The sequence below is a fragment of the Peromyscus eremicus genome, chromosome 1, assembly GCF_949786415.1.
Source record: "Peromyscus eremicus chromosome 1, PerEre_H2_v1, whole genome shotgun sequence".
Lineage (NCBI taxonomy): Eukaryota > Metazoa > Chordata > Mammalia > Rodentia > Cricetidae > Peromyscus > Peromyscus eremicus.
Genome location: NC_081416.1, coordinates 97501244 through 97572176, shown reverse-complemented (window position 1 = coordinate 97572176; position 70933 = coordinate 97501244). Strand labels below are relative to the sequence as shown.

Below are 70933 nucleotides of genomic sequence, written 5' to 3'. Positions count from 1 at the left end.
ACACACACACACAGAGAGAGAGAGAGAGAGAGAGAGAGAGAGAGAGAGAGAGAGAGAGAGAGAGAAGAGAGAGAGAAAACCATTGATTGTTGATAAATATTATCAGTTTTTTATTTATATGGAAAGTTGTGTTTAACTTTTTTTTTTTTTTTTTTTTGAGACAGGGTTTCTCTATGTAACCTTAGCTGTCCTGGAATGCACTCTGTAGACCAGATTCACTCTTTGAATTCAGAGATCTGCCTGCCTCTGCTTTCTGAGTGCTGCGATTAGAGGTATGTGTCACCACACCAGGCTAAACCTAGTCTTTTACCATGAGGGAAAGCTGGCAGGCTGACCAACCCAGCTACTACCCAGGCCCAGAACCAGGACTATGAGGTAGCCTACCCAACACCCACCTCATTTTGAACTGCTGGAGCATGTGAAGAGGAAAAACTAACAAATCCAAAGCTACAGGATCTCCGTGACACAGGGAACAACAGGATATGGAAGAGAAGTCCCAGTGGAGGCCCAGTATTGAGGGTGTAGTGAAGCCAGAGGCCTTGAACCAGACCAATGACTCATTGCAATGGACACTTACAAGTAAAGATGTATGGGCTGAAGGGTAAACTGTGTCATACTACAGCTTCCATTCCGAGATTTATTTCATTTATTTATTTTGTTGTTTGTTTTGAGTTTTTTTTTTGGTTTTATTTTAAATTTTGTTTTGTGGGGAGGTTGCAAGGGCAGAGGGTGGAAGTGAGGGGACAGGGAGATGCGTGTGATGGGATGCATGATGCGAAGTCCACAAGGAATCGATGAAAAGTTAAAAAGGCTGTTCCCTCCCTCGCTCTCTCTTTGCTGCCAGACTTCTGCCATAGCGGATCACGAGCATGCTCCCGGGAAGGGCCTGTCCCAGTTGACGCTGTCCTACATGGTAGTGTCCTCATGTGGCTGAAGCTGACATCTGACACCTATGTGAAGGAACAGATTTACAAACTGGCCTGACTCCCTCCCAAATAGGTGTGATCCTGAGGGATTCACATGGTGTGGCTCAGGTCTGCTTTCTGACTGGTAATAAAATCTTGAGAATCCGTAAGTCCAAAGGCCTTGCCTCTGACCTCCCTGAAAATCTGCACCATTTGATTAAGAAAGCAGTCACTGTCCAAAAGCATCTTGAGAGGAACAGAAAGGATAAGGATGCTAAATTCCGCCTGATTCTGATATTCTAAATTCTGATTCAGAATTCACTGCTGGCTCCTTACTATAAGACTAAGCAGGTCCTCCCACCCACTTGGAAACATGAGTCATCTACAGCCTCTGATCTAGTGGCTCTCTTGTGTACACAGCAATAAAATCACTTTGAATAAATTTAAAAAAGTTATAAACAAACAAAACCAAAACAACAACAACAACAGCAAAAACCAAAGCAAAAAAAAAAAAAAAAAAAACCAAAAAACCAAACAAACCCAAACACCGAAAAACAAAAACAAAACCCCAGTCCTTTAGAGGAGGCTTTTGGGACAGGAGTTTGGGACGGTCTAAATGTGGTTCTGACAAGACAGAGTGCTGGGTGTGTTCCATCTCCTGACTTTGTAGCTGGCTACACTCATAAGAGGAAAGTGTGGCTGACACTCATAAGAAGAAAGAATATTGAACAGGAGGGCAGCCAGGCTGGGAAGAGAAGGGTCCAAAGCTGGAGTGTGCTGGGCTCATGGGACAGCATGGTGGAGTGAGACAGTCATGGGGAAGCCTGGTCCTGCCACTCACTTGTGTGACTCTGGAAAGTCAAGGGATTTATTTGATCCTTAGCTGTGAAGTGGGAGTTGTAATAATGGCTTTTCAGGATTCTGAAATCTATAGAGACCAGGCTGGCCTCGAACTCACAGAGATCCACCTGCCTCAGCCTCCCAAGTGCTGGGATTAAAGGTATGCCCTCCTTGGCTTTTACATTTTAATTAATTAATTAATTAATTCATTTTTGAGACAGGGTTTCTCTGTGTACCCCTGGCTGTTCTGGAACTCACTCTATAGACCAGGCTGGAGCCAACTCACAGAGATCCTCCTGCCTCTACCTCCTAAGTGTTGGAACTAAAGATATGCGGCACCATGGCTTTGTGTTTAACATTTCTTTAATTAGCCAAGTTGTGGAGGTGGACAGATAAGGCTTTTGCAGGACACCACCTTGAGAGAAGCCAGAGAGGAGAATGGAGAGTTGGGGGGGCGCTGACTTTGGAGACTCAGTAATTTAGGAAGAAGATAGTTGAGCACCACATCTCAGTCCCAGGAGGGCATGGTGTAAGGCCTTCCCTCAAGGGTTCTCATGAAAGAGGATAAAAAGCGGATGCAGGATGAACCGAATCTGCCACAGACCTCCTGTGTGTTCCTGAAGTCTCCAAGTGTGACTCGGTGATTAGATAGGTAACCGTGGGTGGCCTGGTTATTAAGGTAAGAATTAGGCTGCTGTTGGGTCCCACAGGCAGAGGTGACAGGACTCTAAGAGGCAATGGGATACGTGTTAATACATTTACACCTGAAAGCTATGGAATGGCCTCCTGATAGCAGGGGTAGGGAGCGAGGCTATGATGGAGGGAGGCGATGGGGCGAGGCGATGGAGGGAGGCCGAGAGCGCAGGGGCTGAAGGGAACGTTTTGAAAGGTGAAGAGAAACACCTGGGGGACATGGCAGAGGTTCCAATAATGAGAACGGGGGAGAGGCAATGGGAGACATTCTGACAGAGCCTGCAGACTCCTTTGCATGTGAAAAGACCTCTGAGGGGCACAGGGCATGGTCGCTTGTCCTGGGCCGGACATTGGCAGCCAGGGCAATTTGACAGGTGGAGAAGAAAGGTGGAGACTGGTTCTCCTCTCGAGGAGAACACCATGGGCTGACAGGCAGGAGTAGGAATGGAAAAACGACTTTAACAGGCCTAAGATATATAGCAGCTACCGAGCCTCCATGAAAAAACATCCTTAGTACCCTCAGACGCTCTGCTCAACTTCTTCATCTTCATGGCTGTAGGATGAGTTCACTTGTCTTCTCAGAGGTGCCCAGCCAGAGTCTTCACAAAGGTTATTGGCTTGCCTGTCCACCCTTCTCTCTAGCCACAAGCCTGTATCTGAATCTGAAGTATGATGTTTCCCCAGACAAAACAAAACAACTGGCCATTGCTCAAAACATGCTTGTTGAGGTATTAAGCTAGTGAATGAAGAACAATATTCAGGGCAATGATGAAATTACCTTTTAGTTTCCAAATAGCAAGAACTGTAATCCATCTCATGCCTGAAATAATGATTGTCTTTCTAATTTGGGTCGTTGGAGGCTCGGTTCCCTAGGAAAAAGCACTGAGAACCTCATTTCAGGAACATGGGTCAGGTCATTGTTTCTTCTTAAAAGTAACCTGTCCACAAAAACGATAGACAACTAAGGAACACAGAGAGTGGGAGAAACAGTCTTCCCCAGGGAAGAGCACACCAAACGGTTGTCCAAAACCAAATGGGCAGTCCTATAAACATACATACAAGTAGCTTTATACGGACTGAGTAGGTTATATTTAGGAATATATACATATATATATATATATATATGTATAGGAATATATAGGACTGCAATAGCAATTACTGAAAAAAGAGGCCATGAATTTGAAAGAGAGCAAGGAAGAGTATATGGGAGAGTCTGGAGGGAGGAAAAGGAAGGGAGAAATGCTGTAATTATATTACAATCTCAAAAATAAAATAAAGGAAAAAGTCTAAAAAAATAATCTCTTGTGTGTCTTCATACGTAAGCACAGTGAAGTCAGAGAGCTTCCAGATTTCGTTTGCTTCAGTTGCTCGTTTGTGATTTTTGGTGAGTGGTCCTCATGCGACTTTCTTTAAGTACAAAGCAGGGAGAACAACTTGGATGTCTACTCCCTGCCTGAAGAATACATGAAGCGTGCAGCCCACTGTCAAGTGACGCTTCATAAAGGCGATTGATTCCTTTGTGTTGTGCCACACTCAGAACCATTGTGTTCCTAGGACATCACTGGCCTTTTATGGTCCAGTTTTAAGAGTCTAGTAAACATGCATGAGGGGATCAGCAATCATTTAATTATTGCATTGAGATCTATAAAGGTTAAGGATTGAGGGAAAAGGTATGCTCAAGACTCTTTACAGAGGAAGAACATCTGTCTCCTTGGAGCTTTCTTGCTCTCCCTCCACTCCGGCTCCTTTGGACTGAAAATATTTCAGAACTGTACTGTGCATGGCTGTGTGCTAACGTACACTGCTTCTCTTCTTTTATTATTTATGTTATGATTCACTATTAACACTTAAAGTCAAGCTCTCTGGGCATAAATGGCTCATCCTGTGTGTGTTTGATTCTTTGTAACTAGGGTTTATAGGCTAATATCTCTTATTTTTGATGAATTGGAGATAATTCTAGGTGGGTGTCATTCATTGGAGCATAGATTATCTTTCATCTTTGTGTGCTTCTTATTTGCATATTCAAAGAAGAGGAAAGGTGTGGAACACAACAAAAGCTCCCAGTGATATCACCCAAAATGAAAGGAAATACATATCTTCTTCTAGCTCTGTGAATTGGAGGTTTAGTATCTGAAGGGTTTTCTGGGTATGACTACCTTAAACCACACTGTTGTAAGTCACACAGTCTTCCGCCTGCTGGGCATCCCTGGCCAGGAGGACCAGCACATGTGGATTTCCATCCCCTTCTTCCTTTCCTATGTCACTGCCCTGCTTGGGAACAGTCTGCTCATCTTCATTATCCTCACAAGGCCTAGTCTCCATGGACCCATGTACCTCTTCCTCTGCATGCTGGCAGGAGCAGACATTGTCCTCTCCACATCCACAGTTCCCCAGGCCTTGGCCATCTTCTGGTTCCACGCTGGGGAGATCGCTCTGGATTGTTGTATCACTCAGCTCTTCTTCATCCATTCTACCTTCATCTCTGAGTCAGGGATCTTGCTGGTGATGGCATTTGACCGCTACATTGCCATTTGCTACCCCCTGAGGTATACCACTATTCTCACAAACTCTCTGATTGGGAAGATTGGAGTGACCATCTTTCTGAGAAGTTATGGTACAATTTTTCCCATAATATTTCTTCTGAAAAGATTGACTTTCTGCAAAAATAATATTATTCCACATACCTATTGTGAACACATAGGCTTGGCAAAATATGCTTGTAACAATATCCGAGTAAACATTTGGTATGGATTTTCTGTCCTCATGTCGACAGTGGTCTTAGATGTTGTGTTGATTTTTGTTTCCTATGTGCTGATCCTCCGTGCTATCTTCAGCATGCCCTCCCAGGATGCTCGCCACAAAGCTCTCAACACTTGTGGCTCCCACGTTTGCATCATTATCCTCTTCTATGGGCCTGGGATCTTCACAACTCTTACTCAGAGGTTTGGGCGCCACATCCCACCTCATGTCCACATCCTGCTGGCTAATGTCTGCATTGTGGCCCCACCTATGTTGAATCCTATCATTTATGGAATCAAGACCAAGCAAATCCAGGAGCAGGTGGTTCATATCTTGTTTACAAAACATAAGTGAATTTGGGTCAAAAACTCAGAACTCAGATTTTGGAATCAACAGTTATCTATTGAGTGGTATTTGGAACTGGTGGATGGGACAGGTCACCTGACACGTGGCTCAGTGAGTTCTGCATCTGGAGCAGCTTTACCAGGGAGGCTGTTTTATGAATAACCCGTGAGAACAGTGTCATGCTCTCACATATTGTACTGAGCAGAGTCCTGTGAAGATCTGGGGTAGATAGGGCTGTTCCCAGACATCATGTCCCTCTGCCACTAGCATGAATTTTGGAAGTAGACAAAGTGATTGAAAACACTCTGTTGCCTTGGAATTTGCTTCATGGAGTTTCTCAAGCTCTGAGATATTTATGATATCCCTGGGGCACCACATAGAACATTTCATTCCTTCATGCTTTTCATTTTAGTTAAGTGACTTTCTGGGTCAGTGACTCTTGGGCTCTGCAGTTATTTCTTATTAAAACATTCAAGGACTATGTACATGCGAGTAGCTGGGACTGTAAGGTATGTGGCTCCCATTGTGCAGAACAACCTTGAGAAGCCTGAGTCTGCTGAGTTGTTTTGGGAGAAGGATGCTGTGGTTCCTGAAGGGGTGGTGCCTGCTGGGAGAACAACAAGGAAGTCAGGCTGTGTACTTCAGTGATCTTTGAGGTGACATTCAAATTCTTCACGTACCAATTTGGCTTTTTCAGGGGTACTGGGGACCCAAATTCAGATATGCATCCTTTTTGTCACAAGCACTTTATATCCTGATCTCCCCAACCCCTATGTTTATTTATTGACAAAAAATAACAGACATATTTGGTATTATCAAAGATTTAATTTTGTATTTCTTTATGGCTACCAAAATCTTGGGAGGCTTGTGTCTCATGACAATGGTTTATCATTTACACATCACCTGTTCATGCTATCTCAAGTATTTTAAATTATCTCTGGATTGTTGATAACACTTAATACAATGTAAATGCTGTACAGTTTCTATACTGTATTGTTTAGGGAATAAATAATACATAAATAATGACAAGAATAAAAGGTCTGCACATGTCTAGCATAAAAACATTTCCCTCCAAGCATTTCAGGGTCAGATAAAAACTTGGTGCAAGGAATCTCCCAGGAATCTACTAGGATGATCCCAGCTAAGACTCCTAGCAATAGCAGATTTGCATAGTCTGAACTGTCCATCTCCTGTGACCAGATTGGTACCTAGCCCAATCATTATTAGAGAGGATTCATCCAGTAACTGATGGGAACAGATGCAGACCCACAGCCAAACCTTATGTGGAGTTCGAGGAATACTATAGAAAAGGGAGAGAAAGATTGTAAGAGCCAGAGGGGTCAAGGACACCACAAGAAAACTCACAGAATCAACTGACCTGGGCTTACAGGGGCTCACAGAGACGAAACTGACAACCAGGGAGCCTGAATGGGACTGACGTTGGCCCTCTGCATATATGTTACAGTTGTGTAGCTTGGTTCTCTTGTGGAACTTCTAACAGTGGAAACAGAGGCTGTCTCTGACTCTTTTACTGGCTTTTGGGACCCTGCTCCCCATACTGGGTTACCTTGCCCAGCCTTAATACGTGTGGAGGTGCTTAGATTTACTACAATTTGATATGCTATGTGTTGTTGATACTCATGAGAGACCTGTCCTTTCCTAAACAAAAATGGAGGAGGAGTGGACTGAGGGCTAGGAACAGAGGGGGGATGGGAGGTAGGGACTGGGAGGAGAGGAGAGACGGGAAAGTGCTACTGGGATGTAAAATAAATAAAAAACATCTCCCCCCCAAATACTTTCTATCTGTCATTTGTTGAATCCATTGACAGATAATCTACAAATAAGGAGGGCTGACTGTGTACATAAATACATTCTAAAATAAATTTTTGTATATTGACTGGGTCTAACACATTTTAAAATACATAAACATTGTGGAATGGCTGTCATGCTCTCTCTTCTTCACAGAGAACATTTAATACTACATGTGCTTGGAAATAAGTTATAATTGAAATATCAGTGGTTTTTGATGTTTTCTCCCTTTTTATGACTGTTCAACACCAGTCATAAATCTCTGGAAAAGCCACAAAAGGGTTGTGCAGTGCGGGATGATGAAGTCTGAGAAGCAGAGGAAGGACTCTGTTTCCAAGTTCAGTGCACAGAGCAGCCCTCAGGTGTTAACACAGCAAGAGCAGACCCCACCCAACTAACTGAGCTGACTCAGGTTAGACAGCTGGAAGGACAGATGCCTGCTGATGATAGTTACAGCCCAGTTGGTCACCACAGAGGTGTTAGGAATGTCACATGGAGCAAACGCCTTTTCACTTTCAAGTCCAAACTCTGTTTCTGGTCTTCAAACAAACAAGTGGACTTTATACTAACAGTGTAAAATGTACTTCTGCAGAGGCCCTGAGTTCAGTTCTCAGCACCCACTTCATTCAGCTCACCACTGCATGTAATTCCAGTTCCAAGGCATCTGTTACTGCTGCCCTATATAGGCATCTGCACAAAAGTATCCTTATTTACACACAGACATGCATATATTTAAAAATTAATAAAAATAGACTGCAATAGTTATTAACTTATAAAACATGACAGAAAGCTAAAAAAGAACAAATCACGAGAGTAAAAAGAAAATAAATAGCATGGTAGTCAATGTAAACACAAGAAGACTACATATATATATATAAATATCTATCTATCTGTATCTATCTATCTATCTATCTATCTATCTATCTATCTATCTATCTATCTATCTATAATTGTTTGTGAATATTCCAAAGGAACATTTGAGACTTTGAGGTTAGCAGTCAACTAACATTGTTTTATAAATCCTACCAATAGGAATAATGTCATAATTCCTGAGACAGAAAAATTAGCTGTAAAAAGATGAGAAAACCTATGGAAAGTCACAAGTCTCAGGAAGTACTCAAAACTATCAACATTCACAAGGTCCCTACCAAGGTTATGTAAATGGTAACCACTACTGGGGAAGAGAGACTCTCCATTCTGTTAAGCTGCCTGCCAGTCAGTCAGGGAGCTCCAAGGATTCAGCTTTTGTGAGTCATAGCCCATACTGGGTTGGGTTTTTGTGTCCTCCATGCTCCCGGTGGTGACCCCATCCTACTCCCAATCTCATTAAACTTGTCCATTTGCCAAGTTGGACTTGAGTAGAGACTTGGGTTGAATCATGTCTTTGGTCTGTTGCCAGTGACCTATTTGTGGTGAGTAGATGGCTTTTCTCATCTTCCCAGGAGAAGTCACAGAGCAACTTCAGAAGAAAGACCATGACTAGACTCATAATAAGCATGGTCTGTATTCTCCAGAGAAACATCAATACTTGACAATCTTCTCACTAAATAGCACAGTCTTAAAATCCCTTAATATTGACAGTACTGCTAGGGAGAGTAATCAAACCCAATGTCATGGTGGAAACTTTGATATATCACCTAATGAAAATCAATGGTACAATCTACTTCCCTTAAAATTTCATTTCCTTACAGAGGAGTAAAATTCCATTGCGTACCCATGCCACATTTTCATATGCTTGTTGGTGAACATCTAGGGTGGCTCCACTTCCTTGTTATTATGAATAATACAGGAACAAGAAATATTCATGGAGATGGATGGATCTGGAAAGTATTAAATGAGATGGTCCAGGCTCAGAAAAATAAAATCCTCAGATTCTATAATTGTGAAGATTCTAACTTTTAATGTTTGCATGTGTGCAAACAAGAGGGTGTGAGAGTGGGTGTAGGCTATGAACTCAATAGGGGACCAAGGGAGGGTGTTGAGGGAAGAACAGGACAAAAGGTCACCTGTGACATGAAAGTGGAGAAGATGGTACAGGGGGTGGGAAGAAAGGGAAAAGCATAAACAAATTTTGTTTAAAAAATACCAAGGCTTCTGGTTTATTTATTTATTTATTTATTTATTTATTTATTTATTTAATGGATGGGTTTTCTGAGTGTGTAAACAAGTGAGTCTCTGTATCTCTATCTGTGGTGTTTTTTTTTTTTTTACTTTTCTTGGGCACTTTTCCTTCTGTTTGTTCGTTTTGCCCTATTATGACGTGTTATTTTTTGTTTCATCTTATTTTATTTTATTATTGTCCCTTAGAGTTCTTTTTGTGTTCTAAGGAGAGACAGGAAAGTGGTGGATTGTATGGGAGGGAATGCGGGGAGGAGCTGAGACGAGCAGAGGGAGAGGAAACCATAATTAGGTTATATTATGTAAGAAAAATCTATTTTCAATAAAAGGGAAAAATAAATGAGAAAAAAATGCCATAATGAAATCTAGTACTTTGTATGCCAATAAAATAAATGAAAAGTATACAACTCAAACCATGAAAACAACAAGAAAACCAAGGATAATGGCCAGATGGTCATCAACAGAAAATGGAAATGTGGTGGGGATATATGACGGACTTTTACTCACTTGTAAAGAAACGTGAAATTTGAAGGAAAAATGAATGTATATCTCATTTTCATTACAGGATATCACAAAGTCTTTGACTGTTGTTTTGTAGTTAGACAGACATTAACAGCCTTGGAGGCCATTAATGATGGACCTTCTTCATAATCCACTTTGGATGCCATCTCACATTTCTTTGGTGACACCAAAAAGAAAAGTCTTGTAATTGTGTTTCCTTAAGATTTTAAAATGCTGTATGAAAAGGTGGAGGTTTCAGGGTTTTGCTGAGGCCCATGGAAGGGAATGTTACTTCCTCCTGAATGACCCTAACCCTTCAGGCTTATACCCCCAAGCCCCAGGAAATAAGGAACTAAAAAGAAAACTAGTTGCAAGGGCCACCTGACTCAGCCATTATTCAACCTGTAACAATGTAACAATGTAAAAAGATTTCTGTTAAGAGATGTGCTCAACTGTGACTGGGATAGTTGCAAGTGTTCCAGGAAGGACCACTGTGACCTCGTGTAAACTCCACTCCCGCCCTGATACCCCCCTTGAGGTTTCAGGAAGAATGTACATGTGGACGTGACTGTACCCACTCTGTGATCAGACCATGATCTTGTGAAACGAAATTGTATGGGAATTGTAATTTTATGGCTTTTGTGGGTTTTTCCTTTAAAAACCCCCATGTGGCTGCAGTAAGATGCGGCTTTTTTTTTTTTTTTTTTTTTTTTTTTTTTTTTTTTTTTTCCGAGACAGGGTTTCTCTGTGTAGCTTTGCGCCTCTCCTGGAACTCACTTGGTAGCCCAGGCTGGCCTTGAACTCACAGAGATCCGCCTGGCTCTGCCTCCCGAGTGCTGGGATTAAAGGCATGCGCCACCACCGCCCGGCACGCGGCTCTTGCTCTTAGGAGCAGAGTTTGCTCGTCTGTACAGTCGCCAATAAACCTCTTGCTATTGCATCAAATGGACTGGAGTCTGGGTTCTTGGGGCGCCCACTTGAGACCCTAAACCTTTGGGGTCCAATACTCCTACTCAGAGGAGTTTCCACTTAGGGATCTGCTCCTGGCCCTGGGTAGAGACATGGATGGCTGAAAGATTAGACCATTACATACCATTGTCCCCTCAAGAATTAATCCAACTCCTCAGAAAGTCTGATTCTTCTAAAGACATGCTAAAGAGATGGGCAGACTATTTACATCTTTAATGAAATAATGTGCTTATACTTCCCAGAAGCCTCTGTCTTGACTCAGTTGCTTTCATATCTCCACTTTTGGAGTTCTAACTCAGATAAATTACCTTTTCTTTTCTCTCTCTCTCTCTCTCTCTCTCTCTCTCTCTCTCTCTCTCTCTCTGTCTGTCTCTCATATACTGGTGGGCCTTCTCATTGTTTCTTTGAAGTCTCCCACGTGTCACACAGCTGCCTTTATCTGCTTGTTGAGCTTCATTGCTGAACCCGACTGGCTTCTTGACACCTGACTCAAAAGGCAAGACTGTCTTTCCCTCATCCACCATCCCCCTCCTCCCAGAAGCTGCTCTGATCACAGCTTGCCAAGCTTGTTGATTTACTCTCAGTTTCTCATGGGCTCTCAGCCTTCTTTTAGAGTTCATTTAAAAATCCTTCGGAGACATCAATTGAAGTGTTTATTTATTCGAGAGAACACATGTCTACCTCTTCTCCAGAGATGGAGGAGAAGGTGGTGGTGTGGGCAGGTTTAAAATGCTGTAATAATGAGATTCTGAATACAATGGAGGGATTTTGGAAACACAGGTCTAAATTTGATATCCCTGGTGTGGGAGCTTCCCTTGGGGTCTTCAGGTAAATGCACAAAAAACCCTCTGCTCCCTCTAACATTGAGTCTTATGTGAATTTCTATCATTCTATGCTGTAGGAATTGCAGTGGAGGCAGGTGAGTTACTTACTGGGGTGAGTGGGCAGAATTTCTTGGTGAACCAGGCATCCATTCCAACAAGACTAGAGGGTGCTGGACCTAAGGCAAGCATCTGAGAATATAAGACTGTTTGTCTAGAATTCAGCAGGCAGGGACAAGTGTAGAACTGTGACTGTAAGTGGCTCTAGTATGGGGGCAAAGAGTGACGACTGGGAGAGGAGAAGGAAGGGCTGATGCAGTACATCTGGATCTTATGTACCCAGGGTCACTGAGTTCTTCCTAAGCTCTGCTTAGGGTCTATTCCCCAAAGACTGAAATATCCTGCCTCTTGTTTTCTCTCATTGAGTAGTTTTTACATGCTAGATTCTGGAAGTGCACGAAGATAAATGAAGTTCAAAAATCAAGTAAGATCTAAGTGAAAAGCAATTAAAATAAGACTTGCTGTTTTGTTGTCCAAAAGCACTGGGCACCTGGAAGCCTTCCTAGCACCTCTTCCTCCTTACATAAATTAATTATTGGCTTTCTCTGCAACTCCTGCTCCTGCTGTTTCTGCTCAGGAGGGTGATGAACAGAGCTGGATTTGGCCCCTTTTAGCATTTGCATACCTCATTGACTTCCCTAAGGGTGCATACATTTTTACTCTTAGTGTGTTGTTGATTGACTTGTGGTAGCTGATGTCCACAATAGGACTTGGGCCAAATAAGGTCCTTCAGTTTAACAGACCAAATTACTTTCTCCCTTGTGGTCCCATAGACTTCTTATTCTACACTAATATGTTCAGTTAGTATATTATTGCAATTAGCTGTGTAAAATTCTACCTGGCTGTAACGGTTCTGTCTCTTCAAAGATGCAGATCATATCTTATTCAACTGTTCATCTGATGTAGTTCCAGGCACACTCACAGTGAAGGACAATAAGGAAGTACTGTAAGATTCTGGTATAATAAAAAAAAAAACCTATGAACACAGTATGAGCTTTCAGTTCTCTGGGAAAGGTCATCTGCATCAACATGGATATTGCAAACCACACTGGTCTTAGTTACACAGTCTTCCATTTGCTTGGCATCCCTGGCCTAGAGGACCAGCACATGTGGATTTCCATCCCCTTCTTCCTTTCCTATATCACTGCCCTGCTTGGGAACAGCCTGCTCATCTTCATTATCCTCACAAGGCCTAGTCTCCATGGACCCATGTACCTCTTCCTCTGCATGCTGGCAGGAGCAGACATTGTCCTCTCCACATCCACAGTTCCCCAGGCCTTGGCCATCTTCTGGTTCCACGCTGGGGAGATCTCCCTGGATCGCTGCATCACTCAGCTCTTCTTCATCCATTCTACCTATGTCTCTGAGTCAGGGATCTTGCTGGTGATGGCGTTTGACCGCTACATTGCCATTTGCTACCCCCTGAGGTACACCACTATTCTCACAGACTCTCTGATTGGGAAGATTGGAGTGACCATCTTTCTGAGAAGTTATGGTACAATTTTTCCCATAATATTCCTTCTGAAAAGAGTAACATTCTGCAGAACCAATATTCTTCCACATACAGCTTGTGAGCACACTGGCTTGTCCAAGTATGCTTGTAGTGGCCTTCAAGTAAATATCTGGTATGGATTTTTTGTTTTAATGTCAACTGTCACTTTAGATGTTGTGCTAATATTTGTTTCTTATATGCTAATTCTCCATGCTATCTTCCGCCTCCCTTCCCAAGATGCTCGCCACAAAGCTCTGAATACTTGTGGGTCCCATGTCTGTGTCATCATACTTTTTTATGGGCCTGGGATCTTTTCAACCCTCACACATCAGTTTGGGCACCAGATTTCAGCAGATATCCATGTCCTGCTTGCCAATGTTTGCATTCTGGCTCCACCAATGTTGAATCCCATCATCTATGGGGTCAAGACCAAACAAATCCGAGACCAAGTGACTCATGTCTTGTTTCTGAAAGTAATATGACTTTCAGAAGAGAGACCAAACTGCTGTATTCTCAACATTCTAGTCACATATGAGGCGATCTCTAACAGCCCTGGTAGTTGAGGGGTGTTGAGCCCAACTATTTATCTCAATGACTCTCTTTGTGGATAAACTCCACTACGGGAATTTTGATATGCTCTTCCAGGTCTCAGATCGGTAGTGAGATCGGAATACTTGGAGTTTAAGATGTAGAGATTTGTTACTATATATTCACTGCACATAGTGATGGGTTCTAAAGACACTTTTGTTCAAGTATTCGTGTACTCTCTCTGTACTCACCCCATTACCTCATGCTCCCTCTTGTTGCCCTTCTCCCAGTCCTACGCTCACCTATCCTTACTTCAACTTTCAGATCACAGATGTAGTTACGTATGTCGCATGCATGTGATTTCCTGCACCTAAAATCTAGGGCTCACAAATGAGAGTAAAGGAGATGTTTGTCTTTCTGAATATGACTTATTTTGCCTAATATGATGATCTCCAGTTGTATCCAATTCTCTGCAAATGATATGACTTCATCTTTTTTATGGCTGAATGAAACAATGTGTGTGTATATATACACTATATTTTTAAATTATTTGTGAATTTCACATCATGAACCCTGTTTTCACCTCTGTCTAATACACTGGTCAACCAAAACATTGAGTCTTATTTTTTTAATTCAATGATTGAATTTAAAAATTGTTAAATTTTAATTTATCTTTACAGAAAAAATGTGCAGAAAGTAGGAAACTTGCATGTAATTCTCTTCTCCCTTCCTTCAATTTTTTCTATTACTAACATCTTGCATTGATGTGATACATTTATTAAGATTGATGATGAATCCTGGTATATTATTGCTAATAAAATTCATAGTTTCCATTGTCAGGCTTTGTTGATAGCCTAGGTTGACAGTAATTTTATTTATATTATTCTGATCTCTATGAATTTGGTGCTTAACTGGGTTCATATTAATGTGAGATTAGCTAGATAACAGAAGAAAAGACTTTAGTGGATTTGATCGTGGGTAAAAGAAAATTGTAATGATGAATGTCTTCTGAGTCTAAATTGAAGAATATAAACGACATATATGGTGAACTCACAGTAGCTGCAGTTACCTACATGAGTCCTGAACAAGATCAAACCAGTCAACACTCCAGCATAGATGGGGAGGCTCCCTTGAGGATCCTCCTCTAGCTCGGGAGCTAGTGACAGTTGATGCCTGCTGAATGAGGGTGAGCCATTTTTCTTTTAGGGTGTGGACCCACAGCCATGAGGTAGTAATTGGATTAGAAGACTATGTACAAAGAAGAGGACATGTTTGGGGTGGTCTAGGGGTGACTGGGAGGGGACAATTAAAGTAGATATAATAAAGATATGTTGTATACATATATGAAAATGTCAAAGATAAATAGAAGTATTCTTAAAAATTATAAATCACTAATCAGGAGGCCTTCCCCTTTCTGAACAGAAACAAAGGAGGACGGGATGGGGAGCAGAGGAAGGTGAGAGGAGGGGAGGGGAGGAGAGGAAGGAGGGGAAATGGTGGTCAGGATGTAAAGTAAATGAGTAAGTTTAACTAATAAAAAACAAACCACTGAACAGAGCTAGGTGTGGTGGTGCATGCCTGTGATCCCAACACTCGGGAGGCAGGCATGTCTCTGTGAGTTGGAGGCCAGCCTGGTCTACAGAGTGAGTTCCAGGACAGGCTCCAAAGCTACACAGAGAAACCCTGTCTTGAAAAACTGAAACAACAAAACAAAACAAAACAAAACGAAAAAACAAAAACATAAACAAACAAAAAAACCAAACCACTAAACAGAATATAAATCACACAGAGTGGCTGATAGTTTAGGAGGAAAATATCAGTGTTAATGGAATATGATCTTAGTGAAGTTAATATAATATGTGTATCTGGCATATATGTGGGAAACCAATTGTGACTAGGCAGTAGGATGTCTGGAATTAGTGAATCTGGAAGTAGAAGAGTGATAAAATTTTGGAAATGAGTACCTAGAATAGAGTGGAGAGAAACACAGAGCTGAGGAGGAAGCAGAATTGAGAGTATGGGCAGTGATGCATGGATAAAAGAAATGTGTTGTACACACATACAGAGAATTTTATTCAGCCTTAAAAACAAGGAAATCCTGTCCTGTGCAACAGCATGCCTGAACCTGAAGGTATTACGATAAGTGAAACAAGCCAGATACAGAAAGAAAACGTAATGCATGACAAATACATGTGGAATCTAAAGCAGCCAGTTTCACAGAAGCAGGGAGGAGAATGGTGGTTGTCCGGTAGAGGGAGGGGAAGTTGGGCAGATATTCAAAGGGCTCAACACTTCACTTACGGGAGATGGATATGATTTAGAAATTCAGCGTTCAGGGATGTGGTGACAGTACACTTGAAACTTGCTGAGATTGTAGACCTCCCCACAAAGGCAAACCCAAAGGAATTATGTGAGGCAATGAGCATTTTGACTAGCTTTATTATGGTGGTATTTTCAGTGTATATACAGTATACCTCAAATACACACGTTTTTAATTTGTCAATTATTCTTCAGTAAGTTTTAGGAAAAAAGAACAGAGAGAAGAACTTGTCTACTTGTACACTGAACTGTTTATACAAGAGTGCCAACATCTCGCATGTATTTGTGAAGGAATCGAGCAGGTCTGTCACCAGCACCGAGGAGGAGAAAGACGATACCAGTCCCATACAAGCAGCAATTTCGGCAAGGAAGTCAGTAAGAACTAATCTGGAAAAAGCTTAGGGAGTAGTTTGCAGTAGAAATCACCTTAAGTGATTTCATCTCTTAAAAGTTTCAGTAAGTCTCACCAGTTTAAATAAATTGCACCAAAATATCCATAAATGAAAGACTTCACTAGATGATTTTTCTTTTCATGTTTTCCTTATTGACTTCATTTCTCTGTGACATAAATTCCATGAAGGCATTTGTCTTCTCCATTCCTGTATTTGGAAGTGACTGGCATGGAGTAGATTTCCAGTGGGATTATTTTTATTTACTTCAAAAAGATTTCTAATATGTATTAAAATATGAAACTTTCGGTCAGTAATAAGATGAAGTTCATGGAAGTAAAAACATTTCTGCTACAGTTTCCTTCTTTGGAGCAGTACATATTTAACTCAAATAACTCGGAGTGCACAGAGGTATTAATATGCTGGGCTGGTGATGGTTCAATGAGCACAAAGAACTTGATCCCACAGTGGAATGAGAGACTCAGATTGTAAAAGTTATCCTCAGACCTACACACATGCTCCGTAACTTACATGTGCACAGTTACACACACACAAATCATATACTGCCTCTCCACCAAACCAAAACCCAAGGGAACAGTGTGTCACACAGAAACAAAAAATTAAAATCCTATGTAAATCAATTCATCAGAGAATACTGTTAACAGAACAAACTAGAAGCTATGTAAATGTGTGAAATGGGAGACTAGAAAACAAAGAGGTACATGGGAAGGTACATAAGGAGGAAAGGGAATGGAGAAATGACATAATTATATTATAATCTCAAAAATTAAAACAATTGAGAAAAGGCATCATGGCATGGCAATAGTGAAGAATATTCTTCACTCATTTTTTTCAAGAAATATTTATAACTCTTCATGTGGTATTGTGCTACACTGGAGACAGGGGCAGCTATAATAGAACCGTGTGGTGGAATTGTGCTGGATTTTGGTTTCCTGATACACCAGTAGGGTTTACCTATTCCTGTCACAAAACAACAAAAGTGAGATGATGGACATTCAATATCTTCCCTATGGTGACCATTTGACTCTATGTATCCAAGAGCATCATGCTCGGCACCTTAAAGATACACAACAAAATCTAATTAAAAAAATAAGCATGATTCCCCAAAGCAGGGAAAAGCAAGAAGTTATGTGGTTGCACATTTATTATCACAGATAGTCAGGCATGCTGGGTAGACAGTATATATGTGAATTCCCCAAAATTCCCCCAAAAGCTGGGAGGGTTATCAATGGAAATGTTTTATTGATAATCACTAGATGCTGACATTAGATCAATAGTTCTATAGACACAACAATATCAACACACTTTAAATGGACTTGATTTTATTTGACAGTTTGTTATGATAATGTGTGTCAACATAGTACTAAGTCGATGATGGTTGAGTGGGTGAAATAAACAAACAAACAAACAAATAAATAAATGTTTGAAAAAACAGGCAGGATTCCAATGCTTAAAGTGTTTCTTTGCCTTTTAGATGTCAGGATCTAAGAGAATCATGTGGAATGAAGTTTGGGGCCTTCCAGAAGGCTTCTAGCCAAATTTCTGTCCTCTGACCTTATGCCTTTCCCACCAAATTATCTCATCCAACCTCATGGAAGCCCTCAAGAATGCTCTTCACTATGGGCTTCCAGTGTTCATGCTATAAAAGAGTTAATAGAGGCTTTATAGTTATATTCTGGCTGTAGAGGAGATCCTAGGGGAGAAGAAAGTCACCTGGATTAGCTCATGGTCCCTGGGGATGCTCAGCGAAAGAATAATTTGTTGCGTGGTTCCTCCCACAGAGTGGCACACTGGCCATGGTAGAGTCTTCTGCCATGTGGACACTCTGGGATAAAGACTGAGCATGACTCCAGGTAGAGCCTGAAGGTTGTGACAGACAATCTGTGATGAGGAGGACACATGTTGGTATTACTCACCAGAGCCTGGTGTATTTGTGGGCCCCCACCCCTGCCATGGATGTGAACTATGAGAGTCTGAGTGAGTGTGATGATGATGGAGATGGGGAACAAGGTGATGGACTGCCTTACTCATCTGGGCATCCAGTAGAGTCTGTGTTTGGAATTTTCTATCTGAGAACAGTCAGAGGACAGTCCAGCTGTTCCTGCAGAAGTTTTTGGACTTAGTGGAAACCTGTATGGAATGAGAAATGAAGCACCTTCTTTTTGACCTCTAAACTCATGTATTTTGTGATTCTGGAGAATTCCATTCCGGTCTGAAGTCTGGATACATAGTAACATACCCAAGGTTATCCTAGAGCAGCAGGTTTAGAGATTTGTCCTCTGAGGGCCCAGAACTGTAGTTTAGATTTTCAATATGAATTAATAAAGTCTACCCTACAAAAAGCCTCCCCAAATAAGTAAGATTAACTACATTTTAAAAACATTTAAAATTATTGCTTGGTCGTTTCATACACTTAAACAATGAATTTGACTCATCCCCACCCCATTTTTCTCTCTCATCTCCCTCCTTCTCCCACTGAGACCCTTCTTTGTGAACCTTTCTCTGCTTTCAGGCCTTCGTTTTGTGTGTGACCCATGGAGTTTAATTAGTTTCTTGCCTGAGTGTGGGCGGAGAGTTATTTATTGCATTCTTATGCAGTGCTAGGGGGAAGAGGCTGTCTTTAGTCTTATGATCCTCATGTCCCTTGTGACTACATCTTGGATTTCACACACTCATGGTTCTTTTAATAAACAAATAGGGTGATTTAATAAAAAATGAGGTAGATAATATGTAAACAATCAAATGGCTATGTTCAATATAATTTTGCTTTTTAAGAGCAGAAGGTGAGTAGGACTTGGCCCAAGCCTGCAGTTTGATGACCCCTGGGGAAAAAACCTCCCAGTCAGCATTTTCAGTTTTGTTTTGTGTTTTTAGAGGAGCTCTGGCTCTGTCGTCTAAGCTGGCTTTGAACTCTCAAACCTCCCAGCACTTTATTTCGCATCTCTGTCTCAAACTGAAGAAGCAGGCGTTTTGCCCCATGATTTACCTGCTTCGAGAGCCCTCTTTTCTGGTAAACGTAGGTAGAGGCTGGAGGCAGGGGTAAAAAGGGAGTACTCTCTCCGACTCACAGCTCCCAGAGGATGCTCCCTGGTGAGAGGAAAGCCAGAATGCTGAATGAGGATGGACTGACATGACTCATGTAAGTCATCGCACAGGTAATTTATGATGTGTGTGGGAGTGAGCTTCACGTAGTTAATGATGGTCTGGCAGTTCCTCCATGTCTGCGAAAGCTTAGGTACGCCTGTGTAGTGTCACAGTGAAGGGCTATTGGTGTGAATTGTGAAAATGTGTGTCAGTGTATACATCTTGATCAGAACCTGTGTGAGTGAACACATACGATGGTGACTATAAAAATGAATGTGGTGAAATTGTGTGTGTGTGTGTGTCTGTGTGTGTGTGTGTGTGCGCGCGCGCGCGTGCGCGCGCGCATCTGTGTATGCCGCTGGCAGAGATGAAACGGAACACAGATGACTCCAATGCTTGCATTATTTTTTCCCATACCAACTGTCAGATGCATCTCTGAAGTTGTAGCATAGCTAGAGTTGTTGGAGAATGGGCTGCAAGCCCTCAAAATATGGTTTGGGTAATCAACATAAGGGAATGAAGGCTTGAAATATTTTTATTGCATGATATTTATTAATTTGGTGTACGTATGTGTGTAGTTATGCACATTCCATGGCATGCATGTAGAAGTCAGAGGATAGCTTGTTGGAGTCAGTTCTCTCCTTCCACTGTGTGGATTCTAGTGATTGAAATCATGTCTTCAGGCTTGGTGGCAGGTATCTTTATGCACTGAATCAGCTTGCTGGCCCAAAGAAGGTTTTTAAATGTAAAGGAAGCTTGATGCTACCTAAACATGGATTCAAATATTAACCTCGCTACTAACAGATTGTTTGAATAAATTATCTGTTTAACTTTCAGTTACTTGTACAAATTTGTGATAGTTTCAATTTCATAGGTTTGGTGTGAGGTTTAAAAATAAGAAACATATTTAATATTCAGGTATTTAATGATTACTATTATAAAATTAAGAAGCATAACTGATAGAGATTGGAGATTCCAGATAGACACATGAAAGGTGACATGAGTTTTGGCAATTGTGATGCAGCAAATGAGTCTAGAGAATGCCATTCAGTGCGGTGTCTGGGTTGCAGGCAGACGGCAATGGGTGAGTGTGAGGAGGGAGGTCGGAGGGCAGGAGAGGACAAACCTTGCTTTTGTGAAATGGAAGGGGGATGAGACATTTGATGTGCATATGTGCACAGCTGGATCAGTCACCAGAGAGGGAGGGGTTGACATCTCTGGAGTGATGGATTAATGTGGAGGGGTTAAGAGAGGGTTGGGGTCCAGCCCACAGGTGGGGTCAGCCTTGCAGAGGAGGAAGAGGGAAAAGATGACTGTGTGCAAATCAACTTGTAGATGCCAAGTGCGGGTGGAGGAGGTGAGGGACTCTAATGGCAGTTTCCTCTGTGAACTAGGAGTCGGAATGTTCTAATTGCCTGATAAATTGAGGCGAGATGGGTTAGGACAGATAGGAACTGATTCAAGTCTGTTCTGGGGATCCAGATTTCAGCCTACCATTTGGACAACCTGGTGGCCTTTGCTCTGTTTGTTCTCCTCTCAGTAAAATGGGAAGGCCACCACAGTTACCTTGGAGTGTGGTGACTGAGACCTGAAGACCTGGGCACAGTCAGCCCTAACTGATCTTTGTTCATTCCATCCATCTCTTCTCTATGCATCATACACAACACTGCAAGAGAGAGCTGCTTAAAATGCATTTTTTCTTTTTTCTTTCTTTTCTTTTCAAGACAGGGTTTCTCTGTGTAACAACCCTGTATCACTGCCTGGTGTGGGGGGCAGGCCCCAAGCACCACAGGGCTCAAAGGGAAATCCACAGAGTCGGCACATACTAGACTTTTTGTCTGAGGGGGTGAGGGAAAAAGACACTCACACACTCTTTTGATGGCTTCCTTCAGACTTTTTCTTTATTCTTCGTTTTCATTCTCTATTCTTTATTTTCCTTCTCTCATTCTCAATGTTTTCCTTCTTACTCTATTTTTATTCTTTTTCCCTTCTAGTTTCCCTTCTAGTTCTTTCTAGCTCTCTCATTCCTGATGTTTTCCTTCTAACTCATTTTAACTCTGTCATTCTCAATGTTTTCCTTCTGATTCTCATTCTTGATGTTTTCCTTCTAGCCCATTTTAACTCTAATTCTTCTTCTTACAGCTTATATACCCCAACAAAGTCTTTCAGGCAATATAGGAATTACAATGTGGTTACATTATGTTTTTCAAGTGAATGATTACAATGAATACAAAACAAACAGTAAAAAACTAGCATGTTTTCCATATCCCTTACATGATTAAACGTTTTATTTAATACAGATGAAAAACAAGTTATTCCAAGAACCTACATACATTCATACCCAAGTAGCTTGTTATAGATTAACTGTGTGGGCAAGCAAGATATTCTTCTCAGTTAGGTCTTTTACTGGCAGGCTGCATTTTGCAGTTACAAAAGAAAGGGTCAATTACTTTATTACTTATCTTGAAAGGTCATCTTATAAGGAATCTTAAAGGAATCACAAACCTAAACTTTTATATATGAAAAAGAATCAGTCAGCTCTACTTTAAATCTTTAGGGTGCATACCTCCTCATACATAGTTTTTTTATATCAGGAGATTGAAGGCAGAAATGGGTATAAGGAATTAATCATTGCCTTTGGTCACCAACCAGTCCTAGCAAGAAAATGACTAATGTCAGCAAGTAATAGTGAGGCTGCTTTGTTCTTGTTCCCTGACCTTAAAGAGTTCCACATTCAACTATGTGACTTTCTAAAACTTTAGATTATCTTCTTGGGTTTTTCACCTCAAAGTTCTTTAATGAAAACATCTTAGCTTAACTTTAATTTATTTTCAAAGCATTGTTTCAGCTATCATGTGCTCCAAAACTTAGGAACACATCTCCCAACATTAAGGTTAAAAGAATTTAAGCTAGCTGGGCTACTGGTACTCAACTGTTTTTCTTATTCATTAACCTAAGCCAATTTATATGATTCTTCAATAGAAATTCATGTGTTCTAGCTGTGTGACACTTCCTTGTATTTATTTTTATTTATCAAAACTCTGTAGCTAGAGTTTTCCTGCCTTGCCCACAGTCAGGACAAATCTCTCTCACCTGCCAGTCCCACAGCTGCTCAGACCCAACCAAGTAAACACAGAGACTTATATTACTTACAAACTGTATGGCCAGGCAGGCTTCTTGCTAACTGTTCTTATATTTTTTTTTTTTTGGTTTTTCGAGACAGGGTTTCTCTGTGTAGTTTTGCACCTTTCCTGGAACTCACTTGGTAGCCCAGGCTGGCCTCGAACTTACAGAGATCCGCCTGGCTCTGCCTCCCGAGTGCTGGGATTAAAGGCGTGCGCCACCACCGCCCAGCCTGTTCTTATATCTTAAATTAACCCATTTCTATAAATCTATACCTTGCCATGTGGCTCGTGGCTTACCGGCATCTTCACATGCTGCTTGTCTTGGTAGCGGCTGGCAGTGTCTCCTTCCATCTTCCTGTTCTTTCTTTTCTCCTCTCTGTTAGTCCCACCTATACTTCCTGCCTTGCCACTGGCCAATCAGTGTTTTATTTATTGACCAATCAGAGCAATTTAACATACAGACCATCCCACAGCAAAATTCTGTAAAAACTAACATTATTATTATCTATTAGACAGTACAGCTTAGGAAGAAATTACCCTTGTAATAATTCACAGGTAAAAATACCTAGTAGAATGGAATGTTTCCATGACATAAACACACTACGTTAGAGGCAGTGAGAATCTTCCCACACCCATTCATACCATGCCAGATACCAGAGACAGATGGCAGCAGCAAACATGTAAAGACAGAGCAGAAGCAAAAGACATTCCAGGATCTGTGGTCTTGGGGCCTGCCCTGTCTGAAATTGACCAATCAGAGAGTTTCTTCCTGGTGGGCTGACACCTTGAACTTCAATTGCCACCTGCTGCTCCTCTGACACGGCCACTGGCAACGCTGGCTGTCCTGAAACTTGATTTGTAGACCAGGCCGGCCTTGAACTTACAGAGATTCATTTACCTCTGCCTCCTGAATGCTGAGATTAAAGGTATGTGCCACCATCATCCAGCCTCCTAAAGAAGGCAGGAGATGGGAAGCTTAGATGGGCAGTATTGATTGACTATAAAATGGTAAAAATTCCTGTCAGAAATGTCTGTTGAAATGTTGAAAGATTGGCATTTACAATGGTAAAGTACCTGCCTAGAATGTATGAGGCTTTTGGTTCCACCACCAGCACCAGTACCAGCACCAGCACCAGCATCACCACCACCACAACCACCACCAACACATGTAGCTTGAAAGAAACAAGGATAAATTAGACTTTGCCAGACTGTAGCTCAGTAGTAGAGCACTTGCCTAGTGTGCACAAAGGCCCTGGGTTTGATTACTAAAGCACAGTGAGAAAAAAAGGAGAGGGCTTCATTTGCAAGAAGAGGCTAGCAATAGTGGGAAACAAATATGTATGAATAGGATGAGAGTGTCTAGGAAACAAGTCTGATAACTCTCGTAGGCATCACCATGCAGTTCTCTGGCCGTCATAGATGCCTGCAGTCCAGGCCGAGGTCTCTTTGAGATGAGTACAAACTTTGCTCCCTTGATGTCCTCCCTGGACTCTCAGCTCCATTTTCAAAAGCTCTTTCAGTCTTTTCTGGCAACTTCTTTTATTTTCCCAGGAAAGATTCTTCAGTGGCTCTTACTACACCAATATAAATTCTAAAGCCTTAGAACAGTGTGCAGCCCTTCCTACTGGCTCCTATCTCCCTCCTCACTGTTATTTTCTACCATGTCATTTTCTCTAGCCCCCAAGTCCTTTGAGATGTCTTTAATGTTGCTCATGCTCTTCTGTTATCACACTTCTTTACTTGGCAAGCTCTTACTTACTCTTCCAGCTTAAGGTCATGAAACATTTCTAGAAAGCTTTTTCTGAATTCTTTCCAAAGCTTCCCAGGTTAGGCTTTTCCTTATATGGTGCTTGGATTATGTAAGTAGACATTGTACTTGACTTTCTGCCTCTTCCTCAAACTGGTCCTCAAGCACCCATCCCTTGAGCAAAGCCGATGCTCAGCTGGCCAGCTGACTTTATAGGCAACTCAGTTGCTACTTTTCTTTTGAGAAGTCATATTCCATGGGAATTGTAGTTTGCTCTTAATGGCTTGTAGCTCTTTAGAACAACCCATGTCTTAAGACCTGTGGCCTTTTAGACTCTGGTGGTTTGTCTTAAAGATGATCTACCCCATCTTTCCCTCTAATTCAAGTGATTAAAGAGAAACCTAGGGCGAGGCAGCAACTTAGTGTGGTCTATATGGTAGATAGAATGTCAAGGATTTATCCACATCTCCTCACCAAGAGATCTGTCATGGGGTCACCACAATTCCTGATCAGAATGCTTTTTGCCATTCTATCCAGTGAAAAATGACCTGTTTTGTCCTCCTCAACCCCATTCAGGTTTTTGGGAAGAGGGAACTGACTGTCATATCCTATACTCCAGTGTACAGATGACCTGGCCTGGGCATGGCAACTTTTAACTACACAGGAACCAGTCATTCACTCTTTATTCTGCTGGGCATCCCTGGCCTGGAAGACCAACATGCATGGATCTCTCTCCCCTTCTTCATTTCCTACCTGGTTGCACTCTTTGGAAACAGCATTCTCATCCTTGTCATCATCACTGAACGCAGCCTCCATGAACCCATGTACCTCTTCCTCTGCATGCTGGCTGTGGCTGACCTCATCCTGTCTACTACCACTGTGCCCAAGGCTCTGGCCATATTCTGGTTTCACGCTGGAGCGATTTCCCTTGATGGATGCGTCACTCAAATCTTCTTCATCCATGCCACCTTCATTGCCGAATCGGGGATTCTGTTGTCCATGGCGTTCGACCGCTATGTGGCCATCTGTGACCCACTGCACTACAGCACAGTGCTCAGTCACATGGCGATCATTAGGATCGGCTTGGCTGTGGTCCTGAGAAGCTTCTGTGTGATACTCCCAGATGTGTTCCTGGTGAAACGGCTGCCTTTCTGCCGCAGCAACGTGCTGCCGCACACCTACTGTGAGCACATGGCTGTTGCTAAATTTGCCTGCGCTGATATTCGTGTCAATGTTTGGTATGGCTTGTCTGTCCTTCTCTCCACTGTAGTGCTTGATGCCTTGCTCATCTTGGTCTCCTACAGTCTCATTCTTTACGCAGTCTTCCGCCTTCCTTCCAGAGGAGCCCGGCAAAAGGCTCTGGGCACATGTGGGTCCCACCTTGGTGTCATTTCCATGTTTTACCTGCCTGGCATTTTTACCATAATTACCCAGAGGTTTGGGCACCGCGTTCCTCTTCATACCCACATTCTACTGGCCAACGTCTGCATGTTGGCCCCTCCCATGCTGAATCCCATCATCTATGGGATCAAAATCAGGCAGATTCGTGAGCGTGTGCTTAGTACTTTGGCTTCACAGTGGAAATTCTGCTAAGTTGGATGAATTAAGTGGCGTATTTACCACACAGAGCTTTACATTGTTTTATCTACTTTACAAAGACTGAAGAATGAATCAAGACTTCCATGGAGAGTGTACAAAGTGACTTGCCCTGACTTTCAAAGTCACTTTGCCATGTGATCCAAGAAGGATAGTGTTTAGGAAGCATGGACTTTTGGGTCAGGATTGAATTCTGACTTTGTGGATGATGATGATGGTGGTGGTGGTGGTGGTGGTGCTGCTGCTGCTGATAGTGATCTGTTGGACCTTGGGCAAATTACTTATTTTCACAGAAACTCTTCTTAGGATATGTTTGGGACATCTTTAAAAGAGGGATGCCCACACCAAAGTAACTAAAAGAACAAGAAAATTTTACTTACAATGAATTTTACTAGTGCATCCAAATGAAAACATTCACATTGAATCTAGATTAATGTAATTGTGTACATATATTTAATTTTACTAAAAATGCATTTAAGTTGGAAATTTGATGTAGTATGTAGTTTGATGCAATAGAAAGCCATTCCGTGGGGTTTGTATGTGCACATGCACTTATCTTAGTTGGGAAGATGACTCTATGAATATCTTGCATAGAAGAAAGCATCAGGTTTATTATTAATTTTTTGCAAAGTGATAGATACATTCCTCTTATTTATTAATCATTGCTTTGATATTAGAGGTCTTTGTAGATTGACTTAAGACCTGAATTAAAACATTACAGCTTAATAAATGTTTATTGTAAAAGCATCACATTTTAGTTTGAATCAAATATGCAGTCTCGTCACAGTCTTCATATTTTTTATTTTTCTCTAGTTGTATCTTTATCATTAGACTGTAGCATGACTGACCTATAAACAGGATTTTTGTTACATATAATGCAGAATAAATTGTAAGTATATTTTAAAATTTCTTCCTTTTTTCTTGAGTATGCTTGAAATTTTTATACATTACTTTTTTTCTACCCTCACTTTAAAATTATTTCCTTGAGAGTTTCATACAATTTTGACCATATTTACCCCTTCTCCTCACACCTTCCAAATCCACGCCCCTTTTCCTATCCTATTCTGTGTCCTCCTCCTCCTCCTTCAAAACCCACCAAGTGCTGTTTATGTTACCCATACACTCTTGGAGATACGGCTCTCACTGGGGGTGGTCCACCCACCGGAGCCCACACCCTTAAAGAAAACTGGCTGTCCCCCTGGCAGCTACCAACTGCCAAAAGCTCCTCAGGTAGGTTGGGACTTTGTGCCCACCTCTCTCTGTGCTGGATCTTGTCTGGCTGGAGCCAGCCCAGATATAATGTTTCTTTAATATTTTTGTGTCTGTTCATTTGAAAGGTGGTGTCAGAATGAAAGATGTTCAGGAAAATCAACAGACTTTCTTTGACTTTAAGCGACAATATTAATCAGAATTGGAGCTAGTGCTTGGAGATCTTTCATTTCTCAAGGTAACTTTTGTGTGGCAGGTAGTGAGTGAGATAATCTGGTATGGCACGGTGTTCAGATAATGAGGAACTGAAAGTTATGTCACTGTAATAGTTCCCTCCCACCAGCATGAGAATCAAAAGATACAAACTATATTTGTAGTGTCAACCTCAAGACAGAAAACGAAGAAGAAAGATCAATTTTATAGTTAATGCTTCAGTTTTTTTCATGTTTTTCCATGAACAGGACACACTCTGTTCCTCCTTCAGCCTACCAGCTGAGCCTTTAGTTGACTTTGCTAATGTATCTTCAGCTCCATGATGATGTCCTCATGCCTGAAGACTCATACTTGGGTCTGTTCTGCTCTTTGAATTTTCCCTTCCTAGGATCTCCTTTCTGTCTAGTATTAAGATAGGCTGTCACTCCTCTTTAGAAGCATCTCTTACCAATGAACTCCTTTTAACTTATTGACATCTTTGTACAATATCTGAATTTTCATGGGATACATAGACGATTTGCTGAGGACAATTAGATTCTGTTTCAGAACGAGAACATAGGAGTTTGGCCTGGCTTATCTTAAATGCACTCAGTTGGGCAAAATCATCTAACTCAAAGCCCATTTTATAATAAATGTTGATTATCTCAGAAAAGTCTTTGGATACTTAAAGTAAAAATCACAATGGTTGTATAGGTGTGCTTTTGCACACTGTAAAATAAAAGTAATTGTGAGAGGAAACCATCATAACCAAGGGACCATTTGTATACTCCTAGGAGTCTTTACCCCGAATAGTCTTAGAATATGTACACATCTTCATAAAGATATAAAAATTCAAATTCATTGCATACAGCATATATGTGGAATGAAGATGTCAGGCAAGGTTATTTCAGTGGGAAGAAATTGTATAAGATTTCACAGAAATTCTGGCTGATAATGTTCACTCTGATCTTTGAGGTAATATAGTAGCCATTTTTATGTTTTATATTTTTATAAGTATACTTATAAAGAAGATGTTTATGTTTTTAATAGCCTCAAGTTGGAAATTACTTCTGGATCATAAATAATGGAATAAATAAACTGTTGTATATCCAAACAATGAGCTATGAATAGCAATGAAAATGAATGGTGTAGCTGAAGTTTTCCTGGTCCTGCCTGGCCCATGGTCAGGACAAATCTCTCTCACCCGTCAGTCCCGCAGCCAAGTAAACACAGAGAGACTTATATTACTTATAAACTGTATGGCCGTGGCAGGCTTCTTGCTATCTAGTTCTTATATCTTAAATTAACCCATTTCTATTAATCTATAAGTTGCCACGTGGCTTGTGGCTTACCGGTATCTTAACATCTGCTTTTCATGGCGGTGGCTGGCAGCATCTCCTGTCTCAGCGTTCCACTTCCCAGAATTCTCCTCTCTCTTTGTCCCATCTATACTTCCTGCCTGGCTACTGGCCAATCAGCACTTTATTTATTAACCAATCAGAGCAACACATTCACAGCATACAGAACATCCCACAGCGGAATGGACTGCACTGGTAATAAAAAGGATGAATCTTAGGTGGGGGTGAGCCAGCCCCAAAGGTGTGAGCATGGGAGGGCTCTCTGCATTTCTCATCCGTTTTGTGGCGACATGAGTAGGGGAATGATACCCTCCCCCAACCCAGCAATGCCTGGGGCAGGTGGGAGAGCTGGCCCTGTGGTCATAAGAGCAGGAGAGCTCTCCCTGACCCCACCAGCTACAACACTTGGGATAGTAGGCTCTGTACCTTGCCAGGACAGCACAATAGAGTCAACCCTGTTAGCGCAGGAGTGGGTGAGCCAGTCCTAGAAGTTGTGAGCATGGGAGAGATGTCATCATTACCCATACGTCTTGTGGTGACATAGGCAGGGGAGAGTTGCCTTCCCCCCTCCCTGTGCATCAGCATCTGGGTGGGAGAGCTGGCCCTGTGGTCATAAGAGTGGGAGAACCAACCCTGTTAGTACAGGTGTGGGTGAGCCAGCCCTGAAGTTGTAAGCATGGTAGAGCTGTCCCCATTTCACATCTGGTGGATCAACCCTACAGCTGCCCAGGCCCAGACTCAAGGTTATGACTTGGTCCACCCCATAATCCATCCCATCTATGATCTGCTGGGGCATGTGAAGGGACCTGACCCGCAGACCCAAAGCTTCAGGATCTCCACAACACAGGGCAACAACAGGATATCCAGGAGGAACCCTAGTGAGGGCCCAGCATTAATAGTGTAGTAGAAACCAGAGGCCTGGAACCAGACCAATGACTCTTTACAGTGAGAACTTGCAAGTAAAGATATATGGACAAAGGGGTTTATGGTGTGACTCACTGTGCCACACTGCAGTTTCCATTTTGTTTCCCTCTTTTCATTTTATTTTCTCTTAAATTTTGTTTTATTTGGGGTGTGTGCAGGGGTGGAGGGTGGATGCAAAGGGACGAGATAATGAATTGGATCAAGATACATGATGTAAAAGACACATAGAATAAAAAAAGAGATGACTCTTACCAATATAATATTGAACATTATGAAGCAAAATTAAGCTAGATATTGGAGAAAGGAGGAAAAGGTTTTACGTAAAGCAGTCAAAGATTACAATAAATCTATGATGTTTAGATACACACACACACACACACACACACACACACACACACATATATGAAGTTAGCATTTACCTTGTGGGTTATGACTCGAAGGGAACCCATTTGGAGCTGCTGAGATGTTGTCAATTGTTTCTAGATGTAGATTCTATCAGTAGGGCATCTTCAGTTTGTTACCAAAATAATCTTCAGTTGCACATGATGTGCACATGCATTTATATCGTCAATAGGCTTTGTTTACAAATCTCGACCATATGCTAGAGTCCCAAGAAAACCTGTATGCCACTATTTGGACTCCTCCTTGGAGCTCCTTCTCCTCTTGAGTTCCCAGAGAAGCTTGAGAACTTTCAGGGTATAGAAGTAGGGGTATGGGGAAGGACCAACACACCTTATAAACACACAAGACATGCCTTTTTGATAAGCCTATTATATTGGTTTCTTCTAGAGAGACTGCAAAACATGTGTTGTACAGGTCAAGTATGGCAGTCTTCCATCTTCAGTCAAAGGGAAAATTTTAGCTATGCTCAGTATTAATTCCAACAATTATTTCCTGAGAACTTGCTCTGTCATAAGCACAAGGGGTGCAATGCTCAGGCTTTAGTAGCCACACCATTCTCAGGCAGCCTTGTCCCAGGACATAGTATCCATTCTCTACAAAGGGCCCAACTGGCTGTACTCATGGCTGCTGTTCCTTATTAGTCTGGCCCTACAGACTGAAAGGCCTGGGTAGGTCTGTGGGGTCTTCAACTCCAGGGCCTGGCCCAGAGTAGCTACTGAACATTCCCTACCACTGAAAGAATCCCAAGGCAGAATCCGAAGTCCAAGAGAGGATATGGCCTCATTCTGGGTGTCAGAGAAAGTGCCTTACATCAAGACAACTCCAAACATCTAAAATGCTCTGAATGGACTCCACTGTGATCAGGGTGTTGCTGGAAGGCCAACCTGAGTTCACGGGCTTAAGAACTGTAGAGGGGAGGAAAGAACAGGGAGGAAAGCTCTCTTTCTTTCTCACTCTTACACATAAAATAGGTGCCACAACAACAAAAGCCCTTGAAAGGTAAGGGAGGACTATTTGGGGGAATGATGGGGGATGATGAGGGAGCAGCACTGTTGGAGGTGAATGTGAGCAGAGTGCATTGATATGTGTGCATGAAAACATAATAATGAAACTTACTATATGCTTACAAAAATTTATGAAAAATTAAAAATCTGTCAGGTTTCACTTTATATTTTGAAATACAGAAGCATATTTTAAATACTCCCAAGGTATTTATTTCTCCAAACATTCTTTGCCCAACTTTACACTAGCTCTAAGTTCAGTTCAGTGTTTATATTTCACTACTGGTGTCACCACCTGCACGTGTTCCACCAAAGCCACTTTTCGTCTAAACAGTGTGACCAGCAGTCACATGGTGAACCCCATGGTCAGCCACTTTGTTCCCCTGAATGGACAAACCACTGCTCTGCTACAAGGTCAAAGCTTGACCTCAAAGTTATTTAGAAGGGAGGGGGGCTTCGGCAAAGCGTACTTCTAAGACAAACAAAGCCACAAAGTGAATTTCTTAAGAACAGGTAACAAAAGGGAACCTCATATTGTTATACATGATTTGGAATGAAAGAAATACAGATGTTTTCTTCTGGTCCAGCTGTTGATACTCTTCCAGTTCCATCCCTGGGCCTCTTCACTGGGTACCACAAAGCCTTCATTTGAGGCATCGAGAATGTCTATAGTCCTCTGTTCATCCTCTTAGCCAGTTAGTTTGACAATTCTTTCAGCTGTCTGAGGTAGACATCTTTCTTCTTGTAAGTCTTCGGCAGTAAGCTTTGGTACTCTGACCTGTTGCACTCACGGGGCGCTTTTCACCCTAGTGCTTGCTCCCACCGGGATTCTTCCATACCACCCCCAGGCTAACCTTTAGCTGCTGTAATTCTGTGTTGACATGGGTCTCTGGGAGGCCACACTGCTAGAGCCGAGAGGTTTCTTCGATTTGAGTTGAACAAGGGAGCAGCTGCAGTTTCTTGACCCTGGCAGCTGTGGGGTCCTAATTGGTTCCATTCACAGTGTAAAGAAAAACTTCTGGAACTATTGGCTGAATTATTTTCCTTATTGTGCATTTATCCATCCTTCATCTTAAATCTGCTTACAGTATTTCTGAAGCTCTGGATATTTTTGTGTTCTAGGTCAGCTACTAATTTCATGTTCTTTGAGGCAATGGAAGCAGGGAACAGCACACCCATAAACTGCTAAGAGTTGGCCTCTGAGCACAGCTGTCCCGTCCTTGTGAGATTCAACTACAGGAACTCGCTGACCAGGCTAACACGGCACCTAGACTTCGGCTATCGTGGGGGACATCGAGTATACTGTCATGCTACATTCAGCTCTTGCTACTTTATTCTGGCTTTGGTTTGTCACCCTGGAAGATATTCTTGACCCAAGTCTACAGATGAAGAAGTACATAAGGCATTCCAGGGAGGAAAAACAACAAACAAACAAACTCCAAAAAAACTCTCCAGTAACAAAAAAACCGAACCCAAACCAAAAGATGTACAATGTTAAAGACACGTATTTTGGGCTTTATCAACAAGGACTGAGACACAGAAGGAAGCCCTTTTGAATAGACAGGTATCTGGCCAAAGGTAACAGTCAAGAAATAGAGAAAAGAAAACAAAATAAGTCACACAAAGGAGGCAGAAATGTGGTTTTGACTGAGCTGGATGAGTGTGGGTCCATTGTGAGGAATCTGTTTCAGTGGAGAGAATCAATAAGGAACCTATGTTAGGAATATTCATGTGGAAGGTTAGTTGACATTGACTTTCGGTTGCCCCCAGCTAATGCCTTCATTCTGGGGCCCTGACTCCTCTAAAGAGATGAGGGTGTGGGAGGGTTTCAACTGGATGGGCAAAAAGGGCAGAGTGTACGGCCGAGGAACACCAACAGGAATGAGTAACAGTATCCAGAAACGGCCTTCAGTAGTCATTGGACTTTGATCATGACAAGGAGGAGGTAACAGTGTCCAGAAAGCGCTGTCAGTAGGCACTGGCTCCTCCTCATCACATCTTTAGTGGACAGAGCTTTAGAGGTGCGGCATTTCCTCCATCATCATTGAAACCGACACTGAAGAAGGGCCGCAGAGGTCCAGCAAAGGCACACTCCGAGAAGGTGTAGATGAGGGAGCCATGGTCAGTGATGTTATAGAAGGAGACAATGCCAGCCTCATAGTCTACAAAGATCCCAACTTGGCATGGAGGCACCTGAAGGTGGAGGGTGGTCTGGGGGCTGGTGCCAGCCTCATAGGTGTCTTTTTTCCACAGCCAAATGGTCCAGAAGCCATTCTCAGTACTGAGTGAAAACTGCCCCTTCCTCTGCACAGATTCTCGGCAAACCCCCAGATCCCAGGCCTCCTTGCTGGTCACATCTACCTCCCAGTAAATCTTCCCAGAGGTAAATCTCTGGGCACCTAGCACCATGGGGTAATTATTAAATCTCTCATCATTTTCAGGCACATTCTGACGAGTATCTCCAATCCTCACTTGTCTCCGATCCTTTGGGATGATGAGCCATGAGTTGGCTGTGTTCCGATCCAGAGTAATATGCACTGCAGAAAGATCACAGGTAAGCCTGGGTAGGGTCAGAAACTCTTTGCTTGTAGTGAGGGGATTCATGTAAACTCAAAGGTGAGGTGTGACCCTGAACCTCACCATGTGAGAAAATGACCTACAGCAACTCTGGCCTTTCCTCTGATGTGTGAGGAAACCTCACCTATGTGTCTTTGCTCCACCTGTACTCACTGGACACCTCTTCCACATGCTACCATGCTGTGCTATCCATTACTGTCCACCTCTTCCACATGCTACCATGCTGTGCTCCCCAAGACCACCTCTTCCACATGCTACCATGCTGTGCTATCCATTACTGTCCACCTCTTCCACATGCTACCATGCTGTGCTCCCCAAGACCACCTCTTCCACATGCTACCATGCTGTGCTCCCCATGACCACCTCTTCCACATGCTATCATGCTGTGCTCCCCATGACTACCTCTTCCATATGCCACCATCCTGTGCTCCCCATGACTGTCCACTCTTCACTCTCATTATCCCCTTCTGTTCCAGCCCACAATTCCTGAAGTCACCTCACCCCAACATGTCCTCAGCATCTTCTTCCGCCCTGGCACATGGCATGTACTTGTCAGGTCTGGGGAGGCAACATCTAACGTGTCCAGGTTGAAGGATCTACTCCTACGGGAAGAAGGGTTTGAGAATCTTACTTGGCACCCCTGTCTTCTACCCCAGGCCCTAGTGATCTTCTTCCTGGACGACTCTGATAATTAAATTCAATACAAATTTACAATACTCATGCATTCGATGTCCATGTAAAAGGAAAAAAAAAATAGCTTCTACCCAGGAGTTCCAAGTTCTAGGAAACTCAAATAAACCTCCATCTCTTCCCAAAGCCAGAGGTCACTACTAAGTGGCTTCTATTTAATTTTATAGGCAACCATCTAATAGGTGAGATCTTCTGTGAAGAACCTAGAGAGTTCCAGCAGACTCAGATTACCTTTTTTTTTTTTTTTTTTTTTTTTTTTTGGTGAGGACTTTAATGTATAAAGATGAAATAGTCTAACTACATCAGGCAATTCGCCAACTGAGATGTCCACTAGTTTTTTGAGGCCAGAGAACGTTTTAGAGAGGACCAGGTCTTTGAGAACAGGGAGGCATGGGGAACACTCCCAGTGTATGTGTGCCTAACGCAATAACTATTTCTCAATAACTGTGCACACATGCTTCCCATTCCTTACCTTTCCAGGACAATCATCACCTCCTGAGGAGAGAAGAGGCATAGAGTCAATTTTGGGGTTTCTGATTGACTACTGAGACTTGACTCCTGGGGTCAAGTGATATCACTCATGTTTTCTCTGGAGTCGGCTCTGCAGCATTCCCTCGGGCCATAGACGATTCTGACTAGCTCTTAGCAGAAAGGACATGTGACTGCTCGTAGAATATCTAGAAAGTTAACATGGCCTGTCGCTAGGATATGACCAGGGGTTTAAAGACTGATTGAGAAAACAATTTAGAAGGGCTAGGTTCTTGGAGGAGGGGGGTTGACCACGGAGACGGTATAAGAAGAAAATAAAAGCACAACCCGATTGAAGCCCAGCGGCAGTTTCAGGAAGAGAATGGCTGAGGTAGGATATCCAGAAAGGCTCTTTGCCATTTATGAGCTTGAGTTGTTTGGGTGGGGGGAAGGGTTAGTTGGTTGAAAGCTTTGTCCTGTGCTGTGGCTAATCCTCTGCTGTATTTAGAGTGAGTTTAAGTGAGACTATTCGTCCCCAGAGAGTGACAGGCATAATGTTGGAACTGGCAGCCTTGTAGACTCAGTCAAAAGGCAGCAGGGAGCCCAGATTAGTGACAGGCAAGAGAAAGCCTTCCAAACCAAACCAATATAATCAGCTTTTCCTGAACAAACCCCCAAAGAAATGTCTGTATGCATCTGACCGAGGGACAGTGTGAGAAAAGAAGCATAGAGATCATCTAGTCCATAGTGTTCCAATGTGCGGCTAACATATCACGGGTGGATGCAAGATGGTTTTAGAATATACACGGATTTTTAAAACAGTTATGTACGGGCTGGAGAGATGGCTCAGAGGTTAAGAACACTGATTGCTCTTTCAGAGGTCCTGAGTTCAATTCCCAGCAACCACATGGTGGCTCACAACCATCTGTAATGAGATCTGTTGCCCTCTTCTGGCCTGCAGGGATACATGCAAGACAGAACACTGTATACACAATAAATTAAAAAACAAAACAGAACAAAACAAAAAAACCAGTTATGTACATGTTTCATCTTAACTTTTGCCTCTTACTACTTAAACTGACAGCATTTAACTTGATTCTCCCACTAAGCCTATTAATGTCTCTGCTCCTTAGTTTTCTCATCCATGGAATGGGATCACAGTAGCACTTACCTGAACCATGATAAGCCATCTGTGTGCTGTTTAGGAATCTGCAGTTATCATTATGGGAAAAATTAGAAAAAATAGTAGCACCAATATGTAATTTCTTAACTATCATGCTTTGGAAAAAATTATTTTAAAGCTAAATTTATTTTGGGAAGAGAGTGAGACTATTTGCAGAAGCAGAACAAGTGAAAAATCATGTGGGTAGCTCATAGAAATAAAGTATGAAAATGCAACAGCTATGAATAATGTTAGGGGCACTCTTGTGTATCCCAGCCCCTCTATGGCTTTATAAATGGAGAAACTATGCACAGGAAAGAAAAACCTATCACTTTGGCGGGAAATGACACAGCTCAGATCTGTAAATTATATTTTCAAAAACATTCTTATGGGTACTTGTCTAAGCACTAGAATGGATTTTCTCATTTAATTCTTTAAAATATATGTAATACTATATATCCGGGTGATATGTGATAAGTGCGATGCTCCAGCTTCCACACCTGGCACCTGCTGAGGCAGGCACTTCCCAGGGATGTCTGTCCCAGGGTTGCTACATGGAGCACTTTTTCTTGTATCTGCACCCTGTGGTTCTAGAATGGAGGGTCTACATTTCAGTTTAAGAATATATCAAAGATTGAGGTAGCACTTGCTTTAAGAGTGGTTCCAGATAGCTCTGGTTTTCTTCCAAGTTTTTCCTTGTACTGCGCATGGGTCCCACCTGCAGTAGCTCAAGCTTGGAGCTCTGGATCCTCCTCTCCAGCTCTGCGATCAGCTCCTGCAGGGACTGGTTCTTCTCAGCCAGCTCAGCCTCCTTCTCCCCCAGAAGTCTCAGGTGCTCCCTCTCATCCTTCTCCAGTTTCTGCAGCTGCCTCTGCTCTTCCTTGGCCAACAAGCTACTCTGGTGCACAAACTCTGAGTGAATCCTTGATTTCTGTGTGTCCACATTCCTCTGTGGTGGCAAGGGAAAGACAGGAATTTTACATTTTTATTTTTAATAACAATTTCCTAGGCTTTGGTGCTGGAAGTGCTTCTGTTCCCTGGTCACCCATCCCTTTGTTTATGTCTGGGAATGAATGCGTGCACACACGCATACATGCACACCCAGGCACAGAGCATGCTCTCATGTGCATGCGTGCAGGCACACGGTTTCTGGGACTACCAGGGAAATAGCACTGTAAGTGGCACACTGGAGCTAGGGCTGTAGTAAGCTACAGCTTCAGCAACTTCTGGCACCAACAGACATTTTCTCAACCTTTCTTCCAAAACCCAGTAACGCCCATGTGAGTCCGTTTGTCTTTCTATTTCAACAAGTCACAGAGAGTAAAACCTGTTCCCATTTCCAGTGATGCACTATTTCTAAGCCCTGGGGGACGACAGTGGCCCCGGGGTAGTCTCTGCCATCTTGGGAGGGTCACCTGATGACCTGTTTTGACACCATAGCTTGATCCAGTCTTTGCTAATCCCAGTTCCTCTTTTGGGGTCTGTGATTGCTTGTGAGCCCCTTGAATCTCTTGTCAGTTTCATGTGTACCCCGTTTTCTTTCTTTCTTTCTTTCTTTCTTTCTTTCTTTCTTTCTTTCTTTCTTTCTTTCTTTTTTTTTTTTTTAGACAAGGTTTCTCTGTGTAGCTTTGCGCCTTTCCTGGAATTCGCTTTGGAGACCAGGCTGGCCTTGAACTCACAGAGATCCACCTGCCTCTACCTCCCGAGTGCTGGGATTAAAGGCGCGTGCCACCACTGCCCGGCTTGCGCCACCACCGCCCGGCTGTATACCCTGTTTTCTACCAGCAAATCACCAATGTGACAGGCTTTGGTTCTTTACCAGGCTTTGGACTAATAACCTGGTCACCAGTAAGCAGCCACTGAGTCAGGTGGGCCTCCACCTCAGACTTACATAGAACCCTCAGGCTGTTCCCTCCAGTCTCTGTCATGTCTAAAGGGCACAGGAGATAATAACAATTTCCTAGGCTTTGGTGCTGGAAGTGCTTCTGTTCCCTGGTCACCCATCCCTTTGTTTATGTCTGGGAATGAATGCGTGCACACACGCATACATGCACACCCAGGCACAGAGCATGCTCTCATGTGCATGCATGCAGGCACACGGTTTCTGGGACTACCAGGGAAATAGCACTGTAAGTGGCACACTGGAGCTAGGGCTGTAGTAAGCTACAGCTTCAGCAACTTCTGGCACCAACAGACATTTTCTCAACCTTTCTTCCAAAACCCAGTAACGCCCATGTGAGTCCGTTTGTCTTTCTATTTCAACAAGTCACAGAGAGTAAAACCTGTTCCCATTTCCAGTGATGCACTATTTCTAAGCCCTGGGGGACGACAGTGGCCCCGGGGTTCTCTCACAGGATACCTCAGACTCAGAAACTACAGTGTTGATTCTGGTAGCCTAAGACTGTTTGTTATCCACTGAGACAGGGTCAGAAGGAATGGCATGACCTTCTTACACTTTCTCCAGTAATTCTTGATTTTTATGAAGATTGGGGGAAATCTCATCTGGTTTCAAGCTTCCTCTCTTTCTTTCTTTCTTTCTTTCTTTCTTTCTTTCTTTCTTTCTTTCTTTCTTTCTTTCTTTCTTTCTTTCCCTTCCTTCCTTCCTTCCTTCCTTCCTTCCTTCCTTCCTTCCTTCCTTCCTTCCCTCCTTCCTTAATTCTTCTCTATCTAGGGATATAGTGTGGATGGTTCTTGGGGAGGGACCTATATAACAACTCTCCCACCCCTTGGAAAGGCTCAGTTATGCTTGCTTGAGGTCAAGACCCGGGACCCAGCCCATCCTCAGGATCTTACCTTCCAGTCTATTCTTTGCATTTCAAGATCCATTTCCAGCTTTTCAGCCAACTCTTTCCCTTTCCTCAGTTTTTCTAAAGCCACACAGAGCTTCTCCTGTAGAAAAAGGTAGCAGGTTAGTCCTCAGCTAGAGAGGTGGAGGAGGGGGCTGGGAAGACTTTGGGGGAAAACCTAGTATGTCTTACAAAACAGAGTGACACTGATGGGGTAATGGGATCTGGGTCATTACATTTCTAATCCACCAGGAAGCCAGAGAAAGCATGACCATGTAGCAGTCCCCTGGCGTAGCCTCTGCTCCTGAGAAATAAGCTTGTATTTGATGCACAAGTACCCCTCAGTGAAAGAAGAAAATAGCCCTCCATCCCCCAACTTCTCAGCTGTAGGGCTCTCAGCCACTGTTCGGAAGAATAAAGCACTCTTCATGGATCGTTTTCTTTATACCTACACGTGCCTTTGTGATAGGGCCTCACCTGGTATATCCGAGCAGCCTCTTCAACTGGGACCCTGGTGTGGTCACGGTGTTTCCCAGAGTGGTCGCACACCCAGCAAAGGGCCTGCCCATCTTCCTCACAGAACACCTGAAGTTTCTCTCCATGCTTCATGCAGCAGTCTTCCTGGGTCCCCTTCTTGGCACTCTGGGCTGTTTGTTTAAGGTTTTCTACCATGTTGGCTATGTGCCGATTGGGCCTGAGGTTTCTGAGCAGAAAGCGTTGCCGGCACTGGGGACATGAACCGCCCCCATCTTTCCCAACGTTAGAAATGCATCCCTTGCAAAAGCTATGGCCACATTCGATACTCATAGGCTCCACCATGGGATCCAGACAGACACAGCAGGTGACGTCATCCCACATCTTTTCCAGAGACATCTTTGAGGCTGTAGAATCCCGAGGAGTGCAGAGCGGGGAAGGGAAGAGATAAAACGAAAGTTTTCACAACAAGAGCAAAAGCAGGACAAAACCCAAGCTCCCTGAAATAATGTGAAGGAAAAAAATGTGAGAGAACGACACGGGAGGGAAAACAAAAAAGGGAGGAGCATCGGGCTGAGGTTACTGTTAAGCGGCCCCTCCTCCACAGTCTGACCCACGGGTCCCATCAGGCAGGCAGAAGGGAAACTGTCTCCAGAAGAGTCAGAGAGCACTGGCAGGGATAATGCTGTTACTAACTCCACCTTCATCACATCCGTCCCGGCTTTAACCACACACTCCCCCTCATCTCATGCCTCCATGGTGCAGAGAAGTTCATCGTAGTAGTACCGACCATTGACCACTTTTATCATGGACCCTCCATATTCCACCTGGGTGCTACATGCTTATGTCAGTCTTCATTAGTCTTGACAATAACTACAGGAGTCAGGAATTAGGAGTCAAGGTCTATGCAGTTATTCATTACATGAGACATTTTGGTCAAACATGATGGGCTGCATGTATGGTGAATGAACAGTAGGCTGGACCATACAGCCTAGGTGTGCCATTGGCTACCCTCTCAGGTTCATGTAAGTACACTTCAAGATGTGTGTTCATTCTGATATGACATCACCTAGGAACACATTTCCAGCCATTAGGGTTGCATGTGCATGTATGTATGTATCTACATATATACATAGCTGTTTTTATTTATCCTAATATGTTCTTATATACAAAATATATGTGAGCACAAATGCATCATGTAGGTGTGCCCACACGTTCTCTTATATAAATGTTTAGGCACACATATGAATATGTGTACTCATCCATACACATTTGTGGGGAGCCCTCACCGGGCTCTTCTCTAAGCTGCTCCAAGCCTAGTACCTGTCTCAACTTCTTGAGTGTCTTAAACCCACATAAATGGCTAGCACTCACTGCCATCAGGGCTCTTTAAGGGGCAGGACTTTCCTTGACCTCTGGGCTGGGTCACAGCCTGCTTCTCCCACCTTTACTAGCTCCCTAGTCTCAGCTCAGGCACCAGCCACCAGGAAAGCCCCTTCCAGGGGACTGGGAAAGTCACTTTCAGAGCCAAGCTTCCACTGGCCTGTGCGGACAGCCCGCCAGGCTGCAACTAGAGAACTCTGCTGAGGAGAAGCAGCAGGTGGACCGGGAGGTTCAGGGTGGGGGGCGCTGGTGGGAAGGGGCTCCTGGAGTCTGGGGTGGAGGAGAGAGCACTCCTAGGTGGGCCGGGGATCCCATCCTTACTCACCTTACCAGGGTCCTCAGCGTTGGCCACCGGCTCCCAGCTTCGCTTTCACAGTCCTGCTCTCCAAATTTCACTTTCGATTTCCTCTCAGAAGCCAGTCTAGAAGGAAGCGGGAGGAGCAAGGGGAGGAGCAGGAGTTGAGCAGCAGAGGGAAGAAGGGGGTAGAGAGGGCGGAGACTGGGCGGGGAGTGAGAGGAGAGAGGTCAGAGGTGCTAGAAGCTGCTGGCTGCCAGCCGCAGCCGCAGGCGCAGGCGGAGGGAACCGCTTACCTTCTCAATGAGGCCTCCGTGACTCGTTTCCCAGAATGTAACCTACAGGATATCGATGTGTGTTGTCTTTGACACTGGTCTTCACCTCACACCTGGAGCATCTGGGAGAAGAGGTCTGGATGGAGAGGAATCACATTCTGCTTACTACTTCCAGGAATGGATTCCTTCCCACAAGATTGGTAGTTCTTTAAAATTTGGGTTGAAAGATCTCGCCACCGTTCTTATTAGCATATATTAATTGTACAGTGTACTTTAATTATGCTCATTTCCCATCACTCTATCTTCCGATTTTGCTCCCCTCTTCTCAGATAGTCTGAGATGAGAAATTTATTCCTTATGAATGTCAAGATAGGTGTTGTGCCAAGGAAGGGAGTTGAGATTTGTGGGCAGCGGACTGTCTTAGAACCTGCGCTAAAAGCATCGGTTGAATTTTCCTTAGTATTTAGTTATATTTAGAAAACATAAAGACATCCCATGCTTTGAAATATCTAGTCTTATTTAAGAGAGATTTTCTGAGTGAAAGGCTACCAGGCGACATCAACTGTCTAGGTTGTGCTGCCGAAGTGGGATTCGATTCCAGGAACACAAACAGTCCCAGAAAGCAGAATGAAACACAGAGTCAAGCATCTGAATGGACGAAGAGAGCTGTAGGCATCAGAAAACGACCCTGCCTCACACCCCTGAAGACCTGTTGCTGTTTCCTGCAGGCATGGAGAAAGCCAACTTTGGAGTCCAGAAAAGAACCTGGGTCCCAAGTTAAGGTACATTTTGTTATTTACCACTAGATGGCGCTCTGTTTCTGTTGACACGCCCACCCTAAGGTTGTGTTGGTACGTTCTCATATATTGACTAATATAACACAGTGTAACTCCCACGTTAGTAGTTAGTAATTGTTTGAAGATCCAAACTATCATTCCAAATTCCCTTTATCCGCAGATGGTACTTCGATATTTGTCTTCCTTTTTTTCCTGTTGAAATGACCCATGTCTTTATTTGGGAAGGAATAATGCCATTGACATTACCGTCTAGCACACTGGCTATGCTAGTGAAGTGAGAAGGTGGAATTTGGGTTTTAGTCGTAGTCTCCACGACTTTAATGTGTGTCAGTAACCGAAGTTGTCCTGGGTGGTAGGGATCGGTCCACTCTGGCCAGGACAGGAAGGGCATCCTCTGCATATTTCTAATTTAGTGACCTAAGACGCTCCAAAGACATGGAAGGAGGAGGAGGACCAGTTAGGAAGAGGAAGGGCTCACTGGGCGTGGGGGAGGGGCAAGAGAGGGTGATAGAGGGCTGCTGGTTTTAATCATACATCAGAATTATGGGATAGCTCTTGTTGTTTGTTTCTGCTCTTTTGGAGAGCCTACCACCCAGCTCCCAAATAAATCACTCACAGAGGCTATTCTTAATTATTCTTAATTATAAATGTCCGGCCTTAGCTTGGCTTATTTCTAGCCAGCTTTCTTTCCTTCTTCTTCTTCTTTTTTTAAACAAAGGGAAAACTTTATTGTTTCAATCAAAGGGAATATTGGCAGCCTACTCGTTAACATGCAGAAAGGTATCTCAACTATGGAAACTCAAAGAGCAATTTCTAGCCTGCTTTTTTAACTTTAAATTATTCCATCTACCTTTGGCCTCAGGGCTTTTACTTTTCTCTGTTTCTGTATACCTTTCTTTCTTCCTCTGTTGTTGGTTGTGTAGCTGGATGGCTGGGTGGCTGGATGGCTGGCCCCTGACGTCCTCCTCTCCTTGTTCTTGGTCTTTCTTCCTCCCTCCCAGATTTCTCTTTCTATTTATCCTCTCTGCCTGCCAGCCCTGCCTATCCTTTCTCCTGCCTCACCATTGGCCGTTCAGTTCTTTATTAAACCATCAGGTGTTTTACACAGGCACAGTAACACAGCTTTAGAGTTAAACAAATGCAACATAAACAAAAGTAACACACCTTAAAGTAATATTCTACTACAGATAACCCTTTACTCTCATAGGTAAGGCCTTTGTTGATTTCTGTTCCTATAATAAAATGTCACTATTGAGTAATTCATAAAAAACATGTTTCTTTTTTATAGTTGTGAAGAATGGGGAGCCCAAGATAAGGCAGCAGCAGATTTGCCGCCTCCTACTTGCTCTCTTCTCAAGATGAGGCCTTCCTTCTCTTTGAATCCTTTTTTGTAAGGATCCTAATCCACAGCTTCATTTCTTGTCATCGTCATCATCATCGTCATCATCATCATCATCATCATCATCATCATCTTAATGTATGAATTCCATGAAGACACAGACATTCAGACCACAGCAGATGGGATTTCCAAATTGGTGCTATACCTGTGCTTTCAACAGGTCATACGCCAGTTCTACTGAACACCTATTCTAACTGATGATGCACGTTCCAGACCAATGGTTTCCAAGGGAAGCCCCATTATTAGGACTTGTTAGATATAAAACAGTTCCTTGGTTATAGGTAGTGCTTTGGAAAAAGCTTAGTGGTACAGGTTTAAAAATGGTGGCTCTTGGCAGATACAATGTAGACGGAAAAAAAGATATGCTGGAATATCACTTACTTTGTTTGAAAAATTCCATTTATTTAATGTAAATAGTATCACTAGAAAACTGCTCAGATTTTCCTAGGCACAGTAAAAAAATCAGCGTAAGAATTGTATATATATATATATATACACACACACACACACACACAAAATAGCATTCCACTTCCTCCAGGAACCCCCAACTTCCTTCTTTTACTTCCCCCAGGAAGTGATGGGATCTCAAATCTTAAGACCCCATTATGGATCAAACAATGTAAACAAATGTACAAAGAATGTGTGATTAATTTTCCTTATAACTTGGCTGCTTGAGGTGTACCTGGAGAACTGGTCTCTCTCTCTCTCTCTCTCTCTCTCTCTCTGAATTAGTTTGATATAGTCCCTAATAAAAAACAAATTAAAAATCTTTTACAGCTCTGACCATGGAGTAGGGGGGGAGTTAATGTGGTATGTTGGTTATAGAGGAGGCTTGACGGACCGCCAAAGCCAGCTCTTAATGTCTTATGGAGAAGTCAAAAGACTGTGTGTAAAGTTTATAGGTCTTTTCCCAAGAGCTTCATGTATTCTAATTTATTTAAGTTTGAAATGACTTAGTGTGCTTTTACAAAAAGCTCATGAACTTGGTAGGAAAAATGGTGGGGGAAGAGGGGAGGAACTGGTGTATATAGTTGATCAAAACACAATATATGCATGTACAACATTCTCAATAAAGAAGAAAAAAATTTTTACATGAAAAGTTTTCATTTTAAAAGAAAATGTGCAGAGTTGTTTTATAAATTAAAGAGATCTGAAATAAACAAGATTAATGAGTACTGGAAAAAACAAGATTTATTTGATTTGTGTGTGTGTATGTGTGTGTGTGTGTGTGTGTGTGTGTGTGTGTGTGTGTGTTTATGTGTACATGTGTGTAAGTGCCTATGGAGGCCAGAAGAGGATGTTGGATACCCTGGAACCAGAGTTATTAGGCAGTTATACTGCCTGATGAGTGCTGGGAACCAAAATCTGGCCCTCTGGAAGAATAGGAAACACTCCACACCATCTCCCAGCCTCATACGTCCTAATTTAATCATAGTGAAGACCCTGTGAAGACCAACCATCACCTACAATATACACATAATGACTGAGGATCAAGGAGGTCATTTGCTCATAATCACATATTTGGTGAGAGATCCAGAAATAAATAGGCCAGAAGTTTTCCACTACCTCATACTCAGCAGATGGTTTCCAAGGGCGTTGCTGGGAGAGAGAGAGAGAAAACCTGCTTCGTGAGTGTAGCTTTGCTTTCCAACACTGTCATTCCTTAAGTACCACCTTGGGGTTAAGCAGAGAAATGTCTTCCTCCTCTCTCCCAAGTTTTCCAGGCCTAAAGCACTGATATGTGTTTGTGGCTACACTGCTTCATCTTTGGCAGAACTTGGCAAGACCACACGGATGCTCTCTAGATGCAGGCTTTCTTCAAGGTCTCTTCCACAGAAGGACAGAGTGTGGTCCAGTCTCTAGTTACCCACATCTGCCTCCATCTGTCACTGGAGTTCATGGGGTTGGGTCTTCGGGAAGAGTAGCCACTCTGTATGAGGTGTCTGAGCATCCTCCTGGTGCCCCTAAGAAAACTCATCAGTTACTCAAGCACTTGCCTGGTGCTTCCACACCAACTCTCAGAGCTGCTTGTCCCAGAGCTCAGGGACCTCAGCAAGGTGAGCTGCGTAAATCTCTTGGATTTGCGTCTGGTTCCCAGCAGACCTGTTATGTCTCTACTTCTAACAGGAAGATTATAAAGTACTGGCCTTTGTGGGCAGAACAAGAGATGCTTCTTACTAACAGAGGAACAGATGAGAGGAGACACAGGCTCTGGAGCTGTGGTGAGTGAACAGATGAGGTGCCAGGTCTGGGCTGAGGGGACTGGGCACCAGAGCCTTGCACCATCTGCCTGCATCATTATTTCTGCTACTGAGCAGAATGATACCCATCTAGAGCAGCCACCTTCCCTCTGGGTCAGCCGTGGCCTGAGGTATGATAGCGACTGGATGAAGGCTTTTTCTGATCTTATAACATAAAGGGCTTGGGTCTGTGAGTCCCTCTTTAGGTCTGACTGTTCCTGGGTGGTCTGGACCAAGGACTATCATGAGAAGATGGGCAACTAAGGATGAAGGGAAATACTGTTCTTCAATTCTCGACTAACTGGTCTAATCTGGGAAAAGCTATAGGTGTGTGAATGGTTCCTCAGGACTCCTGTAGTGGCTGCTTTAGGCACAGGTAGGATCTGAGGTGTTCTACAGCTTATTGTAGGGCAAAGTTAGCTACAACATGGGGTCGGCCTCAGTCTGAGGTCCAGCTGCTTGGCTAAACCTCCATCCAAATGTCAATTTTTGACTAGTTTGAGCAGGGCAGTTGACAGTCTCTCTTCTGCTAAACTAACTGTCGAGGAGGCCATTAACCATGTAACAACTGGTCACATTAACACTTACTAGGGCTTTATGATTTCCTGATAATCTCATAGACCCTCACTGCCATTCAAGGGTAGAAGTACTCTTATTATTTCTTGTTTACAAATCAGGCAATTTAAGACAAAGAGGTGTCAAAACATGCCCAATACTCACAGATGGCAAATAGCAATGCTAGGATTCAAACCCAGACTCCATGGATCTAAAGTACAGACTTACAATGTTTTTAGATTAATTTAATTATTTTATTTTTGTGTGTGTGAGTGTTTTTCCTGCATGTATATAGTACATTACATGTACTCTTAAAGGGTTGTGACCTATCATGTGGCTTGGGGAAGCTAACCTGGGTCTTCTGCAAGAGCAACAAGAGCTCTCAATCACTGATCCATTTCTTCAGCCCCTAGAGTGTGCACCTTTAATCCTGTGATGCCTGCCTAGACTATAATATACATTACATGTCAACATGTTCCAGCCTCTGAAATGCCAATGTGAAATGTATGCTTTTAATAGAATGCACATATTAACCATGCTACTAAAGACACCCAAGGAAATTAAGGGGGTTTAACATTTGTAGCAAGCTCAGATGTCCTTAGATTTAGCTGTGTTAATACTGAAGGGAAGGGCCCAATGGCCTGGCTATGAAATAGTCACAGCTGCTTGTGATTTATGTAAAAGGCTTTTGTGTCAGTCTTTGTCTTCCTCCCTCCCTCCCTCCCTCCCTCCCTCCCTCTCTCCTTCCTTTCTTCTATGTGTCTATAACTATTACATCTTAGTATCTATGTGTCTATAGCTATTATATCTTAATATCTTAGACACATTCTTACATCTTAGATATATTCTAGACCTATTCTAGACTTAAACCTCACCAGTTAAATATAAGATTTCAGTGGCTCCTTAAAAAAAAAGCAAAGACAATACTTATATGGTTAGATTTTGAAGACCGTGTTTAAAACATTTAAAGAGATTTAATACAAAACAGAATAAAAAAAGGGAAGGATCTGATTTATTTAAAACCATTTTTCCTGTATAGATCACAAGTGTGTAAACAAATGAAAGTTTTACAAGATCCTCCAGTTTCCATTCTTTTTGCTCAACCTCATTGCAGCCCCACTGACAGCACCAGACCTAAATCGGTTATTAGCTTTCAGTCACAGACTCCCAAGGATCCCGGTAAGGGGTGTAGGGAAGGACATGTGGAGAACAAGTCATCCCTTCACCCACCTGCACTCATCCTCTCTACCAAAAAATAAAAACTTCAGCCAGCCAGGAAGCAAAGGAGGCAGAGGAATTCGGTAACCCTGCAAGCAGTCGGTGACTTCCTTGTTACAGGTTCCTGGCATAGGCAGCTTTATGCCAAGCTTATTTCTGAGCAGCGTAATTTTATCCCTAACGTTAGCTGAGGCACATCAATATCATGGCTTGAGGAAACTTGAGTTTCTGGTTCATGCCAGTCTCTGCTAGGCTTAAGATTCAGTGCTATGACCTGTTTTTCTGTGTCTTCCCATTTGGCCCTAGGACCCAGCTGGCAAAGCCAGAGGCTTAAATCCTCACACTCCCTGGAGTGTTGGTGACTGATGCTTGGTTGCCATAGAAATCTTGGGGTCTCCAACCTTCTCTAAGCTGGGCCATTTCCTTTCAAGACTCATAGCTATTGGTGATAGACTTCTTTGATTAACAAAACAAAATAGGCTTTACATTATTCATGGTCTTCTGGAGTTTGGATAAGTAAAATGGTGGAAAGACAGAGAATATAATTTAATTTTTTCTGTCCCCATAATTAACTATGTTATTGATTTTCTGTCTATCTACCTAACCTATGCATCATTTATCTATTTTATCTATCATCCACCCCTTTCTACCACCACCCCTGCCCTGTCCACATTTAGTTTGATCAAGTGTCTTGATAACACTCTCCTTACTGTTTTGAGGAGAACATTCTTCTCCCTAAACTGTAACTCCATATACATGTTGTTGTATATGCTCACAATGGAGGAGTCATCCCGCAAAGAGAATGAACAAATTGCAAAGCAGATGCAGCAGTGTGGATGTGACATAAAGTTGAATGAATTACGTGTTCACACTGTATGACTGTAATTATATAAAGTTCCAAGATTTGTGACATTAATCTTTGGTCATGAATCAGGATAATGGGAGGATGGAATCATTGGAAGTCATTGGACTTGGAGATTCTGAAAACACTTGGTTTTTTACTTAAAAATTTATTATTTGTGTGTGTGTATGTGTATGATAGAGAGGGAGAGGGAGGGAGGGAGAGCTGTGCATGCTATGGCACACGTGTGAAGATCAGAGGATTGTGGTGATACATTGTGTACTCCTATAAAGCTTGCCTGAGGATTGGAGGACAGAGCCAGCCACTAAATTAGACATAGAGGTCAGGCAGTGGTGGCACACACCTTTAATCCTATCACTCAGGAGGCAGAGATCCGTCTGGATCTCTGTGAGTTCAAGGCCACACTGGACTACATGAGAGAAACAGAGCCAGGCAGTGGTGACACATGCCTTTAATCCCAGGAAGTAATATGGTAGGGCAGAGAAAGGTATATAAGGTGTGAGGAAACAGGAACTCACTCTCTTTAGACTTAGGATTTCATAGAGGTAAGCTAGTGTCTGGCTGTTCTGCTTCTCTGATCTTTCAGCTTTCACCCTGATATCTGACTCTGGGTTTTTTATTATAAGACTATTTAAGATTCGTGTTACAGAGGATAACTGTGGAGATGGCTCTTTTCTTCCACCTTTACCTGGGTTCTGGGGAGAGAACTCAGTTTGCCAGGCGTGCCCATCAATCGCCTTTACCCTGAGCCATCTGCTGGCCCTCAACGTTTGGTTACATGGAGAGACTCACTTGGTGGGAATTCATCAAGCTTTACGCTTTTGATATGCAGACTTTCTTGTCTAATCAACATATTTTAAAATGATCAAACAGCAAATTTGATGAGCAGATGGATATCTTAATAATTCATGGTACTTAGGGGAAAGGTGATGGAAAAGATTAGAGATGTAAGATGGGCAAGGTCTCTCCTCTTTTGGACACTATGGAGATTTTGCTTAGATCTGATTCTCCGTGCGTCAGGGAACCATCAACATTCATTAAAGCCAGAGCCACTAGAACAAATGTGGATCCTATTCATTCATTCATTCATTCATTCCTGGCTGTCTATGTAATAACTTAAGTATTTATACTGTACTTTTCATGAATATTTTAAGCCTAGTTTAAATGAAAACTTGAAAACAAACTAAAATACATGAACCCTGAAGAAAATGGGACAATACAGCTATTTCGTTACTGAGAGAAGTGTTGATTTGGCATGATTAATTTCATTGGAATCTGAAGAGAAGAGATACTTCAAAGATTAGTTGATTAGGAGAATATATTCTAGAGTAAAAGGACAAGTTTTTTTTTGAGTGTTTTATGGATAAAACCAAGGAAAAGCTACACGAATCCACAGGAAACAGCCTGTGGCTTTGGGAGAGACCAGCAGGATTAGTATTTTGTTCAATCTGTCGTGCAGACCAGTGTGCCGTGCTAGGTGGAGAAGGGAAGGTCAGTTGTGTTCTGTGGAGAGAAGCTGTGAGAACGTGGTGTGTGAGGTTGTCAGAACAGGAGAGCTCACACACCTCAGTCTGGGCTCTTTAGCAGAGCTTTGTTAATCCTGGGATTCTGGAAGCTTCTGCTGCTTTGCCTGACATCACGTGATGCCCTTGAGCTCTGTTGGCCTCAGCCGCCTGTTCCCAGCTAAGAACTTCAAGGTAGCTGACCCCATACAGCAGCTTTTGTAGTCAGAGGGCTGAAACGGGGTGGTTTAAGAGAAAACTGCTCTTTAGATGAGTCTGTAACCAGAGCCTATCTTGATGGGAGGGTTGGAATTATACCTGAGAACTTTAAGTGGAGGATAAGGTGGACAGAGGACTGGGAAAAACACTAGCAAAATTGAATGCATTTGGCAAATTCCCACCTTGCCCATCAGACTTTGAGGAACCCTTGGCTACTTCTTTTTTTTTAATTTTTTTTATTCATTTTACATACTAGCCACAGTTCCCTCTCTCACCCCTTCTTCTGCTTCTCCCCCATCCACCCCTCCAAAATGGTAAGGCCTCCCATCCTTGGCCACTTCTTTTAAGCCAATTCATCTTCACAGGAGAGAAATTTGTCACCAGTGAGCAGTCTTGAAGAGGCAATTTTGACCACTATACATTGCATATATGTATTGAAATATCACATGGTTCCCCACAAATATATACAATTATTACATGTTAACCAAAAATTTAAAAATGTTTAAGGGGTAAAATGTTAGCCATCTTGAATTGATTATTATATAATGTACACATTAATTGGCACAAAATACTCTACACATTTGAACAATTAATAGCAATTAAAAATGAAATATATCAAAGTAAAGAACCGCTTTTCTTCCCCCAAAGCATTTCCCAGAAAGGCATACAGAAAATGTACATAACAGCACCAGAAGAGAGAGCAACCAGCCTCTTAAGGGGACGCTTCTGCAAACATACCATTGGTTGGCTGTCCTTTCAGGCATGTTTGGTAGCAGATATCAGATGGAAAACCTACCTCTAAGGAACGATGCAGCCCAGATGTTTTGTTTGTATTGTCATCCTCAAATTTAAAAAATATTTATTACACTTACTTAGTGTATGTGTGTGCGTGTGCATGAGCTCATGTGGCAATAAGTGGACAATGGTGGAAATCAGAGTCTCTTCTTCTGCTGGGTAGGTTCCAGGGATCAAACTTGGGCTTCAGGCTTGACAGAAGGCAATTTGACCAGCTGAACTATCTTGCCAGCCCTCATCCTGTTTCTTTGGAGAATTACTCTTCCCTCAGTATGCAGTCTGAGAAGGCTCTCTGGATGATTAGGGTTCTAGGTTTCACTCAGGTGAAAACCAGAAGTTGCTCAGGGCCAAGTGAAGGTGGCTGTTGATGGCTAAAGAAAAGGCAGTTAGCAATAGTCAGAAATTAATTCAGAAAATGTATCCAAGAACACTTCATTCAGAGAAGGAAAATCAAACTCAGCAAGAGCTCCTGGGAGGAGCGTTGCTATTTTTTTTTTTTCTTGTTTTTCGAGACAGGGTTTCTCTGTGTAGCTTTGCGCCTGTCCTGGAACTCACTTGGTAGCCCAGGCTGGTCTTGAACTCACAGAGATCCTGTCCTGGAACTCACTTGGTAGCCCAGGCTGGTCTTGAACTCACAGAGATCCGCCTGGCTCTGCCTCCCGAGTGCTGGGATTAAAGGCATGCGCCACCACCGCCCGGCTTCGTTGCTATTTTTTAATGACCTGGTAATGGGCTTTGAGTCAGCTCTTCTTTTCCAGCTCAGTGACCACATAAATGAATGTCTCCTTCTCACAGGGTGGACAGTTTCCTCCTGGAGTCAGTATGTTCTGCAACTCCAGCACTCCTGGTCACTCTACCTTCCTCCTCACTGGCTTTCCAGGCCTGGAAGCCTCCCACCATTGGGTTTCCATTCCTATCAACCTCGTTTGTGTGGTTTCCATCCTGGGCAACAGCATCATCCTGTTCCTGATCCGCACAGATCCAGCCTTACATGAACCCATGTACATCTTCCTGTCCATGCTAGCGGCCTCTGATCTGGGTCTCTGTGCCTCCACCTTCCCTACCATGGTGCGGCTCTTCTGGCTGGGTATTCGGGAGCTGCCTTTTGATCTCTGTGCAGCACAGATGTTTTTCATCCATGCCTTCACCTATGTGGAATCTGGTGTGCTACTGGCCATGGCCTTTGATCGCTTCATTGCCATCCGGGATCCTCTGCACTATGCCACAATCCTTCCCCACTCGGCAGTGGCCAAAGTCGGGGCTGCCGTTTTGGTAAGGGCCATCCTACTTAACCTCCCTGGACCCATCCTTCTGCGCCGTCTGCTCTTTCCCCAGATCAGTGTCCTCTCCCACTGCTACTGCCTGCACTGTGACCTAGTGGGACTGGCTTGCTCAGACACTCAGATCAACAGCTTGGTTGGCCTGGTCTCCATCCTCCTCTCACTGGGCCTCGACTCCTCCCTCATCATGCTGTCCTATGCTCTGATCCTACGGACTGTGCTGAGCATTGCATCGCCTGGAGAACGGCTCAAGGCACTCAACACGTGTGTCTCACACCTCTGTATTGTTCTCATCTTTTATTTGCCCAAGTTGGGGCTGTCTGTCCTGCACCGAGTGGAGAAACACAGCTACCCAGCTCTGGCAGTGCTTATGGCCAATCTGCACTTCCTGGTGCCACCCTTCATGAACCCCGTCGTCTATTGCATCAAGTCAAAGCAGATCCGTCAGGGCTTCTTAAAGCGCTTCCAGCAGAAGAGGGTAGATGTTTCCTAGGACAGAAGGACCCACGGGCACATGACCTCAGTGGGCCACCATGAATCTTGAGGTGGGTGAGGTGTAGCGAATGGGTCAACTTTTGAGGCCTTCGAATACCTTGTCTTAATTGTTGAACCCTTTGTGGGGCCCTCCTGGCTTCAGTAATTATAGACTTCAGACACTGAACACATCAGAGTATCACATTGATAATCCTTTCCATGTTCTATTAAATCAGTGCTGAACTACCCTAGACTCAAACATGCTGCAACATCTTACCCAGGCTGCTAATCTCACTGAGAGAATGTTGGTATCAATCTGTTCTAGTTTCATTTCTGTGACCATGATAAAATACCCAGACAGAAAGCAACACAGGGGAGAAAAGGCTTTATTTGGTTTACAGGTAGTCTGTAATTGAATGGAAGTCAGCACAGGAACTTGAAGCATCATATCTGTAGTCAAGAGCAGAAGAGAATAAACACATGGATTCTAGCCTGCTGGTACTCAGCCATCCCATTTCACTCCTATACAGCCCAGGATCCCTTGCCAAGGGAATGGTACCACCCACAATGGGCTGGGTTTTTTAACGATCAAGACAACCCTCTACACACATGCCCACAGACCAATCCGATCTAGGAAATCCTGCAGTGGAGACTTCCTTCTCAGGTGGTTCTAGATTGTGTCCAATTGATAGTTAAAACTAATTGGCACACTGTCTATATAGGCATCTCTCCTTCCTAGATTTTTCTTTGTGTTTTATGCATAAACCTAAGGAAGAACTGACATAAACTGTGTTTATTTACCTTCCCCCAAATTTTGTATTAACTGGCTCCTATGTCATGAAACACAAAGGGAGGCGGGTGATGACAGATGACAACATTGCACTTACTTGCAGCTTAGGGAAAGGTAACTATATCTGTACAAAATTCTTTTTTTTTTTTTTCGAGACAGGGTTTCTCTGTGCAGTTTTGTGCCTTTCCTGGAACTCACTCTGTACCCCAGGCTGGCCTCAAACTGACAGATATCCGCCTGCCTCTGCCTCCCAAGTGCTGGGATTAAAGGTGTGCGCCACCACCGCCCAGCTGTACAAAATTCTTTGAGAATTGTGCACAATGTATTTTGATCATATTCACCCTTTCCCAAACTGCTTCCAGACTCACCCCCTTGCTTATCTGCTCAACTTTGTGTCCTCATTTTTTTTTAAACCCACCAAGTCCAACTTGTACTGCATATATACTTGTGGGTTTTCAGTCATTCACTAGGATGTACTTGACCTACCAGGGACCACAGCCTTAAATAATAAAATGGACTCTCTTTCTATCAACAGCTTGCCAATAGCGCCTCAGCCAGGGGTTGGACTTTGTGCCCACCTCCCTTCTCCATGGTGGCGTTTTATCTGGCTGTGGCCTGCAGATGTCTTATGCATGCTGTCAGTCTACATGCAACCACCAGCTGCACCTAGAAACCATTGTTTCCTTCTGGTCATCCACTGCCTCTGGCTCTTACGGTCTTTCCATCATCTCTTATGCAGAGATCCCTGAGCCTTGAGCGGAAAGGACATCATATAAAAATCCCATTTAAGGCTAAGCATTGACAGTCTCTTATTCTCTGCACCTTGACTAGTGGTGGGTGTCTGTATTCATCACTATGCTCTTCAGAAAGAGGCTTGCCTGATGAAGCCCAAGAGATGCACTAATCTATGGGTGTAATGATAAGTCATTAGGAATTGCTTTAATACTATGTCTGTTTAGAAGAGTAATAGTAGTAGGTTCTCCCTTAGAAATCATGACCTGTCTAGTCACAGGTTCTTGGCCCTGAGAAGTGAGATTTCTCCTTTTCTTTTCTTTTCTTTTCTTTTCTTTTCTTTTCTTTTCTTTTCTTTTCTTTTCTTTTCTTTTCTTTTCTTTTTTTCTTTGTCCTGTGTACCTTTTGCTTTTAATAAAAAAAGTTTGGTATTGTCAGGGTTAAGGAAATTGCTTCTGGGAGGCACTTGTTTCTTAGGTACAAAAGCAACACTAGACTTTTCTTCACTTCCACAGCACTTGACCTGTAGTCTATAGTCTCCAAAAGGCAAAGGATTCAGGACTGAAGGATTCTCATTCTATTTCTGTCATTTCTCTTAATATAAATTATTCAATTTATCTTGAATAAACATGGATATCCTTGGTGGAAAAAACCATGACAGGCCTGTTAAGTAAGACTTTATAGCTACCTAGACAATCGAGAATCTAATGATTATGGTCATTTACCGTTTTCATGAACTGAGAAGAGGGAGAATGAGGAACTTGGGGACAGGAAGACAGCATGGGGAACTATGAATCTCGAGGCAAGATGTGTGATTGAAAAGCTTGTGTGCCCTGCTGTGTCACATTCACACTGTAGTGTGAATCCTGTGTAACTCAGAAGTCTGTGCATGTCAGTAAGTAGAAGGAGGCTTTTGTGAGCCCCGTGTCTGAAGGTCACAGACACTGTCCTTAGACATCAAGAAGTTTGGGCTGGGAAAGCCATTGCTCAGAATAAATGGCTTTTTCTGTGCGGGCTTGGAAGATAAGAATACTGAAAGAACTACAGAAGATGGAGGCCTGGCTTGTGAATTTCCATTTTGACACACTGTATCTTGTACCATCTGGTGGACCACATCAGTGAATTTGGTTTGGCCCCTTTTTTGCTTCACCTACTAGCCCAGTAACAAGAAGGTTCTGGACTCGGAGGGAGTCCGTTTCACTGAGGGATTTACCAGTCTCTGTCAGAAACTAGAGGCTGACCTGATGGCATTCAGGATCATAGCCATGCATAGGCAGTTGAAACAAACAACTAACAAACAAGCAAACACACAATTGTTTTAGTGCCCAGAGGCTAGAACATTCCCATTCATTAGATCCAAGGAGTAAAGCCTGGATACCAGACACTCAGCTGGGGATTATAGGGATCCTGGACTCTCTCATGCTTATGCGACAGCATCTCTGAACTTGGCAATGTCTTTCTCTTTTTTTTCTTTTTAATTTTGAAAGATTTATTTATTTTATATGTATGAGTGCTTTTTAAAATATGTTTTTAATTGAAATAGAACTATATTACTTTCTCCCCTCCCTTTCTTCCCTCCATCCCCTCCCAGGTACCTGGGATAATGCATGAGTTTTTGCCTGCATATTTGGATATGCATCATGTGTGTGCCTGGTGCCCATGGAGGTCAGAAGAGAGCACTGGACTCCTGGAACTGGAGGGTTATCAGTCACCACATGGGTGCTGAGTCATCCCTCCAGCCCCATTGATGATGTCTCTCAATGGTCACTCTTGGTCAGTGCAGCATGGCTGTTTCATGGCCGTTATAACATTACAGGCTGGTAGGGATCTAGGATCCTATATATACACAGCTTCATTTTCACTATGTAAACATCTCAGCCTGCCCCACAGTCCTTTCCTTTGCTTTACAAGCCAAGTAACTACAGAACAGTTGAGTTGTGCACAATAAGGAGTCCTGAGATGGTCTGTGAAATGCTTTGCTATGTGCTGGGTTGTGGTGGTGCACGCCTTTAATCCCAGCACTCAGGAGGCAGAGGCAGGCGGATCTCAGTGAGTTCGAGGCCAGCCTGGTCTACAGAGTGAGTTCCAGGAAAGGCACAAACTACACAGAGAAACCTTGTCTTGAAAAACCAAAAAAAAAAAAAAAAATGCTTTGCTATTAGTTTACCCTGATAGAGATTGTTAGGAAAGGATACAGTGTTAGGATACAGTGGCCCTTAGATTTCAGTGTTAATAAAAATGTCCATGCACATGAATGTAATGCTTCTGGTCTTACTCTGTGTTATAATCAGACTGCATGGATATGTAGAAAACACAAGTTTAAAAATCTTGTTCTGGGGGCTGGAGAGATGGCTCAGAGGTTAAGGGCATTGACTGCTCTTCCAGAGGTCCTGAGTTCAATTCCCAGCAATCACATGGTGGCTCACAACCATCTATAATGAGATCTGATGCCCTCTTCTGGTGTGCAGACATAACACTGTATACAAAATAAATCAATTAAAAAAAATCTTTCTAAAAAAAAAAAATCTTGTTCTGGGCCAGGCAGCAGTGGCGCATGCCTTTAATCCCAGCACTTGGGAGGCAGAGCCAGGTGGATTTCTGTGAGTTCAAGGTCAACCTGGTCTACAGAGCTAGATCCAAGATAGGCACCAAAACGACACGGAGAAACTCTGTTAAAAAAAAAAAAACAAACCAAAACAACAACAACAAAAAACTTGTTCTGTCCCATACTACTGTGTGGCCTTCAGTTAACTACATCACCTTTCTGAGTCTCCATTTTCTTAGATAGAAACACCTACCTTGCAGATATGTGGAGATTTAACTATACAAAGCACACAATTCAGCACCAGAAGACCCTTCGATGTGGGTTTGGTTATTTGACTAGTAACTTTTTTTTCTTTGTACTCTAAACACCATGGAGACAGTTTCTTGACTTATCCAATCCTATTGCTCACATAGTTTAGACTACTTCAAGCCTTTTGTGCATTAAATAAATAAGCAAAAGACTGAATTCCTAGCAAATGCAGCTGATCATGTAACTTCTATTGAACCGACGGAACATTTGTTATAATAATTGACATTACACAATTTAAGGTAGCATTGATTCAAGTTGTAGTTGCCCTTATACCACAAAGATGTGAAGATGAAATAGGCTCTATGTTCAGAATATTAAGAAATATGGGAATATGTAATAATGACATAACTTAATGTCTTATATCCCTTGGGCCCCATATATCTGAGACAGTGATCTTGCCTAGCTGTCTGCACACCCAGATCATGTATAATTTAATTATCCTTTCCCAAAGCTCTAGGAACCCCAAGAGACCTCTTTTAGCTTTGAGAGCTGAGTTGAGAATCTTCTAATTCCCTATCACCTGAACCATAACACAATCTCACAGCACAGTTAAACGTAAGTATAGAATGCTGACTTATGCTTTAGAAGCATTTATAAAAACAGCATTTAATCCTTGCCTGGCATCGGAAGCTTGTATTGATATTTCTTTTTTATGGAGGAAGAAAACTGCTATGCTCTAGAGTTGGAGGAGGACAGACTTGCTTTCTCACTGCTGTTTATAGTTTTCCTAAAAAGCTCGTGTGTATGTGTGTGTGTGTGTGTGTGTGTGTGTGTGTGTGTGTGTGTGTGTGTGTGTAGGCAGAGGACAACATTGGCTGTCATTCCTCTAAGCATTTTATTTACTAAACTATCTCCTTGGTACCTAGGCTCCTATTTTTATAGGTTTATAGATGATTTTCACGCAGGGCCCTACTTATATTGCCCCTTCTATATTTCTTCACGTCTTTTGTAGGTACTTATAAGGCATTGATAATACACTGTTGTCCTTCTTCAGAGGTAGAATTTTCCATTGAGCAACATCTTGTCTTTCTCAACTTGTTCTACATTTGTTGGTGTATCAAGACTTAACATGCTATTGAATGGAAAAAACATTTCCCCAAGACTTTAGATTTTTGTGATCAGGCATTTGAAATCAATAGGCACAGAGTTAAAGCCTTGCTTTAAGCCTGTATGAGGGACAAATCCACATTTAATGGTATATTCCAAGATTTTGTCCTTTAAGAAGGTATTGTGCCTAGCCTAGACTAAATTTCTGTATCTCCCAAACTGCCAACCCTGTCAGGTGTCACTTGTAAAGATGTAAAGCTTAATTTTCTTCTCCCATCCCTCCTCCTTTATTTCCCCTCTTCCTCCTCCATCTCCTTCCCTTTATCAGCTTCCTCCTCTTTCTTTCTTTATTGTTATAGGGTCTCATTATGTAGCTCAGATTGGCCGCAAATTAATGATCTTTCTGCCTCAATATCTTGAATGCTGGAATTACAGATTATGTCACCATGCCTGGCCTTAAGGCTTAGTTCTCATCTCTGAAACGCAGTTTCTAAGCAGTTATTATGCTTGACAGCCAGCTGGCTTCATGCATGAAACTATGAAAGATGTTTTATAGTTTGGCAGCTTCCGTTTTTCAGGTTCTCATTTTTTCCTTCGGGGTCATACCTCTTTATAAATCCATTTTAATTTGTATCATCTTCTTGTCCCTTTGGAGAAGATATGAACTTTGCCCACCTGACTGAAGTACTTATGTCCCAGGAAGATGGGTAGGCTTGTAAAGCTATTTCACCGGGGGAACTGCTTAAGTCATCTTCATCCATCTAGAGTGTAACAAGCCCACACATTCAAGATTATATTTCCAAAGGGCCTGATTTATTATGGGTTGGATTGAGAGAGGGATTTCTGTACCTTCCCAGTTGGATTATGCAACCACGAGGATCCTAATGGATCTCCAAGCTAATTGTATTAGAAAATAAATAATACCCAGTCACTCTCCTGTCTCCATACAGAAACATGCTATATGGTTAGCACAAACACACTTCTTGGCCCTTAAAGAAGATGGTTTGGTACACACGGCAATTCAGAGGTAAAGGCCTTGTTCACTTCATGGCTTTGACTTCCCTCCTATGAGAACGTAGTTTTCCTCATGACCCACACCGGGCACGGGACTTTTAGTCAATAAAGATGGGGAAACTAGAAATGCTGTGTACTCATCACCACCAATTCTTCCCTGGATATTCTCTCTTGGGTTCAGATCAGGCTTTTGGCTCCATTCACTCCACTGAATGACTTGTCCAAGAAAGCTAAAGTGGGGCAAAGCATCTTCCCTGAAAACCTGTACATACAAGTATCATCATATGGACTGGGCAGGTTGTAGTTATGTGTTTAGGAATATCTATCGACAGTTCAAGAAAAAGAGGCCAGGAGTTTGAGTTAAGGGCCTGGTACGTAAGAGTGCTTGGAGGGAGGAAAGGAAGGGTGCTGTGGATATCGCTATATGTAAATAAACTCTGATTGGCCAATAGCCAGACAGGAAGTATAGGCGGGACTAACAGAGAAGAGAATTGAGGGAACAGGAAGGGAAGGGAGAGACTGCCTGGAGCTGCCACCAGGACAAGGAAAATGTAAAGTACCGGTAAGCCATGACCCACGTGGCAAAGTAAAGTTTAATAGAAATGGGCTAAATATAAGAGTAAGAGCTAGACAATGACAGGCCTGAGCTAATGGTCAAGCAGTTTAAATAATGTAAGAGTCTGTGTGTTTATTTTATAAGTGGGCTCTGGGACTGGCGGGACTTGGTGGTGGGAGCTGGAGAAAAATTCTCCAGCTACAGAAGGGGGAATTATTTAATTATATTAATTTTAAAAACATTTAAAATGTTTCCATTCATTGTTTGACATCAGCATTTAACAGTGGATCTCTTCACTCTATAAAACATTCTTCTCAACAAATGGTGCTGGCATAACTGGATATCAACATGTAGAAGGCTGCAAATAGATCCATATCTATCACCGTGCACAAAACTTAAGTCCAAGTGGATCAAGGACCTCAACATAAATCAAGCTACTCTGAACCTGCTAGAAGAGAAAGTAGGAAGTAGTCTTGAACGCATTGGCATAGGAGACCACTTCCTAAATAGAACATCAGTAGCACGGACACTGAGAGAAACAATCAATTAATGGGACCTCTTGAAACTGAGAAGCTTTTGTAGAGCAAAGGATACGGTCAACAAGGCAAAGCGACAGCCTACAGAATGGGAAAAGATCTTCACTAACCCCACATCTGACAGAGGACTGATATCCAGAATATATAAGGAACTCAAGAAATTAGACATCAAAATGCCCAACAGTCCAATTAAGAAATGGGCTATAGAACTAAACAGAGAATTCTCAACAGAGGAAACTCAAATGGCTGACAGACATTTAAGGAATTGTTCAACATCCCTAATCATCAGGGAAATGCAAATCAAAACAACTCTGAGATACCACCTTACGCCTGTCAGAATGGCTAAGATCAAAAACACTGAAGACACCTTATGCTGGAGAGGATGTGGAGCTAGGGGAACTCTCCTCCACTGCTGGTGGGAATGCAAGCTTGTACAACCACTTTGGAAATCAATATGGCACTTTCTTAGAAAATTGGGAATCCATCTCCCCCAAGATCCAGCTATACCACTCTTGGGCATATACCCAAGGAATGCTCAACTACACCACAAGAGCACTTGTTCAGCTATGTTCATATCAGCATTGTTTGTAATAGCCAGAACATGGAAACAACCTAGATGCCCTTCAACTGAAGAATGGATAAACAAAATGTGGTACATATACACAATGGAATACTACTCAGCAGAGAAAAACAATGACATCATGAGGTTTGCAGACAAATGGATGGATCTAGAAAAAATCATCCTGAGTGAGGTAACCCAGACTCAGAAAGACAAACATGGTATGTACTCACTCATAGGAGGATACTAGATGTGGAACAAAGATGACTGGACTGCTACTCACATCATCAGGGAGGCTACCTGGAAAACAGGACCCCAAGAAAGACATGGGGATCGCCCAATGACAGAGAAATGGAATGAGATCTACATGAACAGCCTGGACATGAGTGGGGGTAGTGAAGGGCGAGGGTCGAGGGAAAGAGAGCTTGGGGGAGTGGGAGATCCCAGCTGGATCAACAACAGAGAGGGAGAACAAGGAACAGGAGACCATGGTAAATGAAGACCACATGAGAATAGGAAGAAGCAAAGTGCTAGAGAGGCCCACAGAAATCCACAAAGATACCCCCACAACAGACTGCTGGCAATGGTCGAGAGACAGCCCGAACTGACCTACTCTGGTGATGGGATGGCCAAACACCCTAATTGTCGAGCTAGAAACCTCATCCAATTACTGAGGGATCTGGATGCAGAGATCCATGGCTAGGCCCCGGGTGGATCTCTGGGAGTCCAATTAGCGAGAATGAGGAGGGTTTATTTATATGAGCAAGAATTGTTGAGACCAAGGTTGGATAAAGCACAGGGACAAATAGCCAAACGAATGGAAACACATGAACTATGAACCAATGGTTGAGGGGTCACCAACTGGATCAGGCCCTCTGAATGGGTGAGGCAGTTGATTGGCTTGATCTGTTTGGGAGGCATCCAGGCAGTGGGACCGGGTCCTGTGCTCATTGCATGAGTTGGCTGTTTGAAACCTGGGACCTATGCAGGATCGCTTGGCTCGGCCTGGGAGGAGGGGACTGGACCTACCTGGACTGAGTCTACCAGGTTGATCTCAGTCCGAGGGGAAGGCTTTGCCCTGGAGGAGGTGGGAATGGGGGGTGGGCTGGGAGGAAGGTGAGGGGGCGGGAGGGGAGAGAACAAGGGAATCCGTGGCTGATATGTAGAACTGAATTGTATTGCAAAAAAAAAAAAAAATTCTTCAGTTTTTTTCCAAGACAGCAGATAATCTCTCATTTTACCCTATCACCTTCCCGTGTCTTTTACTTTCAGAGTCTTTGGCTGTTTCCTCACTGTGCCAGATTCAGATGGTGCTAACCTCAATCCACACATAGGCCTTCACGGCTAGCTGGGCAGCCAGAGGCTCCCATGGGGTGCCCCCACTACTCTTGGAGTTGAAAGTAAAGCTGCTCTTGCTGCTGAATGCATGCTTGCTTCTGGCTGCAGGGCCTGCTGCCAGGCTCTGGTATCATTCCATCATCTGTCATGATGTCTCCACATCTCATGCCTTTGCATGCATTGTTGTACACCTGCATTAGTTGGCTTAGACAGTAAAAATAACAGCATAGTGTTTAGTTAAGGTTATTATTGCTGCAAGGAAACACCACGACCAAAAGCAACTTGAGGAGGAAAGAGTTTATTTGGCTTACACTTCCACAACCCTGCTCATTACTGAAGGAAGTCAGGATAAGAACTCAAGCAGGACAGGAACCTGGAGGCAGAAGCTGATGCAGAGGTCATGGAGGAGTGCTGCTTACTGGCTTACTCTTCATGGCTTGCTCAGCCTGTTTTCTTATAGAACCCAGGACCACCAGTCCAGAGATGGCCCCATCCACAATGGGCTGGGTCCTCCTCATCAATCACTAATTAAGAAAATGCCCTACATTCTTGCCTACAGCCTGATGTTATGGAGGCATTTTCTCAACTGAAGCTCCCTCCTCTGACATGACTACGCCTTGTGTCAAGTTGACATAAGACCGGTTATATAGTATCCGCCAGAAACTACTTGGAAATGGACTGAAGTCAATAGAAAGTCTTCATTAGCCAATAGGGACTACACTGGGTGTTCGGGATCCCAGTGTAGCCCCAGGCCTCTCTCAGGCTGAACTTTTTAGCACAAAAACCATATTCTGGGTTGACATATTTCAGTTAACAAGAATACTTATCCAGAATTGGAACTACAGAAGTAAAAAAGCAAGATTAGCACATTTAGAGACTTTCCCAGAACTGTGGACTTTGATGCCTTAGGTCTTTGTTTTCATTTTGGCAGGTGGTGCCGTCTACCTGCTGGATTTTATGCTCTGTATGGTGCTTCCATCTTTGGAGTCAGTTGTGCTAAGGTCTGAGGCCTTGTCATGTTAGCCAGCACAATTGACCCCTTGTCAACTTGACACACAAACAAATCACTGTTAAGCCACAACCTTTCCTTTCTTGTTGATCACAAGATCACCCATCAATATAAATGTCACACTACAAAACATTTTATAAACTTCCAAAGTCCCAAAGTCTTTATGCATTCAAACATTTTAAAATTCAGTCTATTTAAAAATACAAAGACTCTCTATCTCTCTTTTGGTTTTTTGAAACAGTCTTGGCTGTCCTGGAACTTGATTTGTAGACCAAGCTGGACCTGAACTCAGAGATCCACTTGCCTCTGCTTCCTGAGTGCTGGGACTAAAGGTGTGTATCACTACCACCCAGCCAAAGTTTCTTTTAAAATCTAAAATCTCTGTCTCTCAACTGTTGGATCCAGTAAAATAAAGAAGAAATTAAGTACTTTCTTACTGTAAGAGAGAAGAACCAGGGCACAGTCACAATCTGGTGAAAGCAAAATTAAACTCCAACAATATAAATAACTCACTGTCCATCATCTGGGATTCACTCACCATCTTCTGGACTCCCCCAAGGGAGAAGGCTCTTCTCTGGCTCTAACCTCTGTAGCACACACAGCTTGTCTTCTAATCTCTGGCCGGCTCCATTCTACCACTGCTGCTGACGTTTGTGAACTTGAAGTACAAAGGAATGACTTCATGATAGATGCTAACCAATAGACGATGAGGATAACTCAGTTTGTGTCACAATGTAGGAGCTCCTCAGAGTCCATAGGAGAACATCCTTTTCTTCTTCACTCCTGGGAAAACGTCACACTATCCAATACAAAGTTTGCACATTTGGTTTTTACCTCAGGTTGTGTTTTCTAGAGAAACAAAGACAGTGGATATAATATGTAGTCTTTGAAAGGAAATTCTTGGGGTACAATCTGGTCATTTGATATAGTTTGAGAATAAGAGGGACCGCATTGCTGCTGGCAAGCAGAGTAGTGATAACATCTGTCACAGTTATGTCCTGGTACTAAAGACGCTCTGTTTTTTTTGTTAGGATGAAGTAAAGGTGGAGGGAACAAATGGGGAAAATGCTTGGATGTTTGGAGGACATGGCAGTTTTAGGGATCACGGTGTGGGCTTGCTGATTTTGATGGCACTCTGAAATAATGGGTCTACAATGCTTTTAAAACACAATGCAAAAGCTAGAAGTCTTCAATGAAAGCTTTGAAGTAGATCTCACTTTCCTATAGTTGGAGGACATATTGCTGAGAGTGAGGTCTAGAATCTACATGTTAGGGATGCCAGAGATCTAAAGACAGTGGAGTGTGTTGATGCAACAGGACGCCTGTGTCAGATGTTCTGATTGTGAGAGTACGGTGCCTTCCAAAGGAGATGAGACACTTGGATGCATGGGCCTAAAACTGTTGGATTCGCTTCTGTTTCTGGACTTTTCAGTCTTGTAAGAAGCACCATCTTTTTATGACAAAAGAGAATAGTTTCTCATTGCCTGGGAATCATGAAATTCCATCCCAACTGAGTGCCTTACTGTTCTCTTCAAGATCCAGTTTATTCCTCCTCCCTGTGTCTAGACTGCTGACCCGTTTTTTACCTTATTCTTAAGGCAGAAGTAGAAGAGTGAGTTAGGGAGAGGAAATTTGGAATCAATTGAAATACACTGAAAATAGAAAATCTGACTAAAACTAGGCTTATTAAAAACTGAATGTATGAAGTATCAGAGTATCTATTAGGGAATAAGAAGGAGACTGGAAGGAAAGGATAGAAAATGTATGACTGTTCGGGGCAAATATGATCAAATCACATTTCATACGTGTACGAAAGCCTCACAACATAAAGACTACTGAATGTTCCAATTCAGTATGGCATTCAATAGCTTCTTATTTTACACAAATAGTATACACTAATTAAAAACCCCAAATACTGTACAAATGTAAAAAGCAGAACTTGACACCACGTATTTAAGTAGACTGTTAAGAGGGAAAATGAGAGAAGTCACACAGGAACTATTTCTGAAATATTTTGTTAACATTGAATACTTTATAGATAAAGAATTTTAAAAATTCTTTTACATTTAATAATTTAAAAGTATCTAAAAAGTAGGGCAGACAAGATGGCTCAGCTATTTACCATCAAACCTGATGATCAGAGTTTGATCTGCAGAACCCACAAGTGGAAGGAGAGAACTGACTCCTGCAATACATCCTCTTACCTCTATACCTGCGATACGACCAATTTGACAAAGTTCAGTGAAACTCAATGTGACAGAGGAAGAATTTCCAACAAATTGCTGGATCAGATGGATATCCACACAGGGAAAATGAAACCTGAGTTCTACTTTATGCCATAATAGTTGGTATTTGTGTTGAGCCATACATCTAAAATAAAAAGTAAGTATATGAAATGAAATAAACCATGAATAAAGTGATGTGAAGCTTACTATAACTTGCATTTTAAGTAAAAGTTATCATTAAGGAAACAAAGCAAATCACAAATTAGGCAAATATTTTTAGTATGTATACTTGACAGATAACTTGGACGCAGAGCAAACAGACGATACAGATAATACCAAGTAAGAAACTCTAAATATTGGCAAAAGACTGAAAATTTCATAAAAGGAATATATATATATATATATATATATATATAAATTGTAAATATGAGAGAGGTTGCTTAGCATAATTAGTTACAAGGAAAATGCAAAGCAACTTTGCAATGAATTTCTTCTAGCTTATGCTCACTGGAGTGATTAAAATAAAGAATGACACTATCAAGGATGGGCAGGAGAGGAACAACTGGGAACTGCTTGACATCACTGATGAGACTGTAACATGGTACAACTACGTTGAACAAAGCCATTCAGCAGGTTCTGTTAAACACACACCTCCCCTCTGTCCTAGCAATTGTACTTGTAGGTTAAGAAATACAGCAGCTTTATTTCCTAACAGCCCAAAGTGGAAAATATCCAGGTGTCTAAGATCAGATAGTCAAGCTGTGGCGCATTTGCAAAATGTAATATTTGTCAGCAATAAAAAGGAATTAGCTAGTGCACATAGCAACCTGTGGGTGGGAACTATTGTTCTTATCATGTCAGTAACCACATTTATCTCATTTAATCAACATCCTTTGGAAGAGAGGAGAGATGTTAGACAGCGGTATTTCCAAGGAAGCCACTATTAGTTTGGAAGCTGTATCTCCCTTTAGGTAATGTTCCTGAGCATTGTGACTTTATCTCCACCACAAGCAGCAAGCATCAGATGGTTCCTCCTCCAACACGTGCTGGATCTCCATTCTAAAGTAAGGATATCATCGAGTGTGGGTTTTTGCCTTCCAGCATGTTGGCAGTCATGTAAACATTTCTCAAGGGCTGGAGAAAAACGGCATAGGGTCCGGGGGTGTAGTCGAAGCATTATGATGGAGCAGGACCCCTCTTCAGCAGTCGGAATGCTCCATCTCTGATCTGCTTGGTTTTCATCCCATAGATGATGGGGTTGAGCATGGGTGGCACAACCAGGTAGAGGTCAGCCAGGAGGATGTGGACATGCCTGGGTACATGCTGGCCAAAGCGCTGTGTATAGAACGAGAAGAGCCCAGGTGTGTAGAAGAGAAGGATGACACCGAGGTGGGAGCCACAAGTGCCAAAGGTCTTAGCCCTGGCCTCTTTGGAGGAGAGGCCCAACACAGCCCGGAGGATGAGTGCATAGGATATGGCAATACAAATGGAGTCAGTTCCTACGACGAGTGTGGCTGCTGTGATACCATATATATTGTTGGGTTGCGTGCCTCCACAAGCCAGCTTCACCACAGCCATGTGCTCACAGTAGGAGTGTGCCACCACTCGGCCACAGTAGCTCAGCCTCGCCAGTAGGCAAGTAAGTGGGGTCATGAGTCCCAAGCCACGAAGCAGAGCAGCAGCCCCTAACTTGCTCACCGACTCTGGGGACAGCAATGACCCATAGTGCAGTGGCCGACAGATGGCCAAGTAGCGGTCAAAGGCCATTGACAGCAGGATACCGGATTCTACGGCTGAGAAGCCATGGATAAAGAACATCTGGGCAGCGCAGGCCCCAAAGGCAATCTCAGCAGCATTCGCCCAAAAGAGCGTGAGGAGCTTGGGCACAGTGGAGGTGCAGAGCACCGGGTCAATGGTGGACAGCATGCATAGGAACAGGTACATGGGCTGGTGCAGCGCAGGCTCAGAGTGCACCACCAGCAGAACTGCCACGTTGCCAAGCACTGCCAGGGCGTACATGGAGCAGAAAGGAAATGCAATCCAAAAGTGGGACGACTCCAGGCCAGGAATTCCCATAAGCAGAAAGGAGCTCGGGTTCTGATGGCTGTGGTTCGTGTACTGCATGGTCAGGCTAAAGAAGAGTGTGTGTGGAAGATCTCACTGCTTTGCTCTAGTGTCTATGAAACCTGAAGAGGTGGAACAGCTGGGATCGTATTTATGCTGTAGATGAACGGCAGCAGAAACGTTCGAGTTAGACTCCGCAAAAGAGCACCTGGGATGTGAAGATTGTAGGGCCCTGGGAAATAACAGAGCAGGAGATGGGTTAGTATCAGCTTGGTTCAAAGGACCCCTTCTCACTTCTGTGTAGTTTAATAATGTCTGGTCTGTGGGACGGGCTGAGGGGCATAGACATAGGACCATTTCCATGGCAAAAGTAAGAGCCAGAGATGTTTACATAGTTTTCTCTGCCTATGAACCTTTGAATTTCTCTAGTACTATTTCTTGCAGATTCATTGGCTGTGTGACAATACACAGGTGATGTTAACGCAGGGTCAGTTGGATTGGACGGGAGCATCAGATATGGTTTCTTTTCAAGATGGGAAGATTAATATTGAAGGAAAGTAAATGGAGGGTAAGGGCATTTTGTATGAGTGTCTCAAGCTCCCGAGCCCATCACTACTTATGCATAAGGACTGAAACTTAAGTTTTGACGAAGAATAACAAGACATAGATGAAGGACCAAGTCTCTTGTAGCCTGCTACGGATGGAAGATTTCCTGGCTCATGTTTAGTAAGATCCTGGAATTGCTTCAGGAGTCCTGTACAGCTGTTGGTAGAATCAGGTGAGATGATGCAGAATTAGTAGTGGTAGCTGTAAAGATGATTCAGTCATAATAAATGATTTAATGAGGCCATTGAGAGATAATTGTTTGCAAATATATTCTCTAATGAGAAGTAAAGGTATGTGAAAGTATGAGGTGTGAATTTTAATCACCAGCAATATACAATACCCATAAGCAAGTAGAGTTAAATTTTGTCCAGAGACCATGCTGAGCTTTGACACATCTCTACTCCACACTCTCTGCCACACACGCTTTTCTGATCTGCCTCCACCTATGTCTTCTCACTTTTCTTATGCATTAACCAGCGATATTTGAGAATTTCAGAGAGTGGGGAGATCGAGTGAAAAATATGGGAAGAGGACAGTAGGGGAGGGATGCTGATGAGAAGGAAACAGAAGAGAACCAAAACCAGAATTCACATGGAGAGAAGTGCTCATGACACGCTGGGGCATGAGTGTGTCCTGTTTGCTAACTGAAATAGAGAGTTGAACCAGATAGATCATCTGGAGATATCACAGTTGTGTCCCCAACCTAAAGATACAGTGTTCCATGCAACTGAGAGCATCAGCCACTGCACCCTGGGACCCATGAAACTGCCTTGGAGAAAGGCAGGAAGGAGAGGCTTTCTAGTGTGACCTGTTATGCCTGGATGCCTCTTTTCCATCCCAGTGCCGACTATAACTGTCACTCTGGAATAAAGCATCCTGCTCCTTTCTAGCTCATTATTCCTATTTAATATTTCCTATATAATCTTCTGTGATAGTTCTATCATCCATACTGGGACCAATAATCTCCATAGGGGATTTCGGCCAATGTGGTGGTTGGAAGTGTCAGGGGCAGAGGGAAATCAGAGTGTGTGGGACCTTGTGAAATGGCATGAGCATGATACCTAAGCTTGTGATTTTGTGTGTCCATATATATTGTTGTGAAAGCAGGGCTGCATTCAGAAGATTCAGACTCACATATTTACGTGATACTCTCTTTGGTTGCTCATCCCCCAGATATAATTTCTCTGATAAAGAGAGACCAGAGGGCTAAATAATCTAGGTATGAAGAAAACAGACCCATTTCTTTCCCTCCTTTGTCCTCTTAGCCAATTAATCATCACATCAGATTTACTCAGCTCTTGAATTTCCATTCAAAGATCCTCGCCCTGTCCTTCATCCTGGAGCCACACATACCACAATGTCCGCACACACCCCCTGCCCTGGCTGCATCACACAGGTGAGACGTGAAGTTGGAAGCACAGGCATTGAGTATACTATGCTTAGATTCCAGGAAAAATGTCAGGGCTTAAGTACGAATCTTGGTCTTCTCATTTCCTAGCTGCCACTAATACTTGAGTTAGAATTCGTTTAAAACTTCCAGGATGGTGAGATTGTAGGGCAGTGATGCAAGGCTGAAGCTGGGTCACCATCATCAGCATTTACAGGGACTCCTGTTGTCTGATTTAATGACCTCTAGGCTGAGGGCTGAGCAGCATGTTTGCTGAGCCCATTCATGGTGAAGGTGGTATTGGACACTTTTTCAGCATTTCTCTATATCTTCTTGCTGTCTTTACACCCTAGTGTTTTTCCCCCCTTATTCTTCTGCATCTTGTGGTCAACCAAACATACCCAGTCACTTCCAAATAACTTTCTCAGAATAGCAAGTAGTCACTCATCCATTTGCCTTGTTTGCATCATGTTAGCGCTTGCTATAAGACAGGCCTTACCTAAAACATATAAGAATAGGTGGCCAGGTACCAGGAACAGAGCTGTGTTATGAGGAAAGGAGCAAATTCTTCACCCCTCTTGAGCAAATAAAAGCCACTTGCCAGCAATTTGTTACCCTTGATGGAAGCTTCACCAAGATCAGTGCAATTCAAATCCTGGCTCAGAAACTTACCAGCTGGACTCAGTGATCTCACCTAAACTCTGTTCACTTGCTTCCCGATAACCTGGAGAGGCTGATTCATACTTCATGGAGACTGTTGATTGACAGAGGAGGTCATTGTCCAAAGAGTCAGGAACATCTCAATGAGAAATATTCCTAGTGGCACTTGGGTCTGTGGTGGTCTATAGTATGTCAATGCAGGGGTGAGCTTCCAGACAGACTTACCAAATCCAGGAAGCGGGTAATAGTGGAGTTCCAGGTTCTGCAGGGCTTAGAGTACTGGAAACAAAAGAGCTCCATTATTTATCCTGTCATTAGGGCCTAAGGTGTGAGTAGAAACTCCCTGAGGACAGGAACACTAAATAGGCCTCTGGGATGCTGGAAAGAGACATCAAATTGAAGCTTTGAAATTTCAACTTTGTTTGAGGAGGGAAGAACGTCTTAATACATCTTCTGCTGTAACAGAATACCAAAAGGTGCATTGTAAATAATACAAATTTGTTTGGCTTATGGTTTTAAAGGCTGGCAAGTCCAAGATCCAGGGGCTCCATCTGGCGAGGGCCTCATTACTGTGTTATATGTGGTATTTAATTATTTACAAATGAAACTGTCATATGATCTATCAACTCCACTATTGAGTATGTACCCAAAGAAGATGAAATCAGTATGTTGAAGAGATAGCTGAACTCCCAGTGTTTATTCACAACCAGTGACATGGAACTCAGTGCCCATCAGTAGACAGGTGGATGAAGAGGATGTGGTAGATATACACAATTAAATACTATTTGGTCATAACAAGAACAAAATTCTATTTGCCACAATATGAACGAACTTGCAGATTGCATTAGGTGAAAGAAGACAGACACAGAAAGACAAATTCCACTTATCTGTGGAATATATAAAGATTACCAGAGACTG

The 70933-nt window shown here is 42.9% G+C and overlaps 6 protein-coding genes, 2 long non-coding RNA genes and 1 pseudogene across 8 annotated transcripts in view; 7 read left to right on the top strand and 2 right to left on the bottom strand.

The window, feature by feature from the left end:
* Window positions 1–812, top strand: part of LOC131916286 (uncharacterized) — a 7945-nt gene extending 7133 nt beyond the window's left edge. The window contains exon 3 of the long non-coding RNA XR_009380529.1: window positions 165–812. This is a non-coding gene — a long non-coding RNA (uncharacterized LOC131916286). The remainder of the gene's footprint in view (window positions 1–164) is intronic.
* A 23-nt stretch (window positions 813–835) lies between these two features.
* On the top strand, window positions 836–1366 carry LOC131912570 (small ribosomal subunit protein uS15-like; annotated as a pseudogene).
* A 2919-nt stretch (window positions 1367–4285) lies between these two features.
* On the top strand, window positions 4286–7324 carry LOC131901827 (olfactory receptor 52B4-like). Its single transcript, XM_059252900.1, has one exon. It carries the CDS (start codon window positions 4587–4589, stop codon window positions 5529–5531), a length of 945 nt encoding a protein of 314 aa, XP_059108883.1. The 5' UTR covers window positions 4286–4586; the 3' UTR covers window positions 5532–7324.
* Window positions 7325–12789: 5465 nt separating this feature from the next.
* Window positions 12790–13774, top strand: LOC131912474 (olfactory receptor 52B4-like). The gene has a single exon (XM_059264796.1). The coding sequence runs from the start codon at window positions 12830–12832 to the stop codon at window positions 13772–13774; it is 945 nt and encodes a 314-aa protein (XP_059120779.1). The 5' UTR covers window positions 12790–12829.
* Window positions 13775–25087: 11313 nt separating this feature from the next.
* LOC131901819 (olfactory receptor 52B4-like) lies at window positions 25088–26782 on the top strand. Its single transcript, XM_059252891.1, has one exon. It carries the CDS (start codon window positions 25148–25150, stop codon window positions 26096–26098), a length of 951 nt encoding a protein of 316 aa, XP_059108874.1. The 5' UTR covers window positions 25088–25147; the 3' UTR covers window positions 26099–26782.
* Window positions 26783–32722: 5940 nt separating this feature from the next.
* Trim21 (tripartite motif containing 21) lies at window positions 32723–41160 on the bottom strand. The gene is made up of 7 exons (XM_059269582.1): window positions 41053–41160; window positions 39348–39751; window positions 38878–38973; window positions 36803–37033; window positions 34927–34949; window positions 34266–34366; window positions 32723–33724 (listed from the first exon to the last, which is right to left on the bottom strand). The coding sequence occupies exons 2-7, from the start codon at window positions 39741–39743 to the stop codon at window positions 33180–33182; spliced, it is 1392 nt and encodes a 463-aa protein (XP_059125565.1). The 5' UTR covers window positions 39744–39751; window positions 41053–41160; the 3' UTR covers window positions 32723–33179.
* LOC131916280 (uncharacterized) lies at window positions 40734–43968 on the top strand. The gene is made up of 4 exons (XR_009380526.1): window positions 40734–40944; window positions 41353–41497; window positions 42026–42079; window positions 43383–43968. It is a non-coding gene; the product is annotated as an uncharacterized LOC131916280 (long non-coding RNA).
* A 7738-nt stretch (window positions 43969–51706) lies between these two features.
* Window positions 51707–52657, top strand: LOC131901809 (olfactory receptor 51G2-like). Its single transcript, XM_059252885.1, has one exon. The coding sequence runs from the start codon at window positions 51707–51709 to the stop codon at window positions 52655–52657; it is 951 nt and encodes a 316-aa protein (XP_059108868.1).
* A 13817-nt stretch (window positions 52658–66474) lies between these two features.
* Window positions 66475–67422, bottom strand: LOC131901799 (olfactory receptor 52P1-like). Its single transcript, XM_059252876.1, has one exon. The coding sequence runs from the start codon at window positions 67420–67422 to the stop codon at window positions 66475–66477; it is 948 nt and encodes a 315-aa protein (XP_059108859.1).
* Window positions 67423–70933: the final 3511 nt, after the last annotated feature.

Coding starts and splice junctions, on each gene's coding strand:
- LOC131901827 (XM_059252900.1), top strand. CDS start 4,587: ATGACTACCTTAAACCACACTGTTGTAAGTCACACAGTCTTCCGCCTG.
- LOC131901809 (XM_059252885.1), top strand. CDS start 51,707: ATGTTCTGCAACTCCAGCACTCCTGGTCACTCTACCTTCCTCCTCACT.
- LOC131912474 (XM_059264796.1), top strand. CDS start 12,830: ATGGATATTGCAAACCACACTGGTCTTAGTTACACAGTCTTCCATTTG.
- Trim21 (XM_059269582.1), bottom strand. CDS start 39,743: ATGTCTCTGGAAAAGATGTGGGATGACGTCACCTGCTGTGTCTGTCTG. Junction 34,367..34,926: donor GTGATGATTGTCCTGGAAAG/GTAAGGAATGGG, acceptor TTCTTCCCGTAG/GAGTAGATCCTTCAACCTGG. Junction 33,725..34,265: donor GATGCTGAGGACATGTTGGG/GTGAGGTGACTT, acceptor ATCTTTCTGCAG/TGCATATTACTCTGGATCGG.
- LOC131901819 (XM_059252891.1), top strand. CDS start 25,148: ATGGCAACTTTTAACTACACAGGAACCAGTCATTCACTCTTTATTCTG.
- LOC131901799 (XM_059252876.1), bottom strand. CDS start 67,422: ATGCAGTACACGAACCACAGCCATCAGAACCCGAGCTCCTTTCTGCTT.